Here is a 67,625-nt window from a genome sequence, read left to right on the forward strand (position 1 = left end):
ATGCTAATAATATTGAGCAGTCAACTAGCCTGGAGAATTCATACATGAAAGACAATGAATGAAATGGTCAAAACATTGCAAATTGTCAGGAATTTTGCCCTTAAATGTGAAGACTTATAGAAAATCTGTAAATTAAAATACAGAGTGGTGGATATTTCTAAAACTTTTGGAGGAGTAAAAGCAATATGTACATGTCCATTAGTAGCAATAATCCTCTCCTACCCTGGCATGGGAATGGTGGAGGGGGAGGGAGATTGGAACTGCAGACAACCTCACTGAAGTACAAGTGTAGATCAGCCTTCACCCCTTGGAGGAAATATTTTTCTTATGATCCTGAAGACAACTTCAGATGGATGCAAGAGCCCTAACACATATTCATGCTATCACTGAACACCTTCCATACCATGTTTATTGTGTATGGGCATTACAGTGAGGGAAGCTGTTGGATTTAACATTTCCTAAATGAATGAAAATTGGTTATTGGGATGTCAAGAGTCTGCAGGGAAGAAAGAGGCAGTGGATGTGGTTATGCAAAGAAGTTGTCAAAGAATGTAACTTCACTGTGATTGATAGAATGTTGCTGGACTGCTGCCATTCACCCTGTGAGAGATTTGGTTGGGGGGTGTTGCACATAGCTGCAGGAAATGGGCTATTTGGAAGGAAAATTGCAGTGATCTTCCTGGACAAGAGCTATGAGGATTGAAAGTTTGCAGGGAAAATTCATCCTGGAGCAGAAAGGAAGCAAGAGCCTCCAAAGAGTCTTGCAGAGGTAATTGGTAAGAGGCACTGGGAGTGGAATATTTAGGACACAGGGAAGGCAGAAAAGAGAGGGGAGAAATTTGTCCTGTTGCTTGGGTGGGACTGAACACAAGGTTATTGGAAGGGTTACCTTTTGGATGAGATTAAAAATGCCAGAGTGGATTGGATCTGCCTACACTGAAGTCAGTGATGGTAATGACTATTTCTACTGACATTAAGGTGGCTGGAGCCTCATTCATGATCTGAAATAAATGCAGAAAACTAGGATAGCTGTAAAATGCTTTGATGTCAAACATCTGTGGCCACAGTAGTGATTCTTAGGCACTAACCCAAAAAGATCTCTGCTAGGCACTTTCTAGGAGAAAGGTATCAATTTTTTCCACTTTACAGAGAGATAAGGTGAGGTCTATGTAGGACTTTCAGAAGCAGAAAGGAATTTGGGTGCTTAAGTCTGATTTTAATTATACTGCTGGAGCTGGGAGAGAGGAGAGAACAAATACCCTGGCTCCTGGCCTTTTGATGAGACCACTGCACAGCTATTAAAGGACTTGTTTTCCTTTCTGATTACATTTGACCATTTAAATCCATTTAAGCTTCTACTCTAAAAGGAAAAGAGTGCATGCTCAATTCTGGAGTAATTAGGTAATGTTGGTATTATGCTCTAAAGCTGTGAAGTGGTAATTTATGTAAAAGGCGAGTAGTAGTATTATTAGTGCTTGAGTATGATATCATCAGGCTGACACATAAGAACAGCAAAGTGTGAAAAACTACATACATCTGCTGTGCTTTCCAAAAAACAACTGAAGCCAAAAATAATCTATTGGAAAAAAAATTGATGGTGTAGTTTGCAACACTCATAAAGATATGTCCGATAAGAAAACAGGGTGTGTGTTTCCAAATAAGGGGCAACCAAACTTGAGTTTTGAGCAGTTTTAGGAAATAGAAACTATTCTGAATATTTACATTTCTTTGTTTACATTTCATTATTTTTCAGGGGTTTGACAGACTTACTGTACATATTTCAGAGCAAAACTCAAAACGTACTAGAATTGAGTCTGTCGTTTCCAAATCCTAGGGCCCACGAAACAGCTACTTACACAAATGGAAACAACATTTGCTGGTGCCAACCGAAATGAAAGGCTGAAGGAAAGCAGGAAGTAATCCACATAGAAAGTGTGTAACTAATCTTGAGAGGGATAGCAGTGAGGCTCCTCTGCAGCGAGCATTCAGGAAGGGAGAAGCACAGATAGGCATCTTCTACACTGAGAATGGCCTGTCTGAGCAAGATTAACCCTTGCCACAGAAAACAAAGATAACCTGTTGGTGTTACAGAGAACAGACTATGTGAAGTGCTGGATTGAGTTGAGACCAAATTTGGAATATAAAGCCTCAAAATACAACTTTGCACTAAAAAGTTTCTCAACTAAAGAAAGGCAGTGAAAATCCACTGATATGACAGGTCAGACTGGAATGATTCTCAGATTCTTCATCCTTGTAAAAAATAAACCACTGGAGAAGGTCTATGAAAACTAAGTTGCCTAAAATGACAAACTAGATGAGAAGGTTTATTGCTTACAAATTCTCCTGAACCCGCAGCATATTTCTAAAGGCCTGGAATAGATAGTGCTGCCATTACCACACAGTACACACATTATAATTATTTCATTTAGGAGAAGAACATAATCAAATCAAAGGAGAAAATGTAACTGAAACTGCAAATGTCTGCTAACAATGTATGACATGTGACACCAACACCACAGCTGCTTGTAACCCTTTATGATCAAGAGCAGGACTAAACTACTTCCCTATTTCTTTAAATAAAAATTTAAAGTGGCAAAGTTGCTGGAGAAGCCTAAATGACCATAGTGGTTATATAAAACAACTACTTTCCTACACACTACATAACCATATTTGCACACACTTGTTTGCTGTATACAGAACTCTTGTAGTATCACAAAAGTCAGTATTTATCATGTGATTTAGAGAGATTTTGCTGCAAATTATACCATTAGGTCAAATAAGCACATCCAAAGTACGTGCTTATCCATATCTATATTGATGTCCAGCATTGCAACAGAACATTTCTCTTCTCTAATAACCATTATGTTAACTTTACTAACATTTTCTTCAAGTCAGAAATACTGAAATTGCAGAGACACAATCTGGACTTAATCAATGGAATAATATAATTATATTTTTATTTAGGTATTATTAAATTCCAGGCCAGACACTCACATAGATCAGTGTCTCAAGTGGACTGCTGTGCTATAAAGATGTGATCATCTGAAAAGCCAGTCCCAATACAGACAGTTGCTGGATATAAGTTGTGTCAATTTGATCGGTTGGTGGTCTGAGAAGTTAAGATTTTGTCAACCTTATTCATACTGAGAAGAATCTTACTTCCTGAATAGCCTCACCCACTTAAAATAGAATGTTTGTATGCAGATATAAGAGAGTAGGGTACTGTGTGATCTGTCCAAAAAACGTGACTGTTAATCATGTGTATAAATGTATCTGTACTGAGCCCTATATTTGTAATCATAAATCTTTTTATTTTTTTAGCATTCCAGTTCATTCTAATGATAAATTTCAATTATTCAGTGGACTTCAAATAATTACTTGTCAACTACCAGTTCAATTAATTACAGAATGTATGCAACAAACGCTTTAGGTGTACTCATCCAGGTCTAATACATACTTAGAAGTATGCACACTGCTTTCTAATAATTTTTCATTAAATAAAGCATCTCATTCCTAAAATAAAAAAAATTAAGTCTTTCTTGACCCAAACGAGTAGTATTAATACGTGGCTTGGTCTCCAAATGAAAAAAAATATTTGTTCTTACAGCCTAGCCCTGGTGACCACTTTCCACCTCTGTGCTCTATTTGAAGCTTGTGTTATTCAGTTTACTACAGAAGCGGCCACTGCTTTGTCAAAAGCACCTGAATGTTTCCTTTTGTTATTTCTAGTTCCCACTGATACCAAAACATAAAGAGTAGTGAATAGGTCTGTGTTGGGTTTCTGTGTGACAATGTACAAATGGAATAATGCTTGATTCATTATTTGCTTATGTGTGTGGTTTTTTTAGTATATTTACATCCTCTCGTGCCTCTTCAGGAAATAATGTTCTAAATAAAATTTCCCATTTTTGCAGAGTTACTTTTTCAAAAAAGATACCTTGCTGTGAAATTACACTTAAGGAATACTCTCAGTTGTGATCACACAAGTTTGAAAGACTGCACAAAAAGGGCATATAAGGGTAAAAAATGGAGCCTGCCAAGACATTCTCACATGAATAAGATCATGGAGATAAAGGGTGCAAAGCCACATTCATTGTTATCAAAATAAAATATATTGGCACATCTTGATCCATCTAACAAAACAAAAAAAAAAGTGTTTGGGAAGAGAGCAGCACACTTTGCATAGCCGGTGTTCCTTAATGTTGACCACCAATTTGATGTGTACATCTTTGGTTCCTGGCATATCAACAAGAGATGCAAGCACGTGAAACCCTCTAACATATCCCCTAATGCTTCAAGGAAGTTCCTTGCCCTGGGTAACTCCTTTCAGAATGATTTGCTGCTAATAAAGCACACCTGTAACCTCAGTTCTCAGCACTGTAACCACTTGCAACTAGCACAGAGATGGTTTAACCTGTCAAAGAAAAAAATAATCCCATACAATTGAGATAGCACATTCTATGTCTCTGCATTTCCACTGACTTTCTCCTACTAGCAACTCTTTGGAATACAATACAAATTTGCTTTGACATCACTCCAGTAACTCCTGGTAATACAGGCCACCGCTGAAAGAAATCCCCAGTGGGTCATCTCATCCATACTTGGGCTCCCACCTGTATGTCAGGCGCGGTACCTCTCTGAACAGTGGCCTTCCCTGGGATAGCAGATTGTTGAAACAGGAGTCTAGATGCTCAGCTCTGGGGAATGCCTGCCCAGTGTCTGGACCAACAAAGGGGAGCAGTGATAGCTTTAGGAAACTCATGTCTGATATTGAACTAAGTAAACTGAGTTAATCCTATGTGTTCTGCCATAGTCTGGACTTTAGGGCTGTTCCAATAGCCAAACTTGCCATGATAATTCCTTCCCACCTGGATACACAGAGGATCTCATGACTAGACCCATGGTTAATCTTGTGTCCAATCTTTCCCCTCAATCCCATAAGAATAACAGTTCTCTTAGTAACCCAGAAAACAGAGTTCCCTGTTAATCAAAACTCCAACAGCAAAAAAAAAAAAAAACAAAAACAACTGCCCTTCTCACAAAGGGAATTCCAGGGGGTAATAAAAAGGCATGTTGAGACACCAAAAAAGATTTCTCTGCTTCCTGGGTGCCCATCTGGAACAAACTCGTCATTTTTCCTCGGGGTGGGCAGTGAAACTAGGGACAGCCATCCAGCAAAGAGCTAGGGACATCCTGCACCACAGTTTCCTCATCTATTCCAACTGCCAGGTGCCTCTGAGAAGGGTGGGTAGCTCAGGTAAAGCTTTGAAGAGGTCAGATGTGAGAGCAGCCAGAAAATCATGGCTTGTCTTCTCAATAGCAGAGTGTCATTTCTACAGAAAGGGCATTTCTTCCAAGATATCTTTCTAATATAAAATTTCCTATCAGATAACCCTAGCAGCTGTCCTGACCTGGATTTTCCTGACTGCTTTGTGTCAGCGTGGGAGGGAACACACAGAAACTCACCTCCACCATCATCTGGGACAGACAAGTTACAGAGAGTTAGGGATTGCATTTTCAAAGTTGCAAAAAAAGGGCTTGAAGATCCAAGTCCCCCCCGAAATTTGTTGTCCTGGGTATCTTGTTCCAGGGATATATTACAATACTTAGCAAGCTTAAACATTTCCAGTAGATATCTAAAAACACACCATCCGGGAGTCTCCTTTGTGATTTTCCTTTCCCTCCTTTCACCACAATCAGCAGACATTCCACTCTGGAAGGAGTAAGCAGGGCCGCATCTGCAAGCCAGCCTTCCAATCCAAAATGTTAACATTCTACTGAGGATCCACTTTTGTCTTTCTTTTCCATTGTCATGTTTGATATTCCTCAGTGACTTGTCCTAGATGGGACCTTCCATCACATTCTGCTTTCAACTCTACTCCGATTCTTCACTTGAGAAGCAACTCTGAATCCTGCTGGTTTCATTCCCACCCCTGGCCATCGCCAGCACTCTCCTGATATGCAGTGCCCTGCTTTCTAGCTGTCTGAGGAACCAACTCATATGCAAAAGACTCTGAAGAGTATGAGTGAGAAAATTTCTTTAAATAACCATGGCTTAGATCAGGAGTAGCAAACAAATGAGATTCAGAGTTTCCTGAGAGCTCAGTGGTGATGGGCTCATGCTTTGTCCTGCATTCCCTTAGCTGCCAGTCACAAGTCTTCCAGCCAATTCCTGGAAAGCAACCAACTGACTGTGTTCCCACTTTGCTATGGCCATAAACAATGACAGACTTGCCTTGTCTGGCACCGCTCTGCTCAGCTTTATCTGGATCCCACTGTAGCCCCTGATGGAGAAAGCACCATCCCACCTAATTCTTTGTATGTGGACCGTAAATACCTGAAGATATGTTTTGTATGAGTGAAGCATCATGGAGGCTGTGACTTTCCTACTATTGCTTCTGGCAGTCTTGCACCAATTGTCCATAACTCACTTTGGCAAGCTGGCAGCTTCCAGCACCTGAAAGCTGAAAATAGGAAAGGGCATTTGCAGAGTAGCGATACGATGTGTGCTTGGCTTTAAAATGGATCACAAATTTAAAGCACCAGAGAGCAAAAAGGCATACCAGTATCACCATGGATATGTGACATTAAACAAACCACTTGTCATGATACACAGCTGACTACTTGCCAAATGGAACCGGATCTTCATATTATTCATTGTTTTGTCCTGCTAAACCTGCACACCAATGAGAAGGAAAAAACTCCAGAAAGGTACTGTCACTTTTCTGTGACACTTTTCTGAGCACTAAGCGCTTTCTTGAGTGCTGCTCAGTGTGTTGGAGATCCCTGTTCAGTGGCAATTCCCCCATCCATTTACCGACATGCATTTGAAGACCAAAAGGTGAAATCATGGTGGGCACCCTACTTAACTGCTGCAGGAAAGGGAGCTCCAAGATAAGGTAACTTCCTTGAAGGAACTCACACTTTTAAAGCTTCCTGTCCTCCCAGCGCTTTGAATTCACCCCTTTTGTCCCTCACAGCTGAGACATCAGCCAGGTATTTTCCTGGTATCCCATGTCTGCCCAACCACTGCCATCTGCCCATGTGGCTTTGCCAAAGGATTGCACCAGCCACACAGAGACACTCATCCATCACCTCAGTGCATCCAGGAGCCCAGCTCTGCCTTGTCTCTCCTTGAGATGGAGGCAGAGCTAACCATCCTTTAGGTTTTATAAGTCACTGCAGCCAAGTAAGAACCTGGCCGGCCCAAAAGGGGGCAAGACACTGCCACATGGAGAGCCTCTTGAAGCATCCCATTTGCCTCACCTGTGCCTCCCCAGGGAGGCCCTCCTGCACTGTGCTGCATCCTTGCAAAGCACGTGGAGGAGCAGAAACCCCATCTCAGCCTACGCCATGGCCGTCTTGACCTCATATTCACAATTCTTTGTGCCGGGGAAGTGTCCTGCCTATCACTGTCCTCTCTGTGTGCCCACAGACGGCTCCAAGAAGAAAAACAAACACGGAAGCAGAAAGCCAGGCAAAGGCACTGTGGAAAAGTGGGCCACCATCCAGCAGTTCCCTGTGGCAAGCCTCCCCCAGCCCCTCAGCTCTTCCCGGCTACTTGAAGGACAGCATGGCTGCCCTTCAGAAAGGAGCTGGTGGATCTGGAGCAAAAGGCAGGAGCGACGGCCTCGGGGGTGGGGGGGGAGCAGCTTGGGTACGCGTGGTCCTTGCCGGGGCTGTGCAGCGAGGCATGGCTCTGCCGGGCAGGGGGAGCGACAGGGGACGTGCCCAGCCAGGGCGATTGCCCGTGCAAAGCGTGTGCCCACCCGAAGCCCGCATGTTCCGGGGTTTTTTTGCCATTCCAATGGAAACAATCGTAAATAACTGTAATAAACCCCACAACACCGGCCAAGGGCAAGAGTGGGTGGGCACTCGCCCTGCACATCCCGGGGGGCAGCGGGCAAAAAACAGGAGATGGAGGGACGTGGGAAGTGAGGAGGGTGCCGGTATCCCCACATACACCTCCCGCATACGGCTCCCGTGTTTGTGGAAAAAGGTGGATTTCGGATCTCGGCTCCGGGGGAGGGGCCGGCCCCATGGACGCCCACGCGGGTTCTGGGGCCTCACGCCGGCGGATCCGGGCACCTGCACCACGGCGGCGCCGGAGGGATGGACCTCGCCCTGCCCGGGCAGCGCTGCCGGAGCTCTCAGTCCCACGCGTGTCGGCGGCCGCCGCGCTGCAGCGACACGACCGGACGGGGCGCAAGGGGCAGCGGCGATGCCCGGGCGCGGGGCCGGACGGGGCCGTGGGCGGCGGGAGAGCGGCTGCGGGGTGCGGGGGGTGCGCGGGGTGCCGCTCCTGCCGCCCCGCCACGGAGCCCCGCTTTGTTCCCGGGGGAGGCGCTGAGCGCGGGGTGCGCGGTGCCTTCCCGAGCCGCCTTGGCCCCTTCCCGCGTGTCTCCGAACACGCGTGTGCCCCGCTGCCTGCGCCCGCGCTCTGGGTGTTGGGTGTTCAGAGGTTTTTTTCCCTTTTCTTCCCCCCCTTTTCCCTCCCCCCGCCCCGCTTGCTCCAGGTTTTACTTCTGGTTGCCTGTAAGGGTTTTGCTCCTCCCTTCTGAAATCCTATATTAGCCGCGGCCAAAGCCGTGTAAGGAACACAGCTCATTGTTGGCAAGTGCCGATGCGCCTCGCGGAGGGGCGAGAACCAGCTCCGGGGCTGCGGCAGCGATCGCGGCGCCGGTCACGTCAGCGCCGGGGAGAGGGAGCCGGAGAAGCCCTCTCTATGCTGGGTGACTCTCGCTGACTGATTCCACCGCCACCTTTGAAGGAGAGGAAGAAAGAAGCCGGGAGGTGAGTGCGGCGGTTCTCGTGGCTGGTGCCGGGTGTCCCTTTTGTGTGCAACAGGAAAAACGTGACTGTATAAACACGCGAGGAAAGGTGTTTTTCAGCTGCTTGGCTTCATGTCCTTATCTGTTCGTTACCGTATTTTCACCAAAATAATTGGGACTTAATTCCAAAAGTTGCTGACAGCGGCTAGGTGGGACTTGCCAATTCTTTGCTTGTTCCGCTCAAGTTAGCGAGAGTGCCGTGGGAATCTGCTGCCTTCGAGGGAGAAGCCGGGGGGCTTGGGCGGCTCCAGAGCGTGCGGGAGGCGGCGGCGGTGGCCGAATGCGACGCTCCCCGCCGATAGGTATGCGCGACTTGGAGTGGGAATGCGTGCTGCCCGCCGGATTAGCGGAGGGCACCGGGATTTTTGTTCCGCGGGCTCTCCTATTTTTTCCTTTTGTACTCCATGGTGGAGCCACTGTAGATTTTTGGGAGATTTTTTTTTTATTATTATTATTCCCTCCACCGGGAAGGAGAGAGGACTGCAGGACCAGCGAAGTAATTTCTGTCACGGCCAGGCAGATGCAGCTGGTCCGGGAGAGAGCGGCTGGATGTCCGAGGAGGGTGTATTTTCCTAATATATTCACAACCTAACTTTCCAGGTGAGCCATGGCAGACCACATGATGGCCATGAACCACGGGCGATTCCCCGACGGATCCGGCGGGCTCCACCACCACCCTGCGCATCGGATGGGCATGGGGCAGTTTCCCACCCCCCATCACCACCACCAGCAGCAGCAGCCGCCGCAGCAGCACGCCTTCAGCGCCCTGATGGGCGACCATATACATTACGGAGCTGGGAGTATGAACGCGAGCAGCGGGGTGAGGCACGCCATGGGGCCGGGCAGCGTGAGCGGAGGGCACCCGGCCGGCAGCATGCCGCCCCCCGCCCGCTTCAGCGGCTCCCAGTTCATGGCCCCCCCCGTCGCCAGCCCGGGAGGACAGCTGAGCGCCAGCATGCAGCTCCAGAAGCTGAACAACCAGTACTTCAGCCACCACCCCTACCCCCACAGCCACTACATGCCGGACTTGCACCCCGGTAGCCACCAGCTGAACGGCGGCAGCCAGCAGCATTTCAGGGACTGCAACCCCAAGCACGGCGGCGGCGGCGGCAGCGGCTTGCCGCCCGCCGTCCCCCACGTCCCCGCGGCAATGCTGCCGCCCAATGTCATAGACACGGACTTCATCGACGAGGAGGTCCTCATGTCCTTAGTCATCGAAATGGGGCTGGATCGCATCAAGGAGCTTCCCGAGCTGTGGTTGGGACAGAACGAGTTTGACTTCATGACAGACTTCGTTTGCAAACAGCAGCCCAGCAGGGTGAGCTGCTGATTCATTTAAAACAAACAAAGGACTTTTATCGGTGCGAATGAAAACATTCCCCTAGACACGGTGTCTCACTTTTCAGGGCTTGAAAAGGTGAGAATCTGGAAAGCAGAGTCAACTATGCGCTTGTATAATTTTTTTTTTTTTTAATCGCTGCCACTTTTTTTTTTTTCTTTTTGTAGCTTTGTCACTCACCTCCCCTCCTGTAGTAATAATATCTAGCGAACTCTGCCTTTTTATGTTGGTTGCCCCCCTCCCGACCTCCCACTCTTAATTTCCTCACAGTAACATGCCCAGAATTCCCACAGTGCCGGACTGTTAGATATTAATCTTGGCAAATTGCTTAATCTTGTGGATTTTGTAAACTATGATTTCCAGTGACTTGAACTGCATTCAAATTCTGAGTGAACAGGGAAAAAATTGCATTAGTTGGTTGCATGAACTTTGAAGGGCAGACACTACTGCACAAAAGCTGCCATCTTGCTTAATTTTTAACTATGCATTGCAGTGCAGACTAATTTTTTTTTTTTTTCTGAATACGCTAAACTGGAAGCTTAACAGATGTGGGCCAAACCTTTCCAGATCAGGAAAAGTAATACTGTTTCTTAAAAAGTCTGCTACCCAGTCCCCCTCCCCCATATGTACAGACAATAATATGGTGTGGATGGAATGTTGACTAGTGGCAAACATTTCACAGATTTTTTTTTTTTTTAAATTTTGTTTCTGTCTTCAGCGTTTTGACACTGTGCTAATATAGTTTATTCAGTACATGAAAAGATACTACTGTGTTGAAAGCTTTTCAGGAAATTTTGACAGTATTTTTGTACAAAACATTTTTTTGAGAAAATATTGTTAATTTATTCTATTTTAATTTGCCAATGTCAATAAAAAGTTAAGAAATGCTTTAGTTTTTCTAGAAGTCATTTACCAGTATTTTTCTTCAAAACTCTTCCCCACTGTCCCTGGTAAGTAGAACATAACATCTATCTGTACAACCGTGTTGGTGTGCAAAAAGACATTCCAAGATAGAAAGTACACTACACCCATATATATGTCATGGTGAACTCGGTAGGTGAGCGGGATTTGAACATACTTACAGCATAAAGCCTCATGCGTTACATTGTAATATGCCTGTCAGTGTGGTTTTCTGAAAAATAAAGTTGCCGAGGGCGCAACTTTTTTTGTGACTTGCCAACATACTTGCTTTAAATGTAGTTGTCCAGAGTTATGATGCATAAAGTATTTATTATATTTATCTATTAAACTTGTAATTTTATAAATCTGCTTTCATTTATATAGTAGACTTTGTTCTTTTGTATATTTGTTATCTCACCTGGAAGAGCTATGTAAAAAGTGTTTGTAACGTGGGAAGGGAGGGTGGTGGGTGTCACCCTCTGCCTCTCTCTTACAGGGTAACACAGGATATTGCTGCCTCAATCCAGATCTGAGTGACACTGGAACCAGTTTCATTTCGTTTCCAGTGACTTGAGAGAAGGGGAATATAGTATTGAAGTACTCCACAGTGGGACATCTCTGACCCCCCCTCCCCCAGAAACTGCTGCCAACTGAAGCCACTGACACAAAACCATACAGGTCTACTTAAACTATTTTGGAGAAAAATGCCCATTATTTTAAGGCAGCTGACATTTAGTGCCAACTGTTGCTGCCTTCTGCCCTCACTTGGCCTTTGGCAAAGCTCCTGCACAAGTTATTAGTTTGGTGAGGGCTGTGGGATCAGGACCCTAATAATACATGTAATCCTGTTTAGCCATGCTTCCCAAGTTCGACAGAGTAGCAGTACTACTGAGCCTTCTTTTTGCTTACTTTTTAATCCTTGTCTTCTGAATTAGGAAGAAAAACAGCATGGTGGATGCAGTTAAATTTTAAACCTGGTCACGTAAACAGGAGGATATCACCACACAATGGGAGTGTAAATAGCAGTGTTTTGAATCAAGCTGGGAAATTAAAGTGATTACTATTTCTAAGATTGGCCCAGCTGGTGAGAAAAGTGATACTTGTCCTTCTTTGCCTTACAGACACAAAGCAGCTAACACGTTTATGGACGAGAAAAAAGTAAATATTAAAGTATTAGCAAAGGTAAAAAGAAGGAGGTGTATGCTTCTGGGAAAAACTGAGATGACAAAAACGCACTCTGCAGGCAGTGACAGTCCATTCCTAGAAAACTCAATACCAAGAATTTAAAAAAAGCAACCTTCTGGTTTCAGCCAGTGATTGTTAATGTTTTATGACAGTAAATTTTACATCAAATGACAGTAAGTCATAACTTACCAACTCACCAATAATGTAAAAGACTGTTTAGAAGAATACAGCTGTAGTTTAAGAGCCATTGCCCAATTTGCCACTATATAAATCCTTTTTCCATTTTAAGGCTGTTTGATCTGCGCACATTTCATTGCCCTCTTCTGCGGGAGTTAGGGAGGGTGATTTTTCTGATTCTAATCAACTTCTTGTAAAACAGACTATCAAATTATGTGCATACCAAATTGCATAGATGTTTAAAGCCTCAATGATCTTCTAAAACCAAAGGGAATACTCTCACTTTAATGACAGGCACTTTTGCTTCATAAAGTTGGTTAAACAACAGATTCTTCACAGTTGAGACATCACTACTTAAGTCTGTCAACATTAAATCCTTCCATGCAAGATTTTCCAAGAGTAGGCAGTTCCATGGGCATACTGGTAGAGTCTATTTGTGTACAACTCCGTGCAAAACTGAGAGCTGCTGCCCCTGTGTAACAGCAGCTACAGAAAGCACTGGCTTTGGGCAAGGCATCGCTAAGGGGTTTTATGATTTCTTAAAAGTAGACCCTGGGGAAATTTGCCAAACAATCATATTGTCCGCCTTGTCCCTTAATTTTTAATGAAGAGTCAGATCCCAGTGGATACCACAAGTGCTTATATTTTTTATTCATTATATCATCTACTGAGCAATATTGGGGGCCTGACCCTCATCTTGCTGACATGAACCCCTTGGCAATGCTTCTACTGGCTCCCATGGCTGAGGCAGTAACAGGCTTTCAAGTAGATTCTCTCTCTCTCCTCCACACTGCTTCCAAATAGACTAAAGTAATTTATAATTGGAACCCAGCGATTAGTGAAGGATGCACAGTGACCCAGTTCTCAGCTCCTCACGAAGGACACTGCCATCTCGCATCCCGCTAAGTTGCTGTCAGTACAGGAAACTTGACCTCTGTACGTTGGCTGTTTTTCAAGAACTTCCAACATGGTACATGAGATCTGCTCCTCTTTAAGCCACGGCCATAAATAGACGCGCTGCTTTATTTGGACGGGAGATCAGCCCTAAGCCGGCCCGCCACGCAACGCGCGCTCGGTGGGAAATCAGGCACAGATTGACGCCGTCCTCGTCCTTGTTCCCCGGGAGTCGAGAATTCCCGGGTGGGCGCTGGGCTGGGGGCCGCAGGAGGGGCAGCTGCCCGCTCGCCGAAGGGTTCGGGCGCTGCCCGCCAGGGCCGCGGGCGCCGCGGCAACCCCGGCCCGGCCCGGCCCCTCAGCCACCTGCGCGGGGCGGCCGCGGCGCCAGCGCGCCCCCCGGCGGCGCCAGCGCGCTCTGCGCCGGCCCGCTGAGGGCGGGGGGCCGAGGGCCGCCCCGAGCCGGGAACCTCCGTCCTCGCCGCGCCGGGGGCTGTGCGGGGCCAGGGGCCCGCAACGAGGCCTGCCGGGACACAGGAGGGGCCCGGCTCTCAGCCAGGGCAGCCGGCCGAGGGCTCGTCACTGCCCTGCCCGAGGGTCCCCCGGAGAGCCGTGGAAGGAGAGCCGTGCCCGCCGACGGAGACCCTCCCCAGCACCCCGCCCGAGGGGGTGCGGGCCCTAGCGAAATTTCTCGGTGCGGATTTGTTAGAGAAGCACACACACCTGGTGAAAACATGCCTGTTGGTCTCAGGTTTTATTAAAAAAAAATTCTTAAAAGTAAAAAAAAAAAAGTTATATAAACAAGGATTATCCCCTGCTTATCTTGTCTTGCTAGGGGGATTGGAAAATTCCAACATCTGGATTTACGGAGTTCCTTTCATTTGTTTCATTTTTTAGTCACTCTTCTTTTTTTTTTAACTTTTTCCCCAGGGAGATGTTTTCCGCACTCAGTTGGATACAAAGCCCTGTGCATCGCTGGTGTTCAGCCAAAGGCTTGTGTCTGTGGAGCTCCACAGAAGCAGTTCTTCAGGGCATAGGTGACTTCTGCATCAACATCTGGCTATGGGAGTCATCCTATTCCGACCTTGTTCCTGCCCTCTTCCTCCTGCCCTCTGCCTCTGTTTCCTCCTGACTGCGTGGCACACCAGGGCTTAACGTGTGAGCTGGTACCCAAGGGGACAATACGGACAATATACCCTTGTATCAGAAACACCAGCAAAATCGTGGGTCACAAGCACTGAGCGGAGGGAAATGAAGTCCAAAAAAGCAGTTCTTGTCCCTGACCCTGCAGCTGTCCCTTTTGAAGTTTTCATTTCTTCAAAAATAGTTTAGGTTTAGTGGAGACAGGAATAAGAAATGCCAATGTTACGGATCTGGGCTACACACACAGACCTTAGCCAGATCTATTTCTGTATCATCGCTCATAGGGATGGCAGTGTGAACAAGGACTAGGTAACATTGACAGGAGCTGTTTAAATGATAAGACAAAGTATTTTTTAAATAGTCTGGCAGATATATTTGTCAGATAACAGTGCACGTGCAATAAAACTCAGATGAGGAATCAGAGGAATTTGGAACCCAAGGCAGCAGCATTTTCTCAGGATTTCATGTATTCTAAGTGCATAATTTTGTCAGTAAAGAGGAGGTGTTTTACATAGTTTATGAAAATATATTTACACATTTCAATATGGTGTCACTATTGTGCTCACGCGCAAGATAAAGCTGAGTCTGAGTAACTGCAACAATAAAGAGATACATCAAGTGACTGAACAGATGAGCTGCTGTTACCGTAGGTTCTCTGTTACTCTCTTTGCCTCATTTTAGAAAAAAATTGCAACACCAGGTTTTTAATAGAGTTGGTTCAGTCCCTTTCCATCTGCTGTGCCTTTCCCCCTCTTAAAAAATTACAGAGGGCCAATTTGATCACAGGCCTGAAACAGATTTTGAAAGACTTATTTACCATATTAAAACCAAGCAAAACATTTTCCACCTTCTTGGTCTTCGTGAAATGCTAACCACTTTTCACACCTTTTTCTTTCACTGGACCATCTTGTTATCTCTCTCTACTGGAGTGTTCATTTGGCAACATATTGCCTATTTTATAAGCAGTAAAAATAAAATAAAAGAAACTTTCAGAATTGTGAAGTTCCTAAAACTGTGCCTGAAGTTATTAGTGCCAGTACACAGCATTTCTTAAGCTCAAAAGCTAATTATTGAGCAGATGCTTATTGTAAGAGGAGCATAAGATGCTGAGGGCAATTTTGACCCAGAGCCTCCTAAGAATTGCCCTGTGAGTTTTCTGCTGCAGGCTTCTTTGCTAGCACTAGTGCACTGTGCAGGAGATGGGGACATTTCTGAGAGTATATAAAATGTCTTATCTGCTGCTATTCAAACACAAGTAACACAGAGTATTTGAGATTCCACTCTCTCTCTCTCTGCCAGGATAAGTATTTAAAGGCTTGATACTCAAAATCTTTTCTATTTACTTCAAGTTACATTATTTGGTCTAATAAGTGATATTATCTCTGTCTACAAACCTCATACAGTTATATGCCCTCCATCAACTTTACATGAAGTAGAGTATGTATTTGAAGACAGAAATGAATTCCGAGGACTTCCCAATCATGGAAAAAGACACCAAGCTTCTGCACACATCTGCTTTGTACAGAAATGAAATAGTTATATTTTAGGTTCCTTATAGGATTATAAGGGTTATATAATTATGTTTCAGGTTGCTTATCAGCAGGCTGCACTAAGGCTAGTGTGTGACCCAAGAAGGAGATGAAGGGAAATGTTCATATAGGTATGGGGATGAATATAAAGTCTTTCTTAGTAGCAGACAAAAAAAAATTAGTGACCACCACACAGAAAGTTTTAGGGAAAAAGTCTGAAGACCAATAAAGCCTTAACCATATGCTATGAACTGGTGCCTATCAGTGGGGTGGTCAGGACAGGTTGGTTTTGCTCATCATGTCTGAAAAAGCATAACACTGTATGCCAGAAAAGTGGAAAATTCGAGAAAACATGAGGTATTGACATGTTAACCTTCTTCACGGACCATTATTTACATGAAAAACGTGAATTTTCTTAGGTGAATGTAAGTGAGCAAAGCTGCTGCTGGATGGAGACAATGAAGCCTGCAGTTTTGAGCACCAGCTTCTCTGCTCTTGAGGGTGGACACAAGATGCATGTCCCTGCTGCTGAACTGTGAGTAGGGAGCAGTCCTGTTCCTATCAGTTGTCCCATTCCCATCAGTTGTCACACTGGAAAGTGTTGTAGCCAAAGGAAGGGCTTGAAGCCTGTGCTCAGTGGTGCTTCTAAAAACCACCTCCTGTCGTCTTAAATCCCATGTAATACACTATCTCAGCTTTGTCTGGTGGGACTCCTTCAGTGGCCAGGAAGCACCACAGCCCTTGTGCTTCCTCATGTCCTCACTCCGGTTTAATCAGGGCAAATGTAACCATTGAAAGGGCTTGGGGCAGCAGCGTGTTTGCTTTGGGATGCACAGTCAGCCAGTGCGGTGCATTATTGCAGCAGTGCCTTGGGATGGCTGTGGGGGGACAGCTGGTCTGTCACAAGTCACCTTGTGACTTTGCCCTATAAGGAAAAGAGCAGCCTCTGACAGGGATCTTGCCCCGACCCTGGCTTCGCAGAGAGGGACCTGCTGCAGGGCATCCTGCCATCCCATCGCCTCACTTCTTGGTCTCTGTCTGAGCTGTCACCTTTTGAGACCTTGCCTGACATTTTTAATTAAGCACTTTATGTGAAAGAGCCAATGCACAGATAATCAGACAGATTTTTACAAGGAGCTGTTTAAATTGTTGATACTTACTTGGAGGTGCTTAGTTTCAATTCACAGTTTCTGTACTGAACCGGAGCAGTAGTCATTTACCACGACAGATAAAGCCTCGCTGTCACAGTGCTGCAGAGAGGCTGCAGTACTGGGAGCTTGTAGCTAGGTGTAGCTGAAGCCTTGCCTTTCTTATTGATTAAAGTATTTAAAAGAGCAGTCTTTTAATTTGATTTATCGTATACATTTTAACTGAATGAATGTAGTCAGAATGAGTAGTGATGGATGCTTATGGAGCAGAGCCTTTACCTAGTGCAAGAATTGCTTCTTGGCAATCCCACAATGCCTTCACAAAAATTAGATTAATGCACACAGCGACTCTACTAGACTGATTCCTTTAACCTAAACCTCTTAGTCCAGGGGTCTTTTGGACATGGTTTTAGACATAAATATTGCAAGCAATGAAGTCCTTTATTAGAGGACTGTGTTGTTTTCCCCCAAGCTCTGTTACCAAGGTGTGTGTTTAAAGGGCAAGATTGGCTCCACAGGAATCAGTGAAGCAGAGCACTTCTAAATTCCAAAGCTCAGCTCTCAGTATTTTGGCCTGAGGAAGGAACGAAGACTACTTTTCTTCCTTGCCTCTCTTTCAGATCTCTCCAGCTCTTATTGTACATAACAGCTTTGCCCTGAATGGCATTCTCATAACTGTGATTGTAGATAAGGCAAGGTTCAGGAGTTACATTCTATTCTCTCTCTTTTAGGTTTTTTTTGTTTGTTTGGGTTTTTTTTTTTTTTGGTTGTGGGTTTGTTTGGGGGTTTTTTTGGTGAGGTTTTTTTGTTTGTAGTTGATTTTGGTTTTGGGTTTTTATGTTTAGCTTTCAACAGACAGTGGTCTTGAATTGTAAAGATTAACAGGACTTAACTTCATTATTCACCTGTGATATTTTTCCAGATATGCTTTATAACCAATATCTAGATTAGTGATCTTTGAATCCAGTTCTGACCTAGGCAACTGCTTGGTCAGTTAAGTCCCAGTCAAAACTCAAAGCCTGACTGATGGCTTATCCAGTATAGCCATAGCCTTGGGATCCTTTTTGGAGAGCAGGTAGTACTTTATGCCAAAACTACATAGCATATTCTTAGTTTAATGTAGTTACTTCAGCTCCTCCAAAGTCACCCCGCCAGAATCAGTGGGCCTAAAAGTGCTCAGAAGACATTATTCATTTTAGGAGGACTATATGTTGCTTGGTCAGATTATACCATAGTGGTGTAGCTTAGTCTTGGGTCTTTTCAGTCCTTCTTCAGAGTCTGGAGTGGTGTTGCTGGAGACACTGCTGGATCAAGTTAAAGTGTGGATTGAGCACAGCACTGCAGATGCAGACATGAGCCATCCTCTCCAACACCTTGTGTAACAGTGGGAATTTCAGATTACATCAGAATTCGCAATCACTGTGATGACTGAGAGTCTATCTGATATTCTCATTAACTTAATTCAACTATAGTGTCACATATTTGAGTATAACCTTTAAGTGTTGTTTGGGTCAAGAATGGATTAGAGAACGTTCTGATCCATATTAACTTACTGGGGTTTGTTACTGTTAAAATCATTCTGATAAAGAACTACTGTGACCTTATGATTAGCTTTTTCCTCAGCCTAAAGTGAAAAAACTTGAAAATGTCTTCTTTTTTAGTTTTGAGGTGTTTGTAGCAGGTGGTCTTTAACTACTGAGAAGGAAAGGAGATGGAAATGTGATTGACTAATATTTTCCTAAATTTTTTTTCCTCCCTCACAAAAATGAGCAGCTCCAAAGTGCTTGTCAGTGGCTTTGGTCAGCCTCTTTCATTGTAAGGAAATTGCATGTTGCTTTTTAAGGAAGCTTAACTACATTCATGAATCATTTTCATGTATGTCACATCTACAGGGTATAGACTCTTCTGGTTTTTGGTTGTTCTGCTAAAAAAGTAAAGACATATGTGTATATAATATTTAACATCCAAACCAATTTCCACTGCCAGTAAAGCATCCATTGTTATCAGGGAGATTTTGTACTTTCCTTTAGAAAGGCGAGTTGCCAGCTTACGCCTCCTTGTGCCAAGAGTTACCAGATTCATGATTCCTCAGTGTTTGTAGCCTGAGGCTGGTGATCATGCTGAAATGCTGCATGACTTTCTTGTTCCACTTTGTTGATGAAAGTTATGTAGAAGATTGACGATCTGTGGGTATCCTTGACACCTGATGGTCTATGAAGAAACTGGGTCATGGAACAGGACTTAGAAATTGGTAGAGCCTCACAAGGACCCAGCTAGTCAAACCTTAGTTGGTGACATAAAAGGAAAGAGAATACAGAGAAAACAAGACTCAAAAGAACTGTATTTTCTCCTTGCTTGCTGTTGGATGGCACAAAGGAGGTTTCTGGGGGCCTTACTGATTGGTGGGCCCTCCAAAATCTTTTCCTCTTTGTGACTGGCAAATAAGTGAGAAAGTATAGGACTAAAGACTGGCTTTATTTTTTTTTTCTATTTTTTGGTTGGTAAAACAGTCCACAGTCATATGAATTGTGACTATCCTTCTTGCCTGCTCTGCTAGCTTATCTAGAAAGAAAAGATTATGGCACAGAAGCCAACACTGAGAAACCTGGAAGTACAACCAGACAGTAGGAGCCTACTGCACCAGGAAAGCACAATCATATAACAGAATGCTGGCTCTGGTGATTTACTCACTGTCTATCTTACAAGACAGGGAAGACAGATGAAAAATCAAATGATGAGGGGGAAGGAAAACAAACTGAAAAAAGGTAATATTTATTAGTCATTAGAATAATGATATTACAGTCCTGTGATTTTATTTGCATTCTCCTGTGTGGGTTGTCATAGTCACAACCTCTGAAATTTCTCTGAGATCTCACAGATTTTTTTTTTTTAAATTTAATGAAAATCAAAATTACTTATTTCCTTGGTCATGTGGACTACAGTTCCTTTGTAGAGGAATAGATTTGATTGGTTAACATTTAGGCCCTGCAGTCCTATATTTACCTAACAGCCCTCCTTTGTTTAAACCAATGTGGGTTTTAGACCATCTTTGCTCAAGCTGACTGGACAGGGCACATGAATTTTTCAATCTATGTAAACCCTTTGCAGAAAGTGAAGGCACATAAAGCACACAGAGACAGAACATTTTTGTGAGGTGGACTTCCCTTTCACTCTAAGTATGCAACTCTGGTCCTCCTGTATTAAGCAAGCATGCCACAATTAAAGTAGAAAAGAATCTGAGCACATCTTGTTCCCATCTGCATGACCTTGGGTAAGTCCTTATTTATCGTGCGTTAACGTGTAACACTTTGTGTCTCAGTTTACCCTTTCAAATAATGAGTGCAATGTGCTTTTTGCAGTTCACTGCTGCTTGATGTTGAAGTTACTTAAAAGGTTATATTACAATCTTGCATGCAAGCTACTACGCAACTGGAAAACACTGGAAGCCACAGAAGAAAACAGTAATTAGTGATATATCTTGCAATGTTATAGAAACACAGACAATATTACAGATTGCCTGATGATGAGTTTCCAAGCTAGAATTGTTCTCTCTGATTCCAGGTGGGGAGCTAAATAGTTAATTTTCTTCCCTTTGTTCAGCAATTCCCCATACTCCAAATAGTTTAAGAGTCTCAAATTACATAACTGCTCTGAGGCTATTGAAAAGCACTGAGATCTGACCCATCCTCTCCTTTAGCACGCTGTTAGAGGTAAAACAACTCTTTAAATTCATAGTAATAGCGTTTTGGAGACACATCTGAAGATACCTAAGGCTAAATATTATGTTTGTATCTCTCTGTATACTCCTATTCAAGTCCAGGATCTAAATTAGAGACCAAACTGCCTTTCCTAATACATATGACTTGCACAGGTTTTTATGTACACAGAATGAAGATTTACTATATTCTAACAAGCTGGGGACATTGGTGCTACCTCCTGTATTTGTCTTTCAGCTTAGTAAAATATGAAGGTCACTCTCACCTGCTCTTTTCTTTATTCGTCCTTTCATCTCTTTGGTTCTCTTTTCTCCTTTATTAATTTGGTCCCACAAATGTTATGTTTAATAAGGTGCTTCTGCATAGCTAGAAAACCCTTAGAAAAAGTCCAGTTGACACCATTTCACAGTTCTGATCTGCCAGTGCCAATATACCTCTTGCATCCTTTTGCATCCTCCATGTAGTGATTCTCCTTCCATGCATGCCTTAAAATAGGTCATTGGTGTTTACATCAGCAGCAGTTTTAGACATCACAGGGTAGTGCTGCCAGTTCTGCTGATCACAGGATCATTCCTTCTGAACTAACAGTTCATTGTCCACCCTATCATTATCCTATAAAATAAGATCTTCATTAGGACTTATTTCACCATCACGGTCTCTTATTTTCCCGCTTCGTTCTACAGATCTTTATCTTTCACCACAAATGTTCCTCTGATTTCCAAGCATCATTTATCTTAATCTGTGTCATTTTCATTGTGTCAGGCCCTAATCTTTCCTCCAGTATTCCCAGACAGGTTAGTCATAACCTCAGTGTTGTTCAGCCCCCTTTGCCCTCAGTTTTCTTATGATTATCAGCAGAGTTTGGACTTTTCCAGAGAAAGATGCTTGGCTCCAATTATGAGATGCTTTCCTGCCCATATACAGTTCACACAGCTGGGAGATTCAAGCCTTCAATTTCTAATTTGCTTTATTCTCTCTGCTGCTCACAAGCAGGTGCTGTTTGGGAAATCAATGACAGCTTCACACATGAAGCAGCTGCAGGACTGAGCCTTTAATGAGTCTTTCCCATTTCTAATTTTTATAAGCCAGTTCTAGCAGCAATCTAAAATAAACGATACATATTGATGATGAAACTGATGCAGTGAACATTACTAGCAAATGGAAGGATTTAGAAAAGGGAGGAAAAGACAAAGACAAGTACCTTTTACAAAATAATTGTCTACATTATCATGCCGTAATAGATAATTTCTTCTCTATAACTCAACCTTGACCAACATACTACCGGCATTTTAAAGACTTCCCAATTACATTTGATATGTGATTTACAGCATGATCACATCTGAATTGGGCCCAGAGATTTCCCCTGGCTGGCTCAGAAAATGTCTGGGGTTGATGGTTGACTTGGCCCAACTCTGTTCCCATTGTGTGTTGATAGAAGATGATTTCAAGCTGGAGGAGTATCATTTTAAAACGAAATTACATGACAAAAATAGATTGTTTCAGGATTCAGTACCTTGGAAGTTTCATGCTAGATTTGTGCTCACTTATAATGAATCAGCAGTAACTTCACTGCAGTACCAGAATAACTAGAAACAGCTAATACTGCTCTTTCCCTTCCCAATAAATTACCTTTATATATGGAGAAGAGTTATTTTCAAACTGCTAATATGCATTCAGGTGTGACTGCATGCCTCACCTGAGGGTTTTCTTTACCTTTTGTGTGATTTTTCAGATGGAGCTATTCTTGACTCTGCCATATTCTCCAAGTAGCACATAGCATAATGTATTTATGTAGAGTCTGTCTCCTGGGCAAGCTGAAGCGGTGGAAATTGCCCAGAGAAAATTGAAACCCTGATAATTGATTTTGCTAGCTCTTAAAGTTTCAAAAGACTTGAATCTTTCCAGGAATAAATCAAAAACTGTTCAGTAGCAGACCATGGGGATTCCCTCCAGATTCTTAGAGTGGTTTCCTTGCTACACTGCAGAAATTATATTCTTACTGATGTAGATTAAGAATTAAATTATTTGCTTAAAATAGTTAAGTCTGTTGCCTATTGGGGTTTTCTGTGTCAGCTAATTTGGCTGTGTTATTAAGTGCCATTGGTAGCCAGGATCTTTGAGCTCTGGAAGAAAAAAACGTGGCAAACATTAAGTATATGACAAACTCTTCAGGCCATAAAATCTTATTAGAAGGCAAATCACAACCTTCCAACCTTTTTGAGATTGATGTGGAGCTAGGAAATCTGTAGAAAATTGATATAGTGTGGAATGCAAATATATTATTCCCCCTCCCCTCCTTTTTTTCACATTAACAGAGGACTAAACAGGAGAGAAATGATTCCCAAGAGGCTGCTATAGAAAATGTCCTCTTGGTCCTGGCGTTTACAACATTTCTATCCAAGTAAATTAAACCCAGTGGAGATTAGTCTTGACAAACTTTTCATTGGAAAATCATAGGACTCTCCCTATACTGGTTTAGTTGTAGGTTCCAATGGGAGAAAAACCTGCCAGATTGAGCAGCCTTCTGACTTCTAGACCATTCTTCACATGCCACTGCACTTCTGTGTCTCAAGATCCATTATGAGGGCTCTTTCTAAATTCAAATTATATGTTTTATGTTTATAGGCATTTCTAAATTCTTCCTCAACACTATACTTTCATTGTGTATTTTACATACCTGGTTGTTACTGTATATTCATGTTATAAGTATATTATATTATATTATATTACATTACATTACATTACATTACATTACATTACATTACATTATATTACATTATAATGTTATGACATAAGTATATTATGGTCATATTTAAACAGAACAGATCAATGTTGTTTCATAGAATCACAGAAGCATAGAATCATAGAATGGTTCAGGTCGGAAGGGACCATCTAGTTCCAATCTCCCTGGCGCAGGCTGGGACACCTTCCACTAGACTAGGTTGCTGAAAACCCCATCCAGACTGCCCTTGAACACTTCCAGGAATGGGACATTTACAACTTCTCTGGGCAACCTGTTCCAATGCCTCACCAACCTCACAGTAAAGAATTTCTTTCCCTGTGCAATAAAGAGAGCTTAGGGTTATTGATATGCAATCCAGCTCATAGCTGAACACATCTGTAAAATAAACTCTGTTTTGTTCCTGCAAATTCTCAAGGAATCATCTAGCTTTAATGTGAGGAAGGTAGATTTCTCCTCTTTCTCATGTATTAGGGAATGATTTCTTTCTCTTCCCCAAAACAGAGACATGAAGTGCCTAAAACATTGCAAAAGCTGAGGCCTCAGACACTGTGCAGGCTCTACAGAAAGCACTCTCTCCTGAGCTTGTCAGATGTAACCATCCCAGCATGCAGAGTCCAAGTGCCAGTCAGTTGGTTGTCCTCAGCACGTGAATTGCCTGCATGACAGTTTCAACATACTCCTCTAAATTTCTCTGAGTTTCCTTTTCCGTTTCAAAGACAGTTACTTTAATTCACAGCCCAAAATCTAGCAGATCCCTTTTAATCTTCTGAAGATACACCCACATACTCCCCACAAAAGTAATACTGATTTTATCTGTGCTTTTTAATTTCGTGACTCTACCACAGACTGCTTTATTTACTTGCATATTTAGGAACAGCTCAGAATATGTGGCTTTGTACTACTTGTAGCTGATTTTTATAATGATGGCCCCAACTAATTTCCCGTTATCAGTGCACTCTGATGTCTCAGGGACATGACCAAGTTCCCAGTGCCCAGTGAATCCCATAATTTCATCTGAGCTGTAAAAAGGTTTCCCATGCATGCATAGAGGCTGTTGCAAAAATGAGCTGACATGTAATAGCTTTAACCCCAGTGAAAGAGAGCAAAGCTGAACCTGTCTTGCCTTGTGTTTGCCAAGGAGTGAGACTATGCCAGAGTGGGTTTCTACAGCTCAGCTGTTACTTAGCTCCTTGGTAGCTCAGTTGTGCATTTTGATCTCAGAGCTGATTTTATTTCAAAAGAAAAATGAACAGGGACTGGAACAGGAAAATTCTTCAGTTAAATCAGGAGGAACACAAGGAGCCCACACAAACACTTATTTTCACTGGTATTCTGATCTCGCACACTGCCCTGTCACAAACATCCCCAGTTTTATCTTCTCTCAAAACAGATCCAGCCAGTTTCCAACCCTCTCCAAAAGATTTTCTACAGAAGCCCCTGACCTTGCACTCCTTTTCATTACCCCTAAATTACCCTACCAAACTACCACCAGTGTCTGAAGAAAATTGGAAGAACTGATTTTCCCTGAAGCCACAATGCCCATGCATCCCCAGATTGTAGGAGCTGCCTTTTCAAAGTAGACAAATAAGACTAATGAGAAACCACCTCAAGTGTGAACTTTTTGCCCCACCATCTCCACAAATATAGCAAGACATTTAGTCCTCTCCAGTAAAAGTCTGAGATGCTGATAAAAATCTGAGATACAGACTATTTCTGAGCTGGTAGTTCTTGATACTGAGCTGCCCAGTACTGCTTTCTCTGACATCCCTTGTAAATCAGGCACAAATTTTTCTGGTTCTTCTGTTGCCATGGATCAGTCTGAAGCTTACTCTAAATCATTATAGTATACATTTGTTTTGCCACCTTTTGTTCTGAGCCTCTTTGTTTTTCACTGGAGACCAAGTCCCATTTCTCTTCTCATAGCCCTGGCTGCCACTTCAGTACCAGCCTATCGTTTCTCCATTGTTTGCATATCTGTGCATTAAACTGACCTACTTCTCCTTCTAGGGAGTGGGTAGCAGATGGTGCTTAGGTGATATGGCATCTCAAGATGGTGCTGGAGTGGCTTGTGGGTCACAGAAGTGGGAAATGCTGGTTGCTACATAAGCAGCGTGCAGCTGAGCTCCCTGGGGAGCGCTCTGCTTACTTGTATCAACAACTTTGGGCCAATGTGAGCCCGCACGGTCACACACAGAAAGTGGGTCAGGCAGGTTATCTTGGCTACAATATTTGCTTGGGAGCTGCTGGGATCTGGCGGGGCAACTACACCACTCACCTCATTTAACATCATTGCCTTAATGAAAAAGTTGATCAGTTGATCAATGCAACAGAGAAGCACCATGGTAGCTGGCACTGGAGCACTTGTCCTGTCAGGAGAGATTGGATGTTTGGCCTGGAAAAGGGACAGTTTTGAGGAGATTATCAAGATGATAGAAACAGTCTTTATAGGAGTGTATAGCGGGAAGACAAGAGGTAATAGGCACAAGCTGGAATAAGGGAAGTTAAGGCTAGGTAGAAAGAGAAACTTTTTCAGTGCCATGACAGTCAAGCCAGGTAAAAGGCTTCCCAGGGAGGTCATACAGTCTCCATCCATGGAGCTTGTAAAGACCAATTTAAAGCCCTGACAGACTTAGTCTGAGATCACAGCTTTGCTTCCTTCAAGCAAGAGCTTAAACTAAAGACATCCTGTGGTTTCTTCCAGTCAGTGAGTCTATGATTAAGAATCAGTCTGTTTTTAACAAATCCTGCCCAAATCCCAGTCTGCAAAGGGCAGTCACAGCTGGGAGTTCACATTATGGAAATCCACCCCAGTCTTTGTGGTAGACACAGAAAAATTCAACCAAGTTCGACCAATCCATTGTCAATACAGACAAATTTCACACAGCACAACGCCTCAAGTCATTGAGGGATTAAGACTTAAATTTGAAGGGTAGCAGCTGTGCAAGTATCCTTCCTTTCTTTTCTCTTTCTGAGGCCCAAGTCTCTAATCTCTCATGCTATCTCTGTCAGAGCAGGGAATAGCCAACATAGCTGGCTCATGCTGCCAGCCAGCAGGCAGCTTCCCCTGCGCCTATCAGAGACAGTCCCTGCACTGTGCACACTCAGCCCCTGCACTGTTTGCTCCTCCTGTGTCACTCTGTCCTTCCCACCTCACTCGGTCTTCCTGTCTCTCTTTCCTCAGTGGCAGGATTACAGAACCTGTTGCTGGAGTGCCCTTGTCTGAGCTTTCTGCCTGGCTTTTTTCCTCTGCTCAGATCTTCTCTTTGCTGCGGTAAGTCTGATGAACAGCTTCCTTGCTGTCACTGCTTGGTGACATGGCACAAGGGCTTTAATGTAAGTACTTCCCTTTGGGAGCGTCAACCTGCATTTCTAGGAACAGCCCTAGGAAAGTCTGGGCACCATGTGACATCTGAGGAAAACAGGGAGGTATCCAAGGCTGCTAGTGAAAGAAGAAGTAAGAAATTAATGTCTCAAGAGTGATCAGAGAAATTTAAGATTACTTTGGTAGCGCTTGTGTTGAGTTGAGATTGGAGGCCATGAGAGGTCTGCTACAACAGTGGCCAAGGTTCAGGTGCCACATGAAAGGTGAGGCAGGAGGCTTCAGAAAGCCTCAAAGTCTGGTTCTGAGCCTGTAGGTAAAACTGCCACGAAAACTCCAAACTTTTGTTCGGTTTTGTACTAGGAAATTGCACGTAAATCATAAAGCTATTCAAATGCAGTGGGTAGCCGATACAGCTGATTTTATCTCTGCTTTCTAAAGCAACACATAGAGCACTGTCTATCTAGACTGTAAAAAGGTACTTGTGTTTTTCTGGAGGGTGATCAGAGCTACAGTAGCAGGGGCAATTCCAGAGTTTAATGTTTGCTGCTTTAAGGTGTCACTGCAGACCAGTCTGGTGTTATATAAAGATAAAAGATCAGATTTTATCAGCATGTGTTGGCTGCTGCAAATATATGTAAAGCTTTGTTTTAGAGAAATGTGTGTGTATGTGAACTTTGAGTATAAAGTGCTAAATACCATCACCCATTTTAGAAGAGCTTAAAATAGCTCCTGGCTAAAGAGCAGGTGCCATGTGTCCTTCTGCTGAATATAGGGGGATGCAAAAGCTAAATATAGACCAGTCTGTAAACCCTCTAGAAGTTAAAGCTGCAAGAAGGAAATCAGGAAGCAAATCCCATAAGAAGGAAGGGGAAGCACACACTGTTTATAAAAGATAAACAAAACTCTGGGACACTCTTCAAGGCAGCCTGCAAGACAAGCTAAGAAGAAGATGTTTAATTTGTGTTTTGGTCATGCCAGGAGGGTGCCTGGGCAGCAATGCCAGCTCCCAGCAGTGCGAGAGGTGGGCTGGCACACCCCAGCACAGGAACAGTTTTCCCAGCAGCAGTGGGATGGCTATTGCAGCTCTGCTACGTCAGTCACTGGCCCTTACCTACTGACCTTTTACTTTGGAAATACTGGCTATTTTCAAATCACAGTGAGGGCAAATTGTGCTGTAAACATGAAATATTAAAGGATATAATTGCAGACAAACAAACTCAGCATGTAACCAGACTGATCTGAGGCATACACCTTTTGCTGTTGCCTCTGGATGCAGCTGTGGCTAGGCTGTGTGCTCAGCTATGCTGAAAGCTCCATTTCTGTCCTGAGTCTTCCCAAGTTCTTAACAGAGGAAAGAGAATGGAGAAGAGTCTTTCTGACAGTGGGGAGGCACTCTCTGGCTCTTGGGGGTGTTCCCCACTGAAGGAGAGGAGGACCACAGTGACTATTTGTAGGCAGCAACCACAAGTGTCAGGTTTCCATCCAAAACACCAGGGCCAAGAAAGGTGCTGATCTCACAGCTGTGGAACAGGTCCAGGATTTGGGAATGCAGGAGAAAAAGAGTAAACAAGGTGCAATGCTCCGATACAGTCAGACTAGTCCTCCCCCTTGCCAAAAAACAGGATAAGGCTGTGTTGGAAATTCGGTGCCTGGAGGCAACAGTAATGTTAGTAGGAGTTGCAAAACTGAAGAGGTGGCTAGTCTAAAATTGGGCAAGTCTGAAAAACCAAGGAATTCCTCTTTTGGACTCTGTCACCTAATTTTTAGGCATTACTGTGTTTAAGATAGAGTACAATGTAAACACTTTGGGTCCTGCTGAAATTGGCACCGAAAGTCTTTTATGGCCTGATAAGGGAGAATTCCTTGTGTACATCAAGGTTAAGCAGGCTGGGGTCAAGGGAGAACTGGGGCCAACTGCAGTAAAAACTCCCAGCATCAAAGGCTGTAAGCAGACAACTCTGTGACTCCCTCAACATAAACTGCAGCGCTGTGGAAGGTGTTGTGCAAAACAAGGTCTTCACAGGCATTGTGTTTGTGCTGGAAAGCAGTTATCAGACCTTTGGTTTAGTCTGAGGAAGAACAAAATAAAACATTAGGATATTTATTTGTGTGTGTAAGTACAGCTGCTAGACCCAGTGGGTGGGCACCTTTGGGTTAGAAAGTCATTGCTGTGTATCTCTGAGGTTCCTGCCTACTCACCATTCTGGGCTGGTGGATGGAAACTCAGCAGTTGTGAATTGCCATGTTTTCAGACTGATTATAACTAATCTAATAGCCAGGAATGTATGTTAGGAAAGATTTCCAGCAAGGCCAGCTTGTAAGCATCTTGTGTCCTTGATTCTAATAATCCAGTTTCTCTTTCATTCACCCATGTTTTTCTCTTGTTACTGAGACACATCATGCCCAGATCAATTGCCACAGTATATTTAAAGCCTACAGTATTTGGAGACATGCTTTGTGATTCACATAAGAGGAAACCTTTAGCCAGAGAGTGCTACCACGTGAGTGATGTAGTTGGGAGGCAGCCAAGGGAGAGAGTTGGGGTACAGAGAGAACATCGGCTTGAGCCTTCCTACAAAGAGGGGGAGATAGTCAGAAAAGAAATTAATATTTGGAAATGGAGCCTTTTGCAGTCCTGCTCTCCCTCTCTGATGAACATATTACAAAAATAGATATTTTGATCTGCGATGTACTTTCTGAGACTTTTATTCTTCCTAAGCAAGAGCTGGTAGTCCTGGGTTTTCTAGCTGATTGATTGCCCACTGCCAATTAGCTCAAATTAATGATTGCAACAGTAAACACTAGCCTGAACATGTCAGAGATAAACATATATTTTGTGGAGTGTCTAGCTTGGCTTTTACAATACTCTTACTGACCTTGAATTAGTTGGCAGTCAATTAACTCTAGTTTAAAAAGACCACAAACGGGAGGCTAACGTTTGTGCTATCTGGAATTATTTACTCAAATTGCACATATAGGATCTAATTTTTCAATGTCAGTTAAACTCGATACAATACCAAATCAGATCACTATAATTTTACAATCATTTTGCACTGATATAGTGACTGTGCCACAAGGAGTGAGGAAAGAATGGGACATGACTGTGTGGCAGTTTGTGAGACCAGGTCCAGATGCATTCCTGAGCCATTTCTGCTGACAAGTTGTATCTATGGGTGGACTGCAGGGGCATGGATTTATAGCTAACAGTTTTCACGTACTTCCTGAGCCCACTCAAAGCTTTCAATTATTTGCTTGAGAGATGATAACTCATTTGACTATCTTATCTGCAAGCCTGGTCATATAGCTAGAAAATCAAATCTTCAAAAATGTTGCCTTAGTGATGGCCATCACTGCACTTCCAAACATGACTTTGACTGGGGAGAATTTATGAACACTGAGTCATTTATTACAGTAAATGACCTCTCTCTTATCATATAATGCCTTTGGTCATGTTATTTACAGTTTTGAAAGCTGTAGAAATTTAGACACTACAGAAAACATATGTTGCAGCCTGCTTAAACAGGGAACAAAATGATTCCCAGTTAGCTCCATGTTTTCAAAATCTTTTAAAAATAAGAAAGCAATCACTTCACATGCTGGAAAGAACCAACCAAGTAAGCTTCTTCCCCTCTTCCCCACTGGCCATTATAAATCATACCATTATAAATCATATTATTAAGGAGAGGAACAAAAAGCAGTCTGGAAAAGAGAGAGAAAGGACTCATGGATGGAAAGAATACAGAGTCTGCAGTCAAGCAGTAGTGGGGGCTAGTTGCAGATCAAGGTCCAGCTGTGCACCCCACACCTCTGCATTACTTCACGAGGGCAACGCAGAGGTGCCAGCAGCCTTTTCCTCTAAGAGGGAAGGGGCCTTCACTACTCAGAGTTTTCCTGGTGCTGAGGATGCTCTTGCTGACCACCTCATTACCAGGTCCTGGGTAAGGCAGAGCAGGGACACAGATATGTTGGGGGCTCTGTATTTGCCTGGCTGAGTGCAGCTGCTCAAAAACCTGAGAAAACAAAAGCTTCCCTTTGCACACTGGGAATAAATTAACTGAAATTCACCCCACAAAACACCATGGACTATCAAACTATGTTATGTGTGGTTGGATTTATTTCATTGTGATTTATTCTGTAGTTTGTACTTTGTCAAAGAAGCTGTCAGCAGCATGCAGCAAGTACAAGAGGAGGGTGGTTTATAGCTGTTAATCTTATTCTTTGCTGTTATTGTGATGCGACCAAACCACGTCTCTTGTACCATGCACCATGCTGGGCTTTCCAAGGGCACAGTGCAATTTTCAGTTGCACTGAAAATATAAATATTAAAATATTTTTTGTGCTTATTGACTTAAGATGTGTCAACAGGAGAGAAACGGGAAATGAAACTAATGCAGCGCTGAAGTGAAGCTGCCCATATCAGAAGCCAGTGTTGCAAGTAAAGAGATCAAGAAAAATAAACATGTGGCAAATATTTTATTCAAGGAGGAAAAATGGTATAAGTGACTGGGGTGTCATTTCATGTGTCATTGCTGGCAGTGGAAATAAGAGGTTTTCATTTTTAAGTGTTAGATTTGGGTAGGCTTTTCTCTTGGAAAGTATATAATTTGCGTTTCTCCTTGCAGGCAAATCACCTTGGTTATTTATCTAGGTGTGACATATTTGTCAAGCCAGAACCAATGGATAAGCTGCCATCCCAAATTTCACACAAAATCACTCACATGCTGGCCAAGCTTTGGGAACAGCTTGATGGCTAATTCTTTATATGGCTAGTTCTATGCCTTTAAATTAACCCTCCATTTGTTTTTCTGTCAGGTGCTGCACTAAGCATGGAGAATGACCAGTCTTCTACCTCACCTGGGCAGGACATCCAGGGGCAGAATGGGGACAAACCTGCCCCTGCCCTGCCATCCCCTGCCCCAGTCCCCATGGAGCAGCCAAGCAGCTGGCCTGAAGCAGCCGTGTGTGACATCTCAGAGGAGCTGAGCCGGCAGCTGGAGGACATCATTAAAACCTACGGGTCTGCCACGAGCCTGATGGAGAAGGAAAGCACTGCTACAGGAACAGACAGGCCTGAGAAGGCAGAGCCAGGCAGCTTGGAGGATCCAGAGTATGAAGATGGAAATGAAGAGAGTGAGAAAGAGAAGCTGACTCCTGGGGATGCTTCCAAAGCAAAGGAGCCCAGCAGCAACAAGGAGCAGAAGCTGGAGAAGAAAATCCTGAAGGGACTAGGTAAGTATTTACTTACTCACACAGCCCTTCTGCAAACACAAGTGAGAACTCCCTGGTCTTTGCTCTTTACCATGTTAAGTTTCTGGTATGGATGTTAGGGACCTCCAGCTATCACTGAAAACTATAGTGACTATTACAACTTTTCTATAACTGATAATTATTTTTGGCACTACCCAACATGTAGGCTATATCAGATATGAGTTCTTTAAAAAAAAAAGTTCCACACAACACTGATGTACTACTGGGTCATCAACATTGGTTAGCCAGAGCTGTCAGTCCAATGGCACACTGCACAAAGTCACCTGGATGAAGGAAAACCCAGCCTCTCATCTGTACCTTAGTGAATGTTTTCTTCTCCTGTCTGCTCAGATATGATTACTCACTGGTCACAACAGTAATAATGATGCTACTATGTGGCATGGGACCTGCAGAATAAATTTACTGTCATGACCAGGTTATTTTTCATTTAGTAACCCCCTGGAATAATCATATAATATATATGAAATAAGCCAATACATTTGTTTCCTAACACTTCAGCCCTGGCAGGGCTGTCAGCTGAGCTAGAAAGAAGTCTTAGCAAGTTTTTGACTACATGTACTTTCTGCTGGGCAGCCACTAGAGAGCAATGTAGTTACATTCTAATCTAATATGTATGTAAATTAACTAAATTTAACTCCAGCCTATCTTCAAGCCTCTCCTTTGCATGAGAACCCAAACACAAATGCAGACTAAGCCTGTAAATGAATCACCAAAGACATTCTTACAGACAAGGGACTAAGCATAGGATATGTCATGGATTTTTTCCCTCAAAAATTCTTTGAATGTCCAGAAGAAAATTCCTCAGTTTCTACTGCCTTGGCTTTGGTGCTGTTACTGGTACCGCATCAAGCTCAGTGAAAACCCTACCAACACACAGTTCTCCATCTGCCCTTGTGACAGTTCACACCAGGATTTGATTTTAGCTCACTTCCACTTATTTATGCTGATGCTGTGGAGAGAATTTAGTGTGAAATAAAGGATTTTCTCCAGAGACAGTACTCCTGGTCTGCACTAGAACTGAAAATGTAGAAAATGTCCAGCCCAAAGCAGAAAGCAGATTTTGTCTAACAATCTCAGGAAAGAGGAGCATTTGGAAAAGCATGTCCAAGCCCCTGGGACCACAGGCAACTTTATCTCCAGGGATGTCAGGGACCCTTTGTATTTGATGAACAGCAGTGTTCCAGCTCCAGCTCATACCTGAGGCTGAAATGAAAACCAAGGGGTGTCAGAGAAGAAGCAATACCTAAATGGCTGTGCAGTGATTTGGCTTTGCATGCCCACGGAGTTATTAGACCCTCTCTGGAGTACAAGCTTTCTCCACCAAGTCAGGGAACTGACTTACACGAGCATCACGTAGCCCAGACCTGGCTGGCAGCACCTACCCACCTGTGATGGTTTACTTCCACACCATAGTCTCTATATCTGACTTAATGTTCTTGATGTTTTGTGTGGGTTGATCAGCAAAGGAGCTGAATACACCAGACTTGATCCACTTTCACTTGCAAAGAGAGCTGTTCCTGAGCCTTTGGGGTCCAGGCCCTTTCTGTCCTATTCCAGTCAAATGTGCCACGTGTCTGACCTAACCATGTTGCAAAGACATTGAATGAAAATCAGACTACTCCAGACAAAAGCATTTCACAGACAATGCTTTTGTTAGGAAAAAGCCCATTACTGAGGTCTGAAATGGAGGAAAGTCCTAGCATGTTTGCTCTTAAGGGGCAAAGAAAAACTCAGAAATTTACAGCAAAAATTATTCCTTTCCTTCCAAAATGCCTCATTTCAGCCTGTGTTTTTACAGACCCATGCATCAAACAACTAATTTCATAACAGTACATCAACTACAAACTACCTCTAGCATCAAATATCTGCTTCCTCTCTTTCTAAGGAAAAGAAGCCACCCTGCTGATGCAAACTTTGAATAAGCTGAATACTCCAGAAGAGAAGCTGGACCTGTTGTTTAAGAAGTATGCTGAGCTGGTGAGTAAAATGTTATCTCTTTTCTGTACAAACTGCCTACACAAGAAGGTATAAAAAATACATGACATGCAGCAGGGTCAAACCTCACATACCAGTAGTGTCTGTCCTGATAAGTGAATCCAGGATAGTGGTCATGGTCAGATAATTATGGGTAAAAAAAGAGAAAAAAGTAAAAAGTGAGGAAAACAAGATTTTGGCCAGAAAGTTGATGAGGTGGAATATTTGTACTTAAAGGCAGATCTACCAAACTGGCCCACACTGGAGACTGGTGTCTAGGCTCCTGCCTTCACCTCCTGCAAGGAGTTTTGCATGTTTCTGTTGCAGGTATTGCTTTAAATTATGCATTGGTGATTTCATCAAAATGAAATAATACAGGATTTAGTATAAAGCTTCCTGTATTAGGAAGCAGATAATAGACAACTGAAACTAATTGTAAGAGAAGCCACAGCACAATGAAATGAAGAGTCAAAGCCCCTGCCACCATAATGTCACTCCTGTAACAATGTCACCTACCTGACTGTTCTTTCCACACTTAAGATGGGTTCTTTTCAGATGAAAGGATATTTTCCTTTGTAGTCAAAGGACTGTATGACCATAAGCTGTGGAAATCTTACAAATGACAAGGCTGCAGCATTTTATGCTTTGTGGAGTGCTGAAAAATGTGTGAAGCAGAAGATTGACTTTTTAATTGGTTTTATGCACAGATGTGTCCGTGTCTCATCATAATGCAAAGTGAAATTTAGCCTTCCATTTTTCATGTAAAATCCCCTGATTTCATAAATTGGGTTCAGGCTGTTCATAGTTTATCTCATGCTTAAAGGGACTTCATGCTCTCGGATTAACTGAAATGGGTCTACTTCCTCTACAAAGTACTCTCCACTGCATTCAAATGGCATTGCAGCACTGTACAAAACAGGGGCTGTATTGCCAGCAGCCCATGCAGGAGAAAGGTTCTAAAGCAAAAGTACTGAACACTTGTTTCTGACATACTGGACAATGTCACTGAAATAAATCATTCCTTAAATACAACAAAATCCTTGTTGGAGACAGCCTTAGCCTGCTCACTTGAAGTGTCTGAGGGGTGTATGGTGATTAATGGCTTGTCAGCAGTTGGCTGTAGCTGTGACCGCTCTCCCTGCTCCCTCCTGTCCATCCCCATCACACACTTGGGATCACGTCCTGCTTTTGCTGAGTTGTTTTCCAGCCAGACCAGCTCCTGCTCTGGTGAGCCGTGTAGTGACACAAACACTTGTTGCAGCACAGCTCAGGGGAAGGTGTAGCCGTGTGATAGATGGAGCTGGGTGCTTGGCAGTGCTTCCCCTGCTTCAAGTAGTGTTGGGGCTGGCTGTAGCTGAAGAGGTCCCAGCAATGTGATGTCCCTGCCAGCCCATGCCCTGGCACAGTCTGTACTGTGGGTACACTGCAGGCTGGAGCATGGGCTGGTGAAGGTAGAAGCCACGCCAGGGGGGTTGGGGAAGTGGGACAGGCACTTGGGCACGAGCTCTGCCACGCTACTCTCCAGCAGAGAACATCTCATTCACCAAATCCAGTGTGTCGGGTTAGCAAAGCAGACTGTGGTTTACAACAGCTTTTGCTTACAAACAGCTGTCACAGAATTGTTTATAACTGGATTATTTTCAGAGGCCCTGTGAGTCCCACAACCGCTGGCTGCAAGAACAGTATGCTAAAAAATAAATACAAGCTCTGACATTGTCTGCAGTTGGGATCAAGATAAAACTTTTCTTTCCTAAATTGACTATTTCTCTATGACAGTTTTCAAAAGTCAAAATTGCTTCTATTTGCAGTTAATTTTAGTTTCTATTTCATTAATTATTCATAAAAATGTATCATTGGGAACCATTTAGGCATTCCTATTTACCAGTGTATTGCCTTCTTCATTGCAAAAGTAACACTGTGTCTTAGATATTCCTGAGAAATTACAGATATAAGTTTCTAGTGCAAGTAATATTAATGGGGGGGGAAAAAGCAAAAAAAAAAAAAAGCATGGAAGACTTCTCATATCATGATTAATACCAGCTTTATTCTGAGCCCCCTATCTCAAGCACAGTTTGAGTGAATCATGAAATTTGGATAAATCATTATCCACTGAGCAGAGGCTGTGCATGCAAAATGTGAAGCAAAAAGAACACTTTTTATGTTTTTCAGCAGAAAGGGGAAGGGGACAAAAACAAACTTATGAAGGAAAAAGATCTCAGCCTTAATTACAGAAAATAAATTTCCTTTCCTACAATACTAGAAAAAATATTTCAGCTAGTGCAGCTTGTTTAGATCCTGTGATCTACAGGAGCAAAAATAGACAATACACGTGTTAAAAGTTGGACATAAACTGTAAATATACTCTACACTGATGAGAGCATTGTTTTGTGGTACACTTAGCTGTGATTTGATTCATAATACATGGAGCTCTCTACTGTAAACATAAACTACTGAACATCTACAGGAAACAGATGAAAGTGTAAAATATGATGCTGTTGACTGTCTTGTTTGAGCTGCGCATCATTCCCCAGTGCTCACAGGCTTTCCCAGTCATACTGGAGTTAATTAGTACAAGTGGTAGCATATTATTAGATAATGTAGTCCTAACAGCAACTGTTATTATTAAGGTTTGCATGTTTAAGCTCCTGTGCTACTGTTTTTAAATCAGAAAACATCTGGATTTCAGAAATACTTTGCAGTGTATGCACATCTGTGATACAGTGAGGAGGGTTATTGTGTGTTGGATCAGGAGGTAAAATCATTAAAAGCTTCAGAGGTGAAAGACTTCTTTGATCTCACTGTTAGGGTGTTAACTTACAGTACAGGAATTTTTTCCAAACATCCAGTGGTGGACACGCATCATAAGAAATGACCAGACTGTGCAGGGATTACTATTAGCAATTATGTTGCTGGTCCTCTTTGCCCCCTCCAAATCCACCCTGCTCCCTACCAGCCTTCTAGGGAAGGCAGGAGTCATGTACCCACAGAACAGCAGGCTCCCAAGGGAACAGCAGGGACTGTCCCTGGTTCCTCCAGGAATTATAGAGAGACAAAGAGCCCAAAAGAGGTTTGATGCACCATGACCACTGATGACAGGACCTTCAGAAACACAACTGACAGATGCTCTCACATGGTCCTGTGAGCCAGAGCAGCCTGGCAAGCAAAGGTGCCACTTGTCATTTTGGGAAACTCTTCTCTGAAGAGAATTCTCCTCCATCAACAACAAAGCCCCCACATGAACATCATTCCTGGTCTCCAGCTCCTCTTCTGTTGTTTTGTCCAGCAGGTTCCTGGATATTTAGGAAACTGCTTCTTTTTCAGGAAACTGAAAAATAAAATAGAATTAGCAACTACTGTATCACCTCATGATCTGGAGAAATCTCACCACATATAGCACTACTGACTGCTCTAGTTCCAAATGTTGAAACAAAAATAAAAACCTCACAGATGTCCTTCAAAGAAATTCAAACCAAAGAAGGAAGAGCTAAAATGGTGTGACAAGAATGTTAAAAATTGTGTTCATCCACCCACAGTACAGCACACTTGGGACTGTTGCAGCAAGCAGGCTTGGGAATCTCCAGGTTCCTGTCTTCTACCACATTAGTGCTGGTGAATACAAAAGATTTCCTAAGAGGTTAAGAAAATGTGAAGACTCTCCCCAGACTTAAAGAGCTCATTTTCTTTTCTATCCCTCTTTGTTTCATTTTAACCAATGTTTCCCTGGTTTAATCCCCATTCTGCCCAGCTTGAAGAACATCGTGCTGAGCAGAAGAAGCTGAGGTATCTACAGAAGAGACAGGCCCAGATCACCAAGGAGAAGGACCAGCTGCAGAGTGAGCACAGCCGAGCCATCCTCGCGCGCAGCAAGCTCGAGAGCCTGTGCCGGGAGCTCCAGAGGCACAACAAGAACCTCAAGGTGAGTGGGAGCCTTATCACAGTACCCAGCAGGGAGTGGAAAGATGATGCTGACACTTTGCCATCTCCCTCTAGTACCAAATCAAAGGGACTTTTGCACCTGCGCACACAATATATAATAATTATTACACTCTGATCTTGAGGTCCTTTTACACCAAGACCCTTTTGTTTCTCATTTGGAAATATCCCAGCACTTTTGGACACTGCTCTAAGCCCTAGCCCTATACTAGCTCTGAGCCCTCCTTGCATTATTAGGGAGCTCAGTGCAGAGAAGAGCAGTGGAACTAACAGACCATGTCCCTCAGAGTGCAAATGCAAATGCATGTGCATGGACAGAACCACAGGAACGCCAGCTTTGCTCCAGTGGACTTACAGGGGCTGGTGGGTGTTCTCATGTAACTCGAGCACGTGGACTTTTTCAAGTGATTTGTGAGGATCAGTCAATCAGGACAATTGTCTAAACACACAAAACGTCAAGACAGGAAGAATGCCAACATTATTTGTGGAAGTTGTTTGGATTATGAGAATCAGTTAAAAAATAAAATTTTCAGGAGTGTCAAAATGCTGGGATCCACACCCCATGTCTGCCAATTGCTTGGTGCATCACGCCATTTAAATGTGAAATTTATAATATGATTATGCTCCTTGAAAAAAAGAAGAATATTTCTGTTGTGATCATCCTTTTTTTTCTGAGTGCATGTTAGTGATAGTGTTGGTATTAGTATACAAAAGGCCTCTGCTTCGATCTATTCAAGCCCTTTCTTTATGGGGATAAAGTTATGTATAGAATTACACATAGGAATTGTCAGCAGCAAGAATTCCACCTGATATAACCTCTATTACTGGTAATGCATTTTCATTCATTTCCACCAGCTCAGGAGTGGGCCTTCAGGGTCTTGCTCTGACTTTCATTGTGTGCCGGTAAGAATACAGCTGGGAGAGGGAATAGTCACTCATACACTCAAACTAGTGTGTGCCCTAGTAGAAGGATAAAAGCAGTTTAACACATAGGGAAGCTAGCAGCAAATCTCTCTGTGCTCAGTTATAGTCGCGCAGAACTGGTAGTGAAAATTAAATTTGTGCCTGTCATTTGTATTAGACCTGAGCTATTCCTCAATATTGATCCACGGTGATTTACCAGGCCACCTGTGGGGAAAATCTTTCAAAAGAAATACAAGCCAGTTTTAAAGTGAATTAAGGCTACAGTGTACAGTGCTTTGCATAGCCTTAACTGATATTCCTAAGCAAATCATATCAATGGAACAAATCAGTGAAGACTGGGGCATTTAGAAAAAATAATTCTATTTGGAAAACATATTTGGAACAAGTTCTGTTGAATTCCTCATACAGTTTCCCAGCTACTTTATGCTTATTAATCTTCCTACTAGAGAGCATAATTTTTCCATTCTCTTTGTGTATAAATACTTCCTTGCACATTTCATCTTTACAATTAGGAAAGTGTCTTTTCAACATCTTTTTACCTGTTGGACTGCTTTACTTTGTGACTAGGTTCTCTAAATAAACTTATAAATTTCAGGCTCCTTTCTTATTTTTATTGTGTTTCTTTGCTGGGTAAGCCAGGTAATATGCCTGAGGGGATCTGGTATTAGGAAGAAGTGTTCGTATTTTCATAATTTCTTTCTAAGAATTTGGAGACCTTTCAATAAACCCAGAATACTGTCTTTCCTCTGGTTCCCATGTTATCAGTGCAGAAAAAAAACCCAAAATTGAATAAGACTGTAAGACAAAATACACTTGCAGAATGCATGAAAAGTAAAGTAATAAACAAAAGCATTCATTATCTTTATCCAGTTTTGTCTCTCTAAGAATTTTAGCATAGTTCTTGGAATATTTGCCTTTATGCTTTAGCTCCTGGAAATCCATGCATGTCCAGAAACTCATGTTCTATTTATTTAAATGAGTGCAATTTTCTTTCACTTATGACTGTACTGAGAGGGCCCAAAACCAGAAAATCCTTCAAATGGTATTTTTACAATCTAATGCTTAAATATTTTGATTTTGGTTTTGGCAGGACAGAGATTCATAATTTTTTAGTGCTTGGGATTAGCAGTTTGATTATGTTTCAAAATGTGGAAAATAGAAGCTAGGAGACTGTGTCATTCCAATAGCAAAGGAGAAAGCTGGCCTGCCCAGATCAGAAACCCCTCTGACTTACCATGTGGTACATTATATGCACATCATGTCATGTAAATGTCATCTTCACTCATCTGGTGTGTGGAATTCCCATTAACTGCACATCCGTGCAGCCAAGTGGTGATGAATATGCAATGCAGAGCTGCATTGAAAATCCACAGGGCAGATCAGAGAAGAAAAATTTCTGGTTAGTATTGGATACCAGCCTCAAATTCTCACTTACATGTAGTCCAGCTACTCTGATTATTTCCTTGCAGTTACACAGATGTTTAATTCTCCCTCCAAGAAAAGCAGAATAAAGGTTTGTGAAATAGTGGGATGCGTTCCCACTGCAATAAAGACCAGCTCTGCTAAGTGCAACAGCAACTCATTTCTCTGCATGGAGTTCATGTTCTGCCAATTATCTGACAGTTTGGTAGCTACTTAGCATCTTGTAGTGACATGAACGTCTCAGGTCCCTCATCCTCCCGGCCACCAGGCATTAAGCAATGACTTTCATACAAATGTCACAAAAGTCAACAGCTTTAGTCATGGGCTTAGCTCCAAACTGGCTCAGACAATGAAGCCTGGGACTAAAGAGCACAGTTCCTTGAAAAAAGGATTCCTTGCTCATATCATCTTGGCTGATATGGCTTCAGCAGACCAATAGTCTTCTGGAACTGCCCCAGAGAGGCACGAGAACAACTCCAGTATCAATCACACTCTTCTGTTCACAAATGATCTCACATTCCTGTGTTAAATCCCAAACTGCAAAATATCCTGTCTTAATTTTAACAAGGTTTTACTCAGTGCATTCTTACATTCTTGGCATCAAAACATGAGAGCAAAAGCAGTATTGCACGAGGACAAGAACATATGTTTGAAAGGGTAAACAGGGAGTGCAAAGGTTCAGAAAGGGCAGAGAAAAGAGAACAAGAGTTTATGGCTGGTCTCTGCTCAGTGCTGTAGCCGTGCTGTTGCCCTTCTGCTCAGCCAGTTCCCTTTAATCTGTGACTGGGATCTCAAGGTTTAACAAATGAGGGCCTCTGAGGAGCTCCCCAAGACACATACCAGCCCCCATCCCTAAGCAAATAGCCTTCTCAAGTATGTTTTTGTCCAAAGCAAACAGATACAGAGAAATCCTGCATCCTGCAAATAAATGCTTGCTGGCTCAGTGTCTTTAACCATGAATCGTTGTATTGTCTCTGTGCTCTGTATTGTATCATTTTTCTACCTCAGAAGAGCAAGAAATAAGATCTTCTGAGTAACACACATGCAGAGGGTTGGGTTTTTTACGTTTGCATGATTGATAGTCTCAGGATGTCTCGTTTCACCTTGTAACAGAACTGTTTGGTGTGACATATCCACAATCCACTTTTTTGGTTTATATTCATATGGACTTATTACTCTGGAGAGCTTTAAATCACATAGTGACATGTTATAAGGCTACCTGCATTATAAAAATAAAATGTTTTTGAGGAAGAATGTTTTGAAGCCACAGAAAGACACCTTCAGACATGCAAGTTCAATATCTCACTCTGACTTCTGGAAGCAAAGAACCTGCACTCTTCTGCCTGCTCAGGGCTGCACCTATGTAATGGAGAACTAGGAGGCATGAGGAGTTTTTTAAACAGTGTATCAGAGATAAAATGGAATTCTAACTTAATCAAAACTACCTAGGAGTTCAAGTCAAATTTGGAAAAAGTTTCAAATAAAAATAAAAAGGATGACATTGTTTGTAAACATGCCCTTTCAAAAGAAAATTTAATGTTTCCTTTTGGGAATGCTAAATCAATAGATCTAAAGCATCTTCTGAGCAGCATTTTTAGCTTTACTTTGGAAGGTCATTCTTCTGCTAAAAGGATTTAAGCAAAAAATACCTACAAATAGCTCTACTGTTGGTTAAGCAAAATGTTTCAAAGTCATTCTCACCAACCGAGAAAATAAAATTGGAGAGCTTCTTTCATCTTGATGCAAATTTTCTGTATGTCCAATTTCCAAGCCAGGTACTGAACCAGGACCCAACCCCCAAGTCATTTGCCCAGTTCCACGTGAAATTTTTCCTTCCTATTAGGAGAGAGAGTCATTCTGGGTTCACACTTTGCATTACTCTTTATGAATGCACACACAGGTTCTTGTGTAACTGCAGAGCACAGCAGGGCTCCATGCACCAGGGTATTATTAATTTCTGTGCACCAGGGTATTATTAATGGCTCCATTGCTTTCCTCCCATTATCCAAGGTGTTGGCATCCCTATTGCTCCCTGGACAGCAAAAGGACAAACATGCCCTACCTTGAACAGCAGCTGTCCTAGATCAGGCTCGTGTTGTGCATGCTAAGCAGACATTGGGTCATTTGGTATTCACCTTGCTTTATGAGTAGGGCCCAATTCAACGCCTGCTATGTCACATTCATGATACAAATTATACATTGTTAGAGTCAGCTAAGGCTTTATTCAAATATATTTCTAGAAAATACCCATATGCAGTGTTACCAGAGATTTTTATGCAAATTACTATGATAGTTGAAACCTTATTAGAGTGTGCCATTTGCATGCTGTGGAGTGAGTTTTTAACGTGGTCCTGGCCTGATTTGTAACTACAGCAGATATGGTCTAGCAATTCTATATCAGGATTACCTTCCCCAGAAGGGCAGACTGCCCTGGAAGAAAATGAGGGAGGAATAAAAATAGTCTGTATTACTGGATCCAAAGCAATGAATCCAGATTCTTTCTGCATTGTCTTTTATATAAACAACTCTAAAACAGAAGTTCAATAATAAGGGAAAAAATTTAATCTGAATGCTCAACTTAAAAGTTTTCCTGAATTCCCTAGCTAGTAAATTAGTGCAAATGTTTATGTCAATTAAAAAATTAGAGAAGGAAAATTGAGGAATTGGAAGGGATTCTTCAGCAAGTGATGGATTTCTCTTAAAAATTTAAATCCCAAAGGCCATGAATTTGATATGGAGTTTCCTTGTTAAAACAAGGCATTGTAAAAGGTGATTTTTTAATTCAGTTAAAGAGAATTTTGATAAAAGAGCTTCTGACTGTTTCCACTAAATTTCTTTTTCCAAAGAAAAAGGTGAGGTGCAGTATCATGAATCAAGACATGCATGTATGTCCTCTCCTTCAGGCTTGCTTTGACCTGAAGCTCCTCTCTACATCCATCTTTATAAATGCAAATTCTTAGTTCCGTAATTTTTTCAAGGCCACTGTGTAATTGGCTCTGTAAATTTAGAATCTTGCCTAATGCTGGAGCAGATGAAAGCAAGAAAATCTCCAAAGAGGAATGCAAACACGTATAATCCTTCAAAGGGAAGGATATGCTACTCTGAAACAGTATTTTTCTGGAACTGCTTATTATGCCTCTCACTTACTGTGTTCTCTCCCATTTAACAACAGGAGGAAACAATCCAGCGAGCACGGGAGGAAGATGAGAAGAGGAAAGAAATAACGAATCACTTCCAGGGCACACTGAGTGAAATCCAGGCTCAGATCGAGCAGCAGAGTGAGAGGAACATGAAGCTCTGCCAGGAGAACACGGAGCTGGCAGAGAAGCTGAAGAGCATCATTGACCAGTATGAGCTGCGGGAAGAGGTGAGCAGCGCCCAGAGTGAGCACAGCCGGCTGTCCAGGGGACCAGGAAGCGCTGCCAGCAGCCTGGCCATCATTCGGCTCTCTCACAGGGTAGCCCCCACCGTGCTTCGCCCTCTGAGCAGCGCCGTGCCGGCAGCAAGCCCTCCGGTCCTGCGGTACGGAGCTGCGTGGGACAGCCACGGCAACTCTGCTGCTGTGTGAGAGGGGCTGAGGCACCCAAGCAGCCGGAGGTGCCGGCTGTCTGCTGAGCTGCCCCAACCCCTGTCACAGCTCCCCCAAATCCCTGGGGACCCCCCCAGCATCCCTTTCCTCCTTCCCACTAACCTCCCTCTGGGTACATCCCAGCTCCCGTTTCTTTAGGCAGCCTGTTCTGCAGGTGACGACATATATATTGTGTTCCCTCCAGAAGCAGGCTGGAGAAGAGCTCTCATGTAAACTATTTGACCCTTTCCCAAAAGCAGAAAATTAGGATGACAGATAAAGAAGACCCTTTGAATTAAAATAGATTATTTTTTTAAAATTTTGACTCCAGAAAAAAATCCTGCAGCAAAATTCCAAACTGCCTTTTTTTTTTTATTTTATGACAAACATCAACAAATATCACAATGGGTTTTTTTATAGTTTCTAAATCCATTTACTGTGAGCCTGAGTGCAATCAGACAACATTATCATACTGAATAAAACATAAGTTATCTATCTTTACAATCTGGAATGACTGATATAATACCTGCTTTTCCAAATCTGTTGAATCATGTATGAATTCCTATACTGAATGAAGGAAATGTGCACTCCTCTCCTGTGCTATGAGAAGAAAATGTAAACCAGAGGGACACATGCAGAATAATTGCTCCTATGAATTTTATCTAAGTGAATTAAGACTGAAGAAGGCTATCAGCAACATTTATCTCCTGCAAGTCACCATGGAGGCAGACATTTCACAGGCTAGAGGAGGCCTCTGGTTTGTTTGGTCTTATCTCCAGATCCCCACTCATGTCCTGTCACCCAGGCCCTCCCTTGTGCAGGTGTGTCCAGACCAAAGGGGATGTGCTGGGCATGACAGAGGATGTCATGTGCTTGTATTTGCACAGAGGATGTCATGTGCTTGTATTTACAGAGAGGATGTCATGTGCTTGTATTTGCACAGAGGCTGTCATGGGCTGTGCACATGCTCCCAAGTACTACAGGTGCAATGTGCCTATGCCATCATCCACACTGTGGCTATTTAACAGCTAAAAAGAAAGTGTGTCCCCAGCATATTTATTACTGGTGAGCAATTATTTGATTTTCAGTCACACTTGATTCTACTGATGACTGCATACATAGACCTTAGAACTGGCAAAGATACTAAGGCTTTTTTTTTTCTCACAATAAATCAAAATTGATAATGTACACCAGTTTCCCTCCCCATGCTAATTCTGGCCCAGTTTATTCTTATCAGAGCTGTAACTTTTTAGTAATTGCAATAGGAGTGTCTTCTTGTTTTGCAATGATTTTGTCTTTTAAGTGTTCCAGTAAATAGCTGTACATGTACAAGCATGAAGGTATATGTAGATAATTAAACCTGCATATTCAGCAGATTTCTTTTTTTTACAGCACCTTGACAAAATATTTAAGCACAGAGAACTTCAACAGAAACTGGTGGATGCCAAGTTGGAACAGTCTCAGGAAATGATGAAGGAAGCTGAGGAGCGACACCAGAAAGAGAAGGAATATGTATGTACTTATCCTTCTAGTTTGTCTTTTTATTTAGCTTTAGGCCAAAACAAGCCCTGCATGCTATTTCACAAATATATTCAGGTCCAATCTGGGGTACAGTAGCAGAGAAGTTTTTATAACTACCATCAGTTCTCAGTGCAAAGAAACAGCCTCTGAAAGGCTGCTTGCATTGTCATTTACAGATTTAGAGGCACGCTGCAGAGCAGTGGGTTAGAGCCCAGACTGTTTCAGATAACTCACTGTTACCGTGCAGTTGGTGCCTGGTGATGTTGGCTCAGGTGATGCCATTGGTTGTCAGTTGTCTCTGATAGTTGCTACTCCACCTCCACACACGATATGAATGCACACATCTAAACCACCAAAGAGGAGACCAAGAATGTGGGATTAATGTGAAATGGCTGAAGGCTGCTATTCCACCAGGCATCCTGCCATGGATCCACTTTTGCCCTGGAGGAATCCACAGGAACCACTTGCTCTTATAAAGCCTCCCCTTCTTCACTGTTTCCCTTCTTATACTGGTTTGCCGGTGCCTCTTTCAGGCAGGCAGGGTCTGGATCCGTTTAGCAGCTTTGTCTGCTCTTCCTCCCTTTCTGGAGACAAGCACATCTCTAGCAGGGGGACAGGGAAAAGTAGGAGGCATGTCCTTTGCAGGCACAGCTGGGATGGAAAGAGGACACTCCTCCATCTGGAGTCTCACACATTTTGTGACTCAAACAGACTAAAATTAATTTTCTCAGACTGCTGGGTATTTTCACAGCAATCCTCACATCTACAAAGGATCGGAGTTCAATGCAGGCACATGGTCTCTCTTTTCAGTGGAGGCAGCAGCTCTCAGAGGGAGTGACAGTCTCTCGTCAGCTGGAATAAAGCTTTAGTTTTCACCAGTCCTCCAACTAACTCAGGGGCAGCATGAGGCATTTCTATAAAGAGAGAACATTTATCCCTTCCCCGTATCTGGAAACAGATATATTACCACAAGCATGGCTCTAATGGGTATCTTAAAATACTCAAAATAGATGAAAACATGGGGCTCTAAGACTTCTTGTTAGAGCACAAGGGAAAGACAGCATATACCTCTTACCAAAATCAGCCCATAAGAGCATTTTTCCTCTTTCTCTGCACTTATCTTGCAGCTGGAACACCCACTCCTGCTCAGCTTTACTCCCTGCTAAAGAGTGAGGGTGAAAACGAGCTGGGGCTTCTCTGTGCAAATCTGCATATCACTGCATGACAATCTGTAGTCCAGCTGTCTTATTCTCCTTCACTCTGAAACTTACATAAAGCCAAACCCCAAAATTTCATTCATGACCATTGATTCTTGGCAGATTTAAACTCCAAAAATCTCCAGGCGTCCAAGAAATCACTTACAATGGCAAAGTAAATATGGGCTTAATTTACTGATGTCACTGGGAGTTCTGCTAATGAGTACCAGATTTCAAATACTGAGGGGAAAAAAAAACTCAGAACAGAAGATATAGAAGACCAGGCATTGGCTCTGTGGAAAACTGGCATATACAGCCTTGTGCCAATGACCTTTCATGCTGCACCTCTCAGAACATGAATTTTGGGGCTGCTTGTCATCTGTGACAGTCCCTGTTTTAGCCAAAACTTCTTTGTATGTATTATCCAGAACTGGTAAGCACAGATTTGGTATTTTCATTTCTTTTAAAGCACTGAAAGTCATCACTGTCTACAACTGGGAGCCCAAGATTTTCTTTTGGGCTTTGCTGTGTGTAAGAAATAACAGGTTTGAAAACCAGCTACAAAACCTTTATGCAGTGGGTGTATAATGGTATGCACGGTGTACAAAGAATATTTTTCCCATCGTCCAAATGAATGCTTAAAAATCCTGTCCTTGAGGCAGGCTGGTGATGTATGGCTAACATCACCCCCAAACAAGGCAGATTTAGCTGCAGAAATTAAGGCCAAAAGCCATGCAATGAGTCAAGGCACAATTAGGCGTGTCACGATTCATCACGGGTAGCCCAGCACCCAGAGAGCTGGCCTACACTTGGCTCCCACCTCCATCCTATTGATGTGCTCTTAGTCCCTCCCACCCAGCTATTGTGCTAGTGTCTGTGGGAGTAATGTATACACATGTATGTGTGAAATCAAGGTGCTTTTGATGGAGTTCTCTCACTTAGCTCTAACTCCCTCCAGCTCAGTAATGTGCAAAGTCAGAACAGCTTTCAGAACCTTTCTCTCCATAGAATTTTCTCATCCCTGTGCATGACCTTTGCTGCAGGATTTTGCAAGTGTTCTTAAATGAAAATTATTGTGTGCTTTTATCAATTTATTACTCTTTGAAGGCTCACTTTGATGTCTTCCCATGCACTTCTTCCATGTGGGAAACTTTGCCCCTATGCAAAACTTCTTTACCTCAGACAATGAGAGGTGTTCCCTCTTGCAGAGCGTGTACACCTCAAAAGGAGGTCATCTCATTGCTTGCACAGTTCACTCTACACATGCATCAAAGAATGCAATTCCCTATTGAAGCCTAACGTGTGGTTTCCACAAAGGGACAGCTTGACCCAAGGAGGCTATTTTATCACCATCCCACAACTGGTCAGCACTACATAATTGGAATTTACAGAATCTGACAGCAAAAAGAGAAGTTTAATTTTCACTAAGCCAGCCCCTGTGACTGTCTGGGCCTCCAGCAGCTACCAAAGCTCTAATAATAGAATGTAGCATCACCACCCTTCACTAAAGTGCTGCTCTGTAAACACCACATGCAATATTTATTCATTTCTTGATACTTCAGCCTCCTCGTTACCACTTCATAGTCTATTAATAAATGTATCAGTTCTGATTCATTTTCTCCCAGCTTGGTGTTTGCAGATGACCTCAGGCTGCATAAGAACATGTGCTAATTTGAACAAGCCTCTCTGTGGCTTGCTTCCATTACAGAAGAGTTTATTAACTCTTGGATTTTTGCTGACTGCAGAAGTTATAATAAGGGTCAATAAGAAAGAGGGAATTCATTAAGAGGCAAAAGAAGCTACTTTTCTTTGCCTTCCCTGTCCATCTGTTGTGCTGTGGCCGAAGACATGGTGCAGGAGTTGGGACCATTCCATTATTCCAGTCACATTGGGTATAGGGCTAACCCTAGCTGTGATTGAAGCAATTCAGATAAAAGTCCAATCCTCAGAAGTAACGACTGACCTAGGGACTGGGTAGCTCTGAAGGTTTTTGAAGCACATTTCATTAAATCATTCAAACCCTATAAATTCTAAAAGACACTCTAAAGCAGTAGATATCAAAGAAAGGTGAAATTTAAAAATCCAGATTTCATCCAGGCTTTTAAATTTTTTTTTTTTTTGTACATGAAAAGCATACCCTCTTCTGAGAAAATAAATGCACAAACTGATGCTCATTTAACCCATGCCAACTCTTTTTACTGGCCATGGCATATCCTATTTGAAATTTTAATCAACAAGACCTGAATTAAAGAACTTGATTTATCTCCATGGAATCAGACATCAAATTAAATTCTCAAAATAAATATTAAGAGGCAGATATAAAATAAGTACAACACATAATTTCTTCATAATTGAGCTGTAAAACATTCTTGTCTAGGAAACTTTAGATGTTAAAAATTCAGTGGGTCCAAATCAAAGGGTCAAATTGATGAAAGAAATATTTTTCTGGAGCCAATAAGCATATGTTTCTATATGCAGCAAATCTAATTCAGATAGTCTCTGTGCCACAAACAGCTGGAGACCATCAGCATTTTAGGGTTCATCCTCAGCTCTTTTACCAGGTGGTATTTGCATAGTTTACATGTGTTATTTCCAATAAAATGGTTAGAATAAAAGTTTTTACTGGGGATCAAATACATTTTCAGCATGTGCTTCTCCTTGCCTTTCACTTCCAGTATAAGATCCCCTGACGTCCACAGTCCTTTTAATTATCAATATATTTTCAGAGTCCAGCTGTGCTATTTTAAATACAATTTACAGTACAATTTAAGTTCAATTTAATCCAACAGAGCAAAATCCTGTGGTAAAATAACTTCTTTATGTCTCATTTCTCAAGCTATCATTAGCATTCTTTTTCTAAAATATATTTGCCCTGACTAATAAAACACTTTATAAATGTTTGGTAGACGACAGGGATATTTCTTTAACACCCTGGTAAATGTTTCCTGCTTTTAGATTAAACCAATTGCTAAAATATTACTGTGTACTTTGGAAGTGCTGACTCAGAACTGCAGCCAGGAAAGGTCTATGCAAACCCCATTCCTACAGTTCCTTCAGCCTTGACCAATCCTCCTGTTTTATCTGCAGCCTGCAGATCGGAATGTGATTTTGCCAAACACCTTGGAGTAGGGAAGCACACCTTCCCAGGAGAAGCCAGGAAAGAAATTGCAGTCAAGCTCCTCCTGGGCTGCCTACTTAACCTGAGACATTTACCACCCTGAGCTGGTATTCTCCACTTGCCAGTGCAAACAGAGCCCAAAGATAACAGACAGCAGTGAATGTATGACATTTGCTATGCACTGGCTTTCTGAAAACTCCCAGATTTTTTGATGCAGGTCTGACTGTGACCATCCCCACATGCTAACTCACGGTCGTTAATGTAAAAGGAAGTTTACCATTCACTGGAGAGCAGGAATTTGCCTGGAGCTGTACTGAAATGAATGTGCCAGAAAGTATCATAACCATTCTCTAGAAGTCTGGTGAAGATGTGGTTAAAAACCACACTTTTTATAGCCCACTGTACTGCACACTTAATTCCAAGTAGGTTTTGAACTCCAATTCAAATATGCCTATGGAATGCAAATAGCCTGTCCCGTGTCTCAGGATAACACTAAATAGTCTGCCTTACCTAACTGCTCTAACTATATTCACCTGAAAGTTAGACCACTCCTTATCACAGTAACATGAGTAGCTGGAGGATGAGGATTTCCAACTGATAATCTAGGGACCTAACAATTTTTTCTCTGTTGCCCAAAACACAGCTCCTGAACCAAGCTGCAGAATGGAAGCTCCAGGCCAAAATGTTAAAGGAGCAAGAGACTGTCCTGCAGGCACAGGTGACGTAGGAGAGGTGATTGCATGGTGTGCCTTTGTTTGCCAGTTTTTAACCCATGAGGCACATCCCAGGTAAAGTATCCAAACTACTTTCTGTGTGTTCCTTCTAGCCTCATTCTACATCCCATAGACTATTTCAAAGAAAGCAGGTTATTTTCAAGCCAGCTGTAAGGTAATGCCCATACTGCAAACTGGGAGAGGGAGAGGAGAAGCCCTTTTTGCAAATATTTGGTATTTAAAAGAGGTTTATAAAAATGGAGAGAGATTTTTTGCGAGGGCATGTGATAGGACAAAGGGTAACAGTTTTAAAGTGAAAGAGGGAGAGACTTCTTTTACATATGAGGAATAAATGCTTTGCTATGAGTATTGTGGGACACTGGAAAAGGTTGTCCAGAGAAGTTGTGGATGTCCTGTGCTTGGTAGTGGTCATGACTGGCTGAATGGGTTCTGAAGTAACCTGGTCAGTGGGAAGTGTCCCTAAGGCAGAAGGATTGGACTATGTGATCTTTAAAGGTCCCTTCTGACCCTAATCTTTCTAAAGTGCTGATTTATGAGTGTTCACAGTGCTCAACCACAGAACAACATGTGTGTCTTGATTATTCACCATAACTACCCTTCAGGCAGGTTTCTTATACAGCAAAGCACTGGAGTACATACATATCAGGAAACAAGTTTAACAAACTGGAGCTTCTGTGCCCATATGCTTTTCTGAACTGGGGTGCAAAGGCAGCATTTTCATTAACTTTAACAGGAATTCCGTCTACTAAGGGCTTATAGAGAGGGATCTCTAGGATTTCATTGCTTAACTGTAATTTGAAACTTTCAATAAAATAAAATTACGTGCCAAAATTACGCCAGGAGTCAAGCTGGAGTGAAAGGCAGTAAAACCAAGCCATAGGCAGAATATACTACACTTTGGTAGCAATGCAATAATCACCTTGAATGTTCGAGTGAGACCTTGAATCAATGAGTGAGAGCACTAGATGACATCAAAAGAGAGAGTATCAGTAGATTCTTCTAGATTTAAGAAACAATTATGTAGATTCTTTGACCTGTCTGTGAGTAAGATTCCCCCAAGCAGAACCTTGAGGGGGATGGTGTCAGTCTGTCAGCCCCTCTTGCAGCTGCCAATCTCCTCACCCATCAGGAAGTGCCTCCTAGCCCTTGCTCACAGTTAATCATACAGGAAAGTTGTCCCAGCTTTTTCCTTGCAGATGGTCTAATTGCTGCCTGTTGAGCCATCAAGAAATTCCAGTGTTAAACTGATAACCTGGACACCTGCTAAGAGGGGTTTAATTTTTCGTGTGTTTTTTCAGAGGCTGAGATAAGCCAGTGGCACACTGAAGAACATCATATAAACTGGTGCTGACAATAGTTTAACAGGTTCTGCAATGAAACCTCCAAGGCCTCCAACTGAGTCTGTCCTGACTGCAAACCTGCTCCCGATTTTCTCAGAGTGGTTTTAATTAGACTTTTATGCTCAACCAGAAGGAAAAAAATTATGCAGGCAGACCTCCATAGCCAGCTTAATGAAGCTGGAGTTATTGATAAAAAACTAGAACATTTGATACAGAAAAAGTGTTTTTAGAAAACACCAGTCAAGTCTGTAAAAGCATTGAGAATACACTTGCTCCTCACAGACTTGTGCAGATAAAAATTAGGTGATTTGCTTCCTGAAATGAAATATACAGTTAAGTGTGTTGCTCAAGTGTGAGAGCTCTGTCACTTAGATACCAGCCTTCATTTGGAATTACTAGGAATGATAACATTATTAATATTATTTTTTTTAATTTTTATTATTTCCAGTATGGTAGCACCAAAGGACCTCCCTCATGGACCAGATGCTATAATGCAATGTGTTGTGCAAGTGTAGAACAGAAAGAGCATAAAGAGCTCTTTGATACATAAAACACAGAGCAATAAATAGATACTATGCCCCATCCCTGGAAGTGTTCCAGGACAGGTTTGGATGGGACTTTGAGCAACCCGGTCGAGTGGAAGGTGTCCCTGAGGGTCTTTGGGGTCCCTTCTAACAGAAGTCTTTCTGTGATTCTATGATTAACAGAGGAACAGCTGCATGGAAATTTATGAGAAGATGTTGGGTCAGTGAGATAGGGAGAAGCCATAATATAACCTTCACATTGAGATACCCCTCTGTTTCAGAAGAGGTGCTGAATACCCACTTCTTCCTTGAGCTGGAAGGAACTGGGGACATCATATTCATGCCAGCCAGTCTCTGGATGGCACAATGTGCCAGAGACAGCCAAATCTGGCACTCCAAATGGTGACAGGGATCTGGCACCAAACTGTGGTGGTGCTTCCCAGGATGCTGCATGCTCTCCCCAGGCATGATGCTTAGGGAGACTATTTTAGCTTCACGCATTGAAACCAAATAAAAAGATAGAAGCCAGCCAAGACCTTTAATGTTTAGTAGCCAGCACCGGGCAACCACTAAACCATGGCAACCAAGAAGAACATAACAAGGCCAAAGGGGTGTCCCCATGGTAGCACACTCTCAGCACCCCCCACTTCCCAAGGCCTTGCACTCACAGCAGTGCTGCCTCTGGCCTTCCTTCCCACACAGTCCTGCTGGATGCAGCAAGCCGGTCCTCTTCTCCCTGATCTTGGAGCACAAGTGCAATCTCCCAGTGAGTGACATCTCTCACAGCCTGGTCCCAGCCACTGTGAAAACATTCATTTATTATTCAGTTTCAATTGCAGAAGCTATTCTTAGTGCTGTGGTGCTGTTTAGGGACCCAGCTGAGGTCAGAGCTTGCCCTGTTCAAATGTGAAATGTTTTTGACCTAATTAAACAATACGCAAAAATTGGAAGGGAAAGCAGAGACAGCATTGAGGTGAGCTTTTTTCAAACAGATCTGGGCTAGGAGCCTCAGTTCTCTGACTCTCAGCTCTGCTCCATCACCTGGCTTTGGGAAGCTCAGGCATTTAGAGCTGTAACATCTCTTCCAAATGTCAACGTTCCACTGTTATACCTGGTAGCAGTGCCCCACCTAGGCTGTGGAACTTGGGCTGCCAAAACAAATCCCTCTGAGTTTTCACTTGTGCCTAGATCACAGCTCTGGCTACAGCCTTGTATAAATACAACATGCAAGCTTCATGTCAGCTAGCTGTGACACTGGAGTGCTCTGTATGGGTTGACCTGCCGTGCCTTCAACCAGTTCCATGGGGAAGGGCTGCAGCCTGTGCCCTCCCCTCAGCCTCCAAGGCCCTTCCAGCCCAGGGCAGACCTGGCTGGAACCTGCACTTGTGGCTGTGGCAAGGGGCACCATAACAACCAGCTTGAACAAGCATGATACATAACATAACTGTACTTGATTTCAAAATCAGAATGAAACCCACCCCACTATCAGCAACATTTTCTAAATCTTCTTTTCCTCAGTAACTTCACAGTAGTATCAGGGGAGGGGGTGAGTTGGCTACACCCCCTCTACACTACAGAAAAGCTCCTAGGTAATCCTTTATCCTGCTCCCTGCTGGTGTGGAGAAAGAAGGCAACCAGCTTCCACCCAGTACTGGAATACTGCAGGCTGCTCTTGACCCTCCCAGCGCTCTGCACCCATCCTGCCTCAGCCACCACATGTGACACCATCCCTTTTCCTAAGAGCTGCCAGGCTGGACAGATGAGAGGTCTGATGACCTAAACACTGCTGGGGATATTCTGGCACCAGAAGGAATGGAACAAGCTGGAGCTGGTCCATTCCAAAGGGAAAAAAACAACCAACAAACAAACAACTAAACAAATAAAAAATCCAACCAAACAAAACAACAACAACCAAACCACTCAGAAAAAGCTGAAAACAAGAAAATCTTACAGAAAAACTAACCTCAGATCTTTAGAACATTTGTTCCCCCAAAACCATCTGATGATTATAGATACAAAAAAATTGTAATAATGACAAAATACAGCCACAGATAAACTTTCATACGGCTGTCAGGTATAAACTGACGGCAAAATATGGAGCCCTGGTAGTCTGAAATCTGGCACATCGCAACAGAACGTTATTCTGCTCTGCTTCTCAGACTGTAGTGAAACTGGCAAAAGAGGCTGGCTGAGGAAGGCTTGCTCTGCCTTTGCTGGCCTTGCCTACAGCTGCAGTCCAAAACAGAGCTGACAAGGTGCCCTCTCAGCTTGCTCAAGCTGTGGTGCAGGGACATATCCTGAAGGAATGCAGTGCAGAATCATGGCGGTGTGAAAGTGAAGGGTGGGCTTTGTTTACCTGCCAGGTGACATTGAAAGTGAGCAGTGACACTCCTCTTCAATAGGGGAGTCCAGTGAAGCACATCAAGCACTGCCTGTGCAGCTCCTGGCCACAGCCTGAGCCAACAGGTGGAAAGATGGAAGAAGGGAAATCACTACTGCAGCGTGGTGTGGGGATGCCTCTCCCCCAGCTCGCTTGGACATCAAAAGCATCCTAGCCAGGGTAGCACCCAGGTCCCAGCCCAGCTGGAAGAGTACTCTGAGAAATCCACAAGGCATGTGAACAGCCAGGCAGCCACGCAGTATTGGCCTCCTCTGTCAGGGCTGAAACCCCCAGGTCAAAGCTGAGGTTTGGTGCCATCTGCCTGGTGAAGCAAGGCTCAGAGCTCAGGCACAGCTCCGCTCACGCTGGCTCTCACCGTGAGCTGATCACACTGAATGGTCCTGCACAGCAGCAGTGCTTGGACCAGTTCAGGTTAGTCCTTGACCATGGAGATGAGCCAGGGATCAAAGCAAGGCAAATGTTTTCAGAAGCCTTGATATCTTCAGAATTACTTTTCTTCTGGACACCCTGTATAGGGATACCACAGCTGCAACATTCAGGAGAGTAGGGCATCCATAACTCCCAGGTCTTTTTAAAATCCCTTGCCTGGCACTTTCTGTTCTTACTCAGTTTATCTTTCTACAATGAAGGAATCCCATTAGTCTGCAACCATAAAAAGTTGCAAAGAGTTTTCTGTTCCCTGATGTTTGTGCTTTCATGGTCCTCAAACAGAAACTAATTTCCATGCCCAAACACAATATTTATTTTATTATCTTCTACCAAAGTAGAAGTTCACCATCCTGGATGTTCTGAAATTAGTGAGGTTTTTTTCTCTCTCTGTTAATACAGATCACTCTCTACTCTGAAAGATTTGAAGAATTTCAGAAAACATTGGCCAAAAGCAATGAAGTGTTTGCCACATTCAAACAGGAGATGGAAAAAGTGAGTAGGAGCTCATGCCTGAACTCTGTAATTGATACTTTCCTTTTAGATTTTGATATTTTTCACTCTAATAATTCTACCTGAGATTGGACCATCTCTGCACATTTTGAAGAATAATTTCATCAACATTCAAAAAAGATTTAGGACATGCTCAGCCACGACTGACAGCAGGTTAGATTTCAGCTTTGCAACCTGAACAGCAGAAAGGAGAGTAGAAAGCTCTCCATTTCAGCTAAAACTGAAAATGCCAGGAAGAATAAATATTTTACTTAAAATATAATGTGGTGGCTGGGTACAGATCCCTGAGACATACCAGAGGGGGAGTCTGGAGCCATTTATCAGACCATGTTATCAGGAGTGTCCAGAACCTTCTAGGTGACTGACACTGTACAGAGAGTTGGACATAGGCTACACATATTTTACTAGAGTGTGTAGGCAGAGCTGAAGCCCACCAACCACTTTACACCATGTGGAAACAGCCCAAGAGACTGTTTCCTTGCAGCTGGGGTTCTTATTTCCTGTAATGAATGGGAGTTAAAAACCAAACACATCTACATATTGTACCTGCTTTGGGAATAAACAATGCTCTGCTCTGCCACTAAGGCTCAAAATCCTCATGCCCTGATCCAGGCAGCACCTAATAATTCTTCACAGAGAGAGTTCTGCCTGCAGAAAACCAACAGGAAAAATTGTGCTGTTTAGCTGGTGGTGTGTTCTGGAGGTAGTATAGAGGGGTGACTAGTCCAGGGGGAATTTCCCTGGCCTTGAGGGCTCAGAAGAGCCTGTCTTTAAAGTCCCAGCAGTCTAACACTGTAGTCTGGTAAAGGGACAAACAGATTCCACCAAATTCTTTGCCTTTTGTTTTTGTGGTAGTTTGTATGCTGGAAGTTGGCTATAATCAGCTGGCCCTACCATTGGGACTACAGACTAGAGGCTGAAAGTGATATAACAGCTGCTTCAAATGAAATCCATCCCTTAACATAAATTATTACTTAGCACAGACACTACAGCTGCTGGCAGCAGAGCTCTGAGCAGTGCCTAAGACTTGAATAAAGGGGCTGCCCTGATTTCATTTTTAGCATGGAATTTCTGTTGTGATTCAGCTTTTCTTCCTAATTCTGTAGATGACAAAGAAAATGAAGAAGTTAGAAAAGGATACTGCTACATGGAAATCCAGGTTTGAGAACTGTAACAGAGCATTACTGGACATGATTGAAGAGGTAAGCAGTCTTTCAGGATGCATCCTTTTCCCCACATAAAGCTTTAACTAGGAGATGAGATAATCCCAGAAGTCAGTGAAAAATTTCTTCTTGAATCTAAGGGTCTTTCAAGCTACCTTGATAACTGGATGTCCTTAGAGAAAAAGACAATTCCAACTGGTAGTGCTTTTAGATTGTGCAGATATCCATTACATCCATGAGAAACTGAATTATGTAACTCTGAATTTTAAGTGCTCTAAAAATGGGTGATTCTCAGTGCTCTCCCATACAAGCAAATTGGCATTAGTTCACTTCATGCTACTTTCTGCATAAGAGCATCCACCCAGGGAATTAATGTGTTCTAGCTAATGAACTTTAAAATCATGCCTTTCATTAACTTCCTGTGTAGTCAGACTCTAAGAGGCAAAAGCAAGTACTGTGTCTCACCATACTTTTAAATGTGCTGTCCCAGGGGCATTGCAAAGGAAGTTCATAAGCACACTGGAACTCATTCAAAGAAGATAGGCTGCCTGAAGTTTCACCCCAAACATAAGCTGAACTGGGACCAAATCTTTCTGGTTAGCTTTGTAGCTCTGTGCTATTGCTATTTCTATTTTTATGGATTTCTGTATCTCTTGTTTCCTCACTGGGTGTAGAAAATGTTCCAATTCAGGATGCTCTTACAGAGCCCAGAAGCAAGATAAACAAAAAAAAAAAAAAATTAAGCAGCTGGTTTGCCTCCAAATTCACACCCACACACACCAAAAGTCTAAGCAGGCTTTTGGTTGCTTATCTGCTTGGACATCCACTATGCTTTTCCATCTCTCCAGATCATCAGCAGGTATTCCTGCAAATATATTTGAGTGAAATTGATCTGAATATGTATGCAGAATGTTAATACAGTGTAGTTACAGGGATGAATTTCCTCTTGAAGCTTTGGTCCAAAACACCATAGTTATTGAAGAGCAGTTGGTGAAAGCCAGCCACCTGGCAGCATCCTCTGAAGGCTGCTCAAATAATTTCCTAATTGCCAGTTCCACTAATGAATTGCATGCACCCAAACTGAGCCTGTACCTTTGCCTGATGTCTTTGACTACAGAAAGCCATGAGGTCCAAGGAATATGAGTGCTTCGTGCTGAAAATCCAGAGACTAGAGAACCTCTGCCGTGCTCTGCAGGAAGAGAGAAATGAATTGTACAAAAAAATAAAGCAAGCACAGTTCCCAGAAGAGGTGAATGGAAATGGCATCTTAGAAGAAGAAGAAGAAGAAGATGAAGAAGATGATACTAAAAGAACCCCTTCCCCCTCTGAGCAGGAGAGCATTGAGCTGCATGAGAGTGACAAGAGGATGCTGAAGCAGCTGGCTGAAGCTTTCAGGGTGTCCCACAAGGCAGAGGAGTCCCTCCCAAGCAACAGCAGCAATCCAGAGCCCTGTGACACTCAAACATGTAATGCCACCCTGGTGCCAGAACCTCCTGCTCCTCTCACTCCACATTCAGAGGCCAGGAAAAACTGTGAGCAGCCCAGCACGAGCACACCAGCGCCCACTGAACACACACCAGCACTCACTGAAAGTATGACAGTGCCCACTGAGAACGGGTCAAAGCCCCCCAGAAGCACACCCTCACTTCCAGACAGGGTGCCAACACCCACAGAAAGTGTGCCAGTGCCTCCTGAGAGTGTGCTTGTCCCCACTGGGAACATGCCAATACCCACTGAAAGCATGCCAGCAACCCCTGAAAACGTGCCAACCCCCGCACAAAACACACCCATCTCCCTTGGGAATATGCCAGTACCCGTTCAGGGTCCACCAAAAGCTGCAGAATGTGGGGATGAGCCAGCAGGTAGATCTGTCCAGGGTCAGTCTGTGGAGCAAACAGGGGACACAGACATGGAAGCAGTGGATTGAAGACACCACGTGTCCAGGCTTGTCTTCTGCAAACCAGAGCTCTGCTTTGTCTCTAAATGGATACTTTTTTTTTTTTTTTTTTTTAAGAAACAAAAATTGGTTCCTAAAACACACTCATGTATTTGTATGCAAATGTAATGCACTTCTATTTGCTACCACTATCCAGTAATAATGGGTCTGCAAATTTTGCAGTCCTTCATCTGCTTGAAGTATAATATTTTCTTAATGACATGGAAATACAATGAAATCACAGGGGCTCTTTTTCCCAGCCATGATGAGTCATCTCATTCAGGAAAATAATTTTAGTGTTGCACTTCCATGTTTCAAAAACCATTGCAATTCTCATGCATATATTTAAAGACTCATAACTAATTCTATCTATTTGACATTGCTTAAAAGGTGGCCTACTTGGACACAGAGTGATTTTAATAAATGAGGTGAAAGGAATCTGTAATTACAAAGTAAAATAGTGAAACCATAAATGTGGTCAGCCATATCCAAGGAGCAGTGCAACAGACAGAGGTGAATTTTTGGGCAAGGAAATGACCACTCAGCACTGTAACCTGAACGCCCACAAGCTTTCAGCCTTACCTTCCATTGGTCTTTTCTGCTCAGTGTTCTAGAATAGGTTTTGTTTTCAACAGAACTACAGGGAAAGCGAAAGGGAAAAGATCTTGTCTGGATTCACATAAAATAACTGAAAACAGCAATTTCCAAATTGATGGCAATTCCCAAGGTAGGGGTCATAATCTCTATCTACATCTAACAGAAAACTGCTACGTTATCATACTATTTGGAATCACAAGACTGACAGTGGGGATCATGCCTTTTCCCAGCACACAAACAAGGTTAGAAGTTCAGAAGTTGGTTGCAGATCCCAGTTTCTAGGCAAGGAGCAGAAAGCTGAGGGGAAGGTACCAGGATGTATTCCAGAAGAATACAGAATAATCCTGAGATCATGCTTCTGGATGGAGCTGTCCCTCCCAGTTACAGCCACATGAACCACAGCTTCCTCCTGGCACTGCTGCATGGGCTAATGCTCCCAGGAGAAGGATGAGGACTTACCTGTCACCCCATTTTGGAAATAGACACAAGACAATAAGCCAGAAGCAAAGAAGAACCAGGAAAGCAGGAATCCCTCTCACAGACACCTCCAGGGGCTGGCTACATTCCCATCCCCTTTCTTGTCTAACCAGCTCTACCCATCTGCCTGCCAACAGCTGTTGCTTAATAATGCAGCCACCTTGTCAGAAACTGGTTTATTCTGGTGCCAAGAACAGAGATGAAGAAGGAAGGAGGCAAGGGAGGATACCTACCCAGACAGCTCTACAGTCTCAAGCAAGGAGACTAAGTAGGCTTTTTAGAAGGTTAAAATGTCCCCCAGGAATGTCCCCCAGGATTATTTTAACCTTCTTTCAAAAAGCCTATTTAGGCTTAAAGAAGGTTAAAATAATCCTGGGGGACATTCGTTGTTTCTCATCTCTTTCCTCTGAATTCCACCCAGGCCTTTCAGAGTCTTAGCTGGACAGCTTAAGAATTTGAAAAGGGCAATTAAACAAGATGTTTAGAGGTTGAAAAGGGAAATTTACAATCAAAGAAACCCATGTTTATAGACAAATCCCAAGAAGACCCCGAAGACAAAGAACTCGTCCAAGCCAAAGTTGAAATACAGGTGAACCAAGAGGAAAGACATCATCTTTGACACACTGTGGGAAACAGTGGCCACAGAGTCCTTCCCGCATATCACTCCAAAAATGGGGTTTGAATCTTTGCTTACTGCCAACATGGTCCATACCCTGGTTAAATATGTCTGTGAACTGCTTGGTTACAGAGCTGACCCTTGGAGTATACAGAGCATAAACTGCAGAAGTGTGTTTGGATATGGCCTGTAGCTATCATGACTACGGTTTTCAATTGTGAATGCCTTATGTTAGATAACAAGACCTACAGGATTTATCTCATGTCTTTAATCATGTGAAAGTAGATAATTTGAGTCTTAGTTGTCTTAAGCTCCTTTTATAAACAGTGGAGAAGGAAAAGCATCTTTTGAGAACAAGTTATCCCATGATAAGACTGGCATCCAAGTCAGAAGGAATTATTTTCTGTCTGAAGATGATCTTTCTCTTCGGATGCTAGAGGCAGCATAAGACAACTAATTTAAATTTAATATGTCTGTTGTTAGGTATCTGAATCAGGCAACCTGAATGCCATCAAATATTCAGATTCAAAGCCCTAAGTGAATGGCCATCTCTGAAAACCAAGCTAGTTGTGTGCCTGTGAAAACATTACTCTATAACAAATCTGTATCCTAAGATAAAAAGTTTTACTCACCTGATACACTTCTTTTAGTTTCCATTGACTTAAGTTGGTAGAAATATAGTTTCTGTTACAAGTTTTGTTTGTTATCAGGGTGACTTTTAAAATTAATGCAATTTATATACTTGTTAACATTTTGGGAGTTTTAATTCTTGATCTTGTTTGATTCTGTTGCCATGTTAGTAACCACCTGCATGAAGCCAACTTCTTTTTCTTTAAATACGCCCTTCTTTTTCTTCATATAGCCTTCAGTTGTTGTTTTCTTATACATTCAAATATTTAATGCAATAATAATGGCCTCACAACTTTAGGTTGGTTCCATTTTACATAATCATTATGGTCATATCTTTAATTATGTAATTCATATCTCATACCTTCCAACTTCAGTAAGCAGGGAGACAAGGATCCTGCAGATAAAAACTTCCTACATAGTTATGATTTATTCTTACAGCATCATTCTTCATGAATAAATACACAGCCTTCTGGGAAAATTACTCCCACTCTCTTCCACCTTCCTCATTTTGCCCTTGAAATTCTAACACTGTTAAATTCTAACACTCAGATACTTGCAGCTCCTATTACTATGAGTTTCTCTCACATACCTGTTGCTTCTCTTCTTTTCTCGTGTACCAACTGAATTTTATCCCAGCAGTTTCCTCCTCATTTTCAGTACGTATGCACACATACAATACTGAAAGCACAGAAGAGTGACCTCCATAGCTTTTAGTTTCAGGATTTGGCTTCATATGTTTACAAGAGATGAAAATTGTAGGGAAAATTCTGGTTGATCCCAGGCTGCATAGAGTATTTAGAGTCAAACTATGGAGATGGTTTATGTGTAATCTCATGGCCTGTAGAGCTGTGGAACACTGGAGTACCCTCAGTAGAAATGGAAAATCTGTAAAATTTAACCAAGCACCTCTTTATCATTCACTGCATCAGACTGGAAGATTAAATCACAGATTTCTGTGTGCTAACCTAGATTCTCTCATTCTTCTTAACTCCTGGCCTACCTTGCTCTTTTCCTCCACTGGTAGCCAATATAAAACTGACAATGCACAGTATCCTTGTAAAAAGCCTTTGGGATGGCAGTCTGCACAACAGCTCTGCTGCACTTCCTCGGGTGCCTCTGCACTCAAGGCACAGAAACCCACACTTCTGTGGGTTTCAACACTCATTTGGAGGCAGCAGGTGGCAGTGAGACCTGCCTCCACAGTGTTCATTGCTGTTATCATTATTCTAATCTGCAGTGTCATCAGTCCTGGTGTGTTCTGTGGTTGCTTCCTTCAGTTTTGCTTTTTTTTCACACAGTTATTCCCTTATCACCAGGCACAGATTTGGGGGTGAGGAGAGGTGATGATGGTAGCTATTTCTTCCTCACTAAGAAGCAATAGCTTTTTTCAAAATCAGCATCTGCTGACATTCATTTGGTTTCTAGAATTTCTGTTTTCTCAGGTTAGATGGTCCAGGTGCCCCATGACTGACACCGGGAAGCTTCAGCTTGCACACTGCCAGCTAGTTCAGGTTCTGAAAAACAAAGTTGCAAGCTGAACACACCTCCAGTGTCACAGCCAATCCTACACAGAAAGGAACTTTAAGTCCCAAGTGTCGAGTGCTGCGAGTCATCATGCTATCTCTTCCCATGTGTTTCCCACCAGTTTCCAGAGAAATAAAAATAAAATTCCATCTCTGGCAGAAATGTGAGTTACATCTTGTCCCCCGTGCCCCCATTCAAGGCATCACTCCCACTCAGATGCTGCACCCGCTGCCCTCACTGTGCATGGCTGCATTTGAATTGGGTCACTCAAACAATTCAGGTTAAAAATACACCACCACAATCACCAGGAAGAGCTAATTTTAACTCAGATCATTGCAGTGATCCCGTTGGGTTTTTGTTCTGATGGTATCGAGGGAAACATGACCTCAATTCTGGTCACCAAAACTGCTAATTGAACTCCACCCGTCCTTTATTCATAAAAGAATCCACACATTTGGATGTTAACTATGGATTATAATGCTGTTCTCAGAGTTAATGGCAGCCTTTCCATTGACTATTAACAGACATCTCCTGGAGCAAATACAGAATTTGGAAAGTTGTATTTTAAATCTCATTCTCACCCCCACAGCAAAGACAGGGAAGACACAATACCCAACGCACAGCGGTAACGACCAGCTGCAGCCTCTGGAACTGTCTGTTACATCTTCTGCACACAAAGAAAGCTCCAACACAACCATACAGACACCCTGGGATCTCAAACAGGAGAACAGGTCAAGTGCCAGCAGCAGGGTGATCACTCAAACTTCAAGGATCACGTCTCTGCTCCCAGTTGCTGTGCTAGAGGCTAATTGGCAAAATGACTCAGCAATATGCATGTACTGAGTTTCTGCTCTCTTCTCTTCTCTTCTCTTCTCTTCTCTTCTCTTCTCTTCTCTTCTCTTCTCTTCTCTTCTCTTCTCTTCTCTTCTCTTCTCTTCTCTCTCTTATTTTCTTACAAAATACTATTAAATCAAAGTTTATAAACCACAGCATCCCAAACACAAGACTCTGCTTCTGTTACACTGGAGGCTGAATGTAATGTCAAAAAAAAGAGGCTTTTTTTCACAGAAAGAAGGGAAACAGTGAAAAAGTCCATGTCATTTTTACTAGAAGCAGCCTCTATTTGTGGGTTGGTAATGCAGTGTTACCTCCTGAAATCCAAGGTCACAATTGAATTCCATCAATTGAAGACAGTTTTAAGTTTGTGCTTCTAGACCATCGCTAGACTGCCAGACCATTGCACAAACCTACACCTTTAACTGGTGCTATTCTGCACAGCTAGAGAGTCTGTCCAGAAAAGTCTTGATGACAGAAACAGCAGCTTGACACAGTTGGAAAGAGATGGACCTGCCACCACGAGAGATGTCTTAGCAGCAGATCTCTGCACCTGCCTTGGTCAACCCATTTATCTCACCTGGCATTTTCTGCATCATTAAATACACCCATAACACTTTAGATGAAAATAACTGCAGTTTACAAGCATGGCTCACAAAGTGCAGCTGGCTCCTCAGAAAAGTGTCACAGTTTAGCCCCAGCTGACAATTAAACACCATGTAACCACCTCTTCACTACCCTCATCCCACAGTGGGAGTGGAGAGGAAAATCAGAAAAGGTAAAACCCATGGGCTGAAATGAGAACAGTTTAACAACTGAGATAGATTAAAATGCAACAACAACAATAATAAAAATAATAATTATAATAGTGATGAAACAGGAGATAACAAAGAATGAGAGAGAAATACAACTGAAGAAAGATGAGTGATGCACAATTCAGCTGCTCACCATCCACTGACTGATACCCAGCCTGTCCCTGAGCAGCAATCAGCAGCTCCTGGCCAGCTCCCCACAGTTCATATACTGCACATTTCACTCTGTGGTGTGAAATAACCCTTTGGACAGTTCGTGTCAGCTGTCCTTGCCATGCTCCCTCCCGGCTTCTTGTGCACCTGCTCGCTGACAGAGCATGGAAAACTGAGAATTCCTTGACTTAGAATAAGAACTAGGGAGTGAAAACTAAAGCATCATTGTATTATCAACATTATTTTCATACTGAATCCAAGACACAGCACTGTACCAGCTACTAGGAAGAAAATTAACCCTACTGGAGACAAAGCTAGGACAAAAGAAGACTGAACTTCTTCTGTAAAAGATCACAGTGACCTTGTGCCTGCAGAACAGCAGCTGACAAACCACCCACCACATCTTTAGTTTATTATGTTTGCTGTTATCTATTTCTATGTCTTTGTTACACAAATAACAATAAAGATTCTTAATGAAGCACAGCTTAAGCCACAGTTACTGGTGAATTGACAGATACCATACTGGTGAATTGACAGATCCTAATTATGTATTAATGTAGCATATCGAATGATGCAGGTGTTTTGTTACAGACCTGCAGAGCTGTAGTAAGATATTTTAGTGGTGTAAGCCTTGCAACACCACAGCTGCAGGGACACTGCTGCTCTGCCTGGTGCCCTTTGCTCCAGAGAGGACCTGGATTTCCTGCTGCACCCTGGAGAATCCCACAGGTACCAGTGGATAGCAGGGGGAGACATAGAATGCAGACACCAGGTGATGGTACACCTGGAACTCCTGAAAATTTTGCACTTTGATCTCTGCTCTTGAGACCCTGTGCCTCACACAAATGAATGACCTTTCTGCCTCATATTGCTGCTTGGAAAGTGTGGGTAGTGAATGTGGTTGTGAATTATTTCGAGTGCAAGTAACATTTACTCCTCAGTAAGACTAATTGCTTTTATCTAATTTAAGATGCCATTAAAAATTATAATCATGTAATATATTGGTAGGGAACTTTAGAGATCGCCTCCCCTTCCTAAGAGAAGCAGGATCAATATTGAAACTACATCAGGTTGCTCAGGTCCTGTCAGTTCTGAGTATTTCCAAGGATAGAGACCGCATGTCTCCAGATAGTTGTTCCCATATTTGATTTTTCTTCACTGTGAAATTTTTTTCTTTCTATCTAATCTTCCTTGGTGCAGCCCGTGTCCTTGGCCTCTCTCCTTGCCATTAGGCATCACTGTCTTCTCTATAGCCTCCCATCATTAGTTTAAGATTCCCTCTGAGCCTCCTCCAGGCTGGACAAAACCAGCCCTTGAGATGACATGGGACATTTTCATTTCATAGCAAGAGAACCCCCCTGCACGTTTAACTGCAGCAGTGCAGTCCCTGCCTGTTCACACTGCTCCTATCCAAGTAAAGCAGCCACCACTCCCCATTCATCCACCAGTCTGCCCAGCACCTCACCATGAACTCCATCACAGTGGAAAGCCTCACCTATTTTTCCAGCATGGCAGCTCACATGATCATTTTCTAACCCAACCTGGTGAAAATGCCTCAGGCAGCTTTAGATTGCTATGAAAATGCTCGAGCAAACCAAATCATTTTGAAATGGCTTTGCTCAGGGGATGACTTTGTAGGCAGCTGTGCCAGATGAGCAGAGAAAAAACTGTTGGCCAACAGGTGGGTTCATCCAGGTCCATTGGGAATGCAAAATCCTCATCCCCCTGCGGCTGCAGCTCCCACCAGATGAGTGGCACAACAACAGCTACTTGAGCACTAATTCCCACAGGCTCAGGCTCCTGTGCTTGATAGGTTTTCTCCTGAGGTTTTGTCAAAACTTTCTGAGTCCTCAGCAGAGCAGTAATTGTTAACAATAACATTTACACAGGTGTATGAACTTTCCACACGTACTGTTCCTGCTTGCCAAGCAAAATGTTACAAGGATCAAGAAGAAGAAAAATGCAGCGGCACAAGAATTTAGTTAAAGCACACCCACACGTGCTATGTTCAAACAGAGGAAGCAAAACAAGCAAAAGTCTCTCCTAATCCTTAAAGGTTAAGAAGCTTAAGTCAGTTTTGTAAAGACATTTTGTCTTGTCGCAGCAGCCTATTACTGAGAAGCCACTTTAGACTGGAGTAGAATAGCACAGAATAGAACAGCTCAGTTGGAAGGGACCTACAGTGATCACCTAGCCTAACTGCCTGACCACTTCAGGGAGGACCAAAAACTGAAGCACTTTGTTAATGGCACTGTCCAAATGCCTCTTAGATACTGACAGTCTTGTGCCATCCAAGCACTCCTCTAGGAAGCTTGCTCCAGAGTTTGACCACCCTCTTGCTAAAAAAAAAGCTTTCTAATACCCAATCTCTGTTGCATTTTTGAACCATTCCTATGCATCTGGTCACTGGATTTCAGTGAGAAGAAATTGGCCATGTCCCCTCCTCAGCAGCTACAGAGACCAACAAGGTCAAAATTCAGCCTCTTTTTCTCCAAACTGGACAAGCCCAAAGTCCTCCTCCCCTCCTCACAGCACATGCCCTCCAGCCCTTCCACCAGCTTTGTTACCCTCTACTGGATGCACTCAAGGACCTCCACATCCTCCTTAAATTGTGGGCCCCAGAACTGCTCACAGTGCTCAGGATGAGGCTGGTGATGCCATGTCTGATGCACCCATCCCAGGACACAGTTTGCCCTCCTGGCTATCTGGGCACACGCTGCTGACCCACACTGAGCGGCTGCCCACCAACACGCCCAGATCCCTCTCGGCACAGCTATTCTCCAGACTCTCCTCTCCCAGTTTACACTTGTACCTGATGTTACTCTGTCCCAGGTGCAGAATCTGGCATTTGGATTTGTTGAATTTCATCCCATGAATCACTGCCCAGTACTCCAATCTATCTAGATCCCTCTGCAAAGCCTCTCCTCCCTCAGAGTCATCAGCACCTCCCAGTCGAGCACTACCAGCAAACCTGCCAACTGCTGCATCCAGATCATTTAAAGTACATTCAACAGAGACACACCCTACAGGGCATCTCCCAGAGGTTCTCCAGCCACCAAAGTCTGAATAATATATGTGTGATAACCCTTTTGAA

General features: G+C 42.9%; 2 protein-coding genes across 2 annotated transcripts; both read left to right on the forward strand.

Annotated features, from left to right (window-relative positions):
• The first annotated feature begins 8,604 nt into the window (after window positions 1–8,604).
• On the forward strand, window positions 8,605–11,388 carry CITED2 (Cbp/p300 interacting transactivator with Glu/Asp rich carboxy-terminal domain 2). Its single transcript, XM_084202289.1, has 2 exons — window positions 8,605–8,793; window positions 9,432–11,388. The coding sequence occupies exon 2, from the start codon at window positions 9,439–9,441 to the stop codon at window positions 10,159–10,161; it is 723 nt and encodes a 240-aa protein (XP_084058415.1). The 5' UTR covers window positions 8,605–8,793; window positions 9,432–9,438; the 3' UTR covers window positions 10,162–11,388.
• Window positions 11,389–26,718: 15,330 nt separating this feature from the next.
• TXLNB (taxilin beta) lies at window positions 26,719–58,988 on the forward strand. The gene is made up of 10 exons (XM_084203079.1): window positions 26,719–26,876; window positions 31,740–32,156; window positions 34,081–34,172; window positions 37,915–38,085; window positions 43,621–43,815; window positions 45,409–45,528; window positions 50,495–50,569; window positions 55,679–55,771; window positions 56,896–56,991; window positions 58,070–58,988. The coding sequence occupies exons 2-10, from the start codon at window positions 31,754–31,756 to the stop codon at window positions 58,877–58,879; spliced, it is 2,055 nt and encodes a 684-aa protein (XP_084059205.1). The 5' UTR covers window positions 26,719–26,876; window positions 31,740–31,753; the 3' UTR covers window positions 58,880–58,988.
• The last annotated feature ends 8,637 nt before the right edge of the window (window positions 58,989–67,625 follow it).

The sequence above is a fragment of the Fringilla coelebs genome (genome assembly GCF_963513975.1).
Source record: "Fringilla coelebs genome assembly, chromosome: 3".
Lineage (NCBI taxonomy): Eukaryota > Metazoa > Chordata > Aves > Passeriformes > Fringillidae > Fringilla > Fringilla coelebs.

Bases quoted from the DNA above. Each gene is read 5' to 3' on its own strand.
- CITED2 (XM_084202289.1), top strand. From the start codon at position 9,439: ATGGCAGACCACATGATGGCCATGAACCACGGGCGATTCCCCGACGGA.
- TXLNB (XM_084203079.1), top strand. From the start codon at position 31,754: ATGGAGAATGACCAGTCTTCTACCTCACCTGGGCAGGACATCCAGGGG. The intron at 43,816-45,408 runs GTGAGCAGCGCC...TTTTTTTTACAG, and splicing joins AGTATGAGCTGCGGGAAGAG to CACCTTGACAAAATATTTAA. The intron at 50,570-55,678 runs GTGACGTAGGAG...CTGTTAATACAG, and splicing joins AGACTGTCCTGCAGGCACAG to ATCACTCTCTACTCTGAAAG.